Source organism: Elaeis guineensis, chromosome 1 (genome assembly GCF_000442705.2).
Source record: "Elaeis guineensis isolate ETL-2024a chromosome 1, EG11, whole genome shotgun sequence".
In the NCBI taxonomy this organism is placed as follows: domain Eukaryota; kingdom Viridiplantae; phylum Streptophyta; class Magnoliopsida; order Arecales; family Arecaceae; genus Elaeis; species Elaeis guineensis.
This window is the reverse complement of record NC_025993.2, coordinates 114,996,310-115,068,398: the sequence shown is the minus strand read 5'-3', so window position 1 is coordinate 115,068,398 and position 72,089 is coordinate 114,996,310. Positions and strand designations below refer to the sequence as shown.

The following is a 72,089-nucleotide window of genomic DNA, read 5'->3' as shown; positions in this document are numbered from 1 at the left end:
TTTTATTTTCGGTTGAAAGTTTTTTTGAATTTGATGTAAGGACTATGAATCATTGTTGAATTTATTGAAGATATTAAAGAAGAATTTAGATCATTATGTTTTGGATTTAATTTATTGACTAATTATTCCGCTGTTATTTTAGGATAGCATGATAAGATGCCTTGCATGCTTATGGGAAGAGTTTTCTATGAGTATGCGGCGGTTGCCATGACCCTCGATTCACAATCTCGGATCGGAGGACGTGACAATTAATATGGTATCGGAGCATAAGTGGATGAATTATGAAACATAGAATCAGATATAGGAGTGTAAGTGGATAGACACTAAGGACATTATGGTGTAGATCTTTAATGATTATAGTGGGAGAAATCTTTATAAATTTTGATTAAACATTGAGATTATGTATGAAAAGATCACAAGAGATTATGACATATAGAATTTGAAATATGATGGATGATCTATTGATCATGATATGATTAGTTAAATCTTGATCGAAAGTAATCACAAAAGGATTGACATAAAATTTTATTGTGCATTGGTTATTCAAGTGAATCGTAAATTCAAATTCGATGTGAGAATAATACTATGATATTACTTCTAGTTGAGAAGTTGACTATTATTGGCAAGATAAAGATTTGATAATAAAATGTTGTTCCAGAATGGGCTAAGAAAGTCTCTTATGATGCTTGATTGGAATATTTATCGAAATTGAACTTGATATGTAGATCATATATAAAGTGGCATATTAGGATGAATGCATATTTGAGGATATTATCAAGAAACCTATTTTTTATTGATGAAATCGATGATGAGGTTGTAGAATATTCATCATACTGGAATCTTTAATCATCATCCTTAGATCTAGATAATGGATCTTATTATGTCTCTTGAAGACTACATGATGTGTATAAAATTTTAATTTAAAGATTTCGTATCTAAGTTGATCAAGAGATTTTCTGATATTATTGTTAAGGTTGTTAATGAAAAATTGATATCTTTAGATTAAGATAAAAGATCTGATTTATATTTATTTCAGATTAAGAAATCTATGTTAATTTATAATTTAAAAAATTTTAGATTTAAGAATTGATATGGAGTTTCCTTTGCTTTTGTTAACGAGGTCCCTAATTGAATCTACTGTTAAATAGAGATTTGATTTTTTAAAGCTTGTATGATTGTTATGAAAGGATATTTAATAGATATTGAAGATCTTGATGATAGAAATTTTAGAAAAAAATAATAATAATAGTAATAATGATTTGAAATTCTTATATATTCTGATTATGTCCAAATTTGGTGGAGCATCGAAAGATTTTTTTTATTGATTTGATTTATAAGGATCTTTAATTTGAAAATTATCGAATTAAATTGATATGAGAATTAAGATTTGATTCATATTGATTATAGTAAATCTATATGATGGTTTAAACATGATATTGGACTCAAGGGTTAATCAAGATTATTGTATACCAGTAGAAGTATGAATGAGAATCGAAGGTTAATCTTTGACTTCAATTGAAATTTAAAATTTTAGATCTTTTCTATTGATAAGATAAAGAAATAATTTGATCAAAATTTTGGGTGAAGCTAAGAAATTTTGATTATTAGATCAGAGTGCGCAGCGGAAGCATGGTAATCTGGATTACTTTAAGTAAGTCAGGAATGTTGATTCTTTGAGTCAAAGAATTATGATAGATGATATGGTTTGATATAAAAAATTTATTGATATTAGAAAGAATAATATTTTAAAATTTTGAATCATTTTAGATATCCTAATATGATTTTTAAAAGTAGTGCTTCCACCTACTATGCTATAAAAATATTTAGCATCCTAATTCTAGGATGAGTGGACCCTTGATTTTTAATTTTTGATTTAGAATATTTAGAGATAAATTTTTTCTATCCTAGAATTAAATTTTATAATTCTCTATTTATTAGAAAAAATTTGAGATTGTTTATCGAATAATGATTTCGATCTTAGATTATTATACTCAAATATTTATCTCCAGGGTATAATAAAATTTGAAGTTTAGACTCTTTTGATTATTATTATTTCTTTGACCAAATGAAAAAGATTGAGGTTATCTATTGATATGGACGATTGTTCTACAAAAGATGGATTGGAGTTATTTAGTATGATAATGAAGCGATTAATTAAGAGTTGTTAATGCTTAGATAAAGAAAATTGATATACTTACTTAGAATAGAGACATTGATTTTGATTATAAGAAAAATATAGTTTTGATTAAGAGTTATTGATTTTTATTATGGAATGACTTAATGATAAAATTTGCTTCAAGAATTAGAATATTTAAGAGTTTGAGGATTTGAGTAAGAAAATTTCGATGACTAGAAATAGTGATATTGATTCAATCAACAATGGTAATATTAATCTTTATGAAACAACTTAATGATGAAGTTGTATCGAGAATTAAAATATCAAAAGTTCGAGAATGAGATTGAAATGATAAATCTTCAACTCTTGAAAGTACGAATAAGAGAAAATATTTTTGAATTTTGATTGATTAGGATGTCATAGTATAATTTACGAAAGTATGTTTTTCTATCTTATGATGGATTGAAATTAAGAGTGGTTAATATTTTGAAATAAATAAATAAATAAATAAATAAATGATGATGAATGAAATTCTTATGCAAGAATAGAGACATTGACCTTCTTCTATTCACAAGAGATAGATTTGATTTTAATTTGAGTCATGAGATATTGAACATTAATTTTACAGGAAATGAGATCATAATTTTAAAATTTTGAAATATTAAAAATCTTTGAGATATTGATCTTGATAAATAAGAAAATGGATGGTTCCATTTCAGATCAATATTTGATGTATTTACTTTTTTCTTATGGAATGATTTAAGAATGAATTTATATCAAGAATTAGAATATTAAAATATTTATGGATGAGATTCAAGTAAGAAATTATGAAGACTCAAGCAAGAAAATTTCGAGGATAAAATTTCTTTTAGAGGGGAAGAATGTGATGGCCCAACCCGAGTGAGAATCCCAGCCCATGTAACAAAGCCCAAAAAAAAAAAAAAAAAATAGGGGAGAAGATTCCTGAAGGGAGTTTTCTTCTTCCTCTCGTCGGCTCCCAATCAGAGTCGGAGATGAGCTCCCTCCGGCTCTATTTAAGGAGGAGATCCCTCCTTTTTTCCTTCCACCGAAGATTCTAAGCCCGGTCGGCGGCAATCGTCGGAAAAATCCTGCGGAAGACCGTCCCTGTACCGTCCAATTTCTCATCGAAAAAGCTTCGTCGGCGTCGGAGGTAAGCCTCCTCCCCTTCCTCTCTTCTCTCCTTTCCTTTCCGTGCCGATGTGCACGCTCGCCGGTGACCGGAGTCGCCGGATTTTGTTGCGGAAGAAATCTTCCTTTTTTGCCATTTTTTCGACGCTGGTGGTCACCGCCGACCACCGGTTTGGCCCTTCTCTTATCGTTGGGTCGCCTCTCCTCCTGCCGATGGCCATCCCACGCCGGCTGCACCGCCGGCTGGCCAGCCAACAGGGGATTGTGAGATCCCCTGTTTCGGCCCAAAAGAAACCCACGGGAAAAGAAGAAGAAAAGAAGAAGAAGAAGGAAAAGAAAAGAAAAAGAAGAAAAAGAAAAAGAAAAAAAAAAGAAAAAAAGGGAAAGAGAAGAAGAAAAATAATATAAGAATAAAAATAGGATTTTCTCTCCTCTCTTTCGTGAAGAAAAAGAAAAAGAAAGAAAAAAAGAAAGAAAGAAAAGAAGAGAAAAGAAAAGAAAAATTATTAAATTAATTAATAAATAATGATATAAATAATAAAATATGAGAAAGAGAGTTTCTCTCTTTCCTCTCTCCCTTTAACTTGAACTAGTATTTTCTCTCTCTAGAATTGAACTTTCTCTCTTTAGATTATTTCTTTCTCCTAAGATTTTTAGAATTTTGAGAAGAATGATGATGAATTTAAATGATCCTCATGATGGATTTTTGATCTGTGATCGTCGGATGGTATACCGACACCCACTTTGATCAGATTTGGTATTTTTAAGATTTTAATTTCTATAATTTTATTAAATTATCCACATGATAATCTTAGCATGATTTGATCTGATCGATCGAATTTGTTGAATCATATCGTTTGAGGAGTTCAAGATGAGTTTTCTCTCTCTAAAATTTTCTCTCTCTAAAATATTCTTTCTCTTGATTGATTCTCTCTCTAAAAAAAAGGTTAGTGAATGAAGAATTTTTTTTTAATAGTCTTGATCTGATTCTAATGAAGAATCCTGATCCATGATTGTCAGACAGCGTACTGGCACCCACGTTAATCAGACTATGAATCTTTAGATTTGATTATCCAAGATTTCGATCTAGCCATGACTTGATTTGATCATGTTGATTTCACCAATCGAGATATTGGACCAATCATAATGTTGGATTGTGTCATCTGATCAATTCGAATTGTACCTCATTGATTTCTCTCTCCTCTAATTGTTTCTCTCTACTTGATTTTATGAAATCGATGAAGAAACTCGGTCCTATCACTTCGAATCTGATTTGATCTGATAGTCAAATTTTGGATCGTTTAGGTCCTAATTAGATTTTTATTAGATGAAATTAGATAATCAGACCCAATCTAAATCGTTGAAATATGGTATTCGTATTCTTTCTAATTATTGAAATTGATTCTGTATAGGATTGTGGATGTTTGATCATGGGATATCGCGATATGATCTACGAACAAAATTTTTGAAAGAAAAATTTATAGAATTATGTGGATTTATTGGAATGCATTTGAGGTAAGTAATGTTTCACTTTTTTTAGATTTATCGATAAATTATAATATATTTTTCTGACATGATTTGTGAAACGATGCATGAATTGGATGAATGATATTTTGTTATGAAAATATCTTATTTGAAATGTTATGATGAAGCATGATTGAATATATTGATTTCATGATGCATTATATTGATTGATTTCGATACTACATGGTTATATGTTTTATTATCGAAATTAGAATATGAAATATGATTTATGAAGAATTATGATATAAGAAATATTATGAATTGACAACCTGACTATGTAAAGGATCCCGCCAATGGGGGCATATACGTTGGTAATTGATTGTCCTGAGGGTTTATGTCACCAGCGAGACCAGCGACATGTCGCCAGAGAGATCAGCGACAAACCGCCAGCGAGACTAGCGGTTTCAAAGGACATGGCTGCCAGATGATTCGCAGCCTACCGCAAGCAGATACGCGGTATTATGACCCTACGACAGAGAAAATGTGGTCATAGCTCATGGTTGATGAAAGGAATTGAAGAACAAAAAAAATTGAAATCTCGAAAGAAACTTGAACTTTCGAAAAAGAAATGAATTTGGCATGAATTATGTTGCATAATTGAAATTGATTTCGAATTGATGAGCTTTATATGCTTATTTTCTATAAATGATAATTTACTTAAATGCCTGATGAAATCTGTTGAGAAGTGATCATTGCTTACTGGGCTGTCTAGCTCATTACCACCTATTTTACTATTTTTACAGATGTTGCGGAATTAAGATGATACAAGATATGAATGGAAGAGTGATCAAAAGCAGAATCTCTATACTTTTATTTTCGGTTGAAAGTTTTATTGAATTTGATGTAAGGACTATGAATCATTGTTGAATTTATTGAAGATATTAAAGAAAAATTTAGATCATTATGTTTTGGATTTAATTTATTGACTAATTATTCCGCTGTTGTTTTAGGATAGCATGATAAGATGCCTTGCATGCTTATGGGAAGAGTTTTCTATGAGTATGCGGCGGTTGCCATGACCATCGATTCACAATCTCGGATCGAGGGGCGTGACACATATTCATGGAGAACTCTCCAAGATGTCTCATTATGATATCATAAAGTAACATCGAAACAAAATTCAAATAATTAATGTTCAACTTTATTTTAAATAACTAAATCAAATTTTTTACATTACAGAATAATATTCTATAGTTTTTCGTCAACTTCAATAAATCCTACTTTAAAATAAAGATATCAAATTTTACTTCTAATTCGTATTCTGAATCTGTAAAAATAGTAAAATATAAAGTAATGAGCTAAACAGCCCAGAAATCCTGAGTGCATTGGATCAAAGAAGGAGATCGGAACATGAGATTTTTCCACCAAGCTACCACCATTCAAAGACATATGAACTGCATTTAGGCAATCAAGGAAGCTAGTGGGCAGTGGCTGATGGATGAGGATTCGATTAGATAGGAGATAGGAAGCTTTTTTAGGTCTCGGTGGACACCACCTCTTGGGATGAGTCAGATCTTCCATGCCCCTGCCCCAGAGCACCGAGTTACAGAGCAGGAGAATAGGAATCTTATTGGTGAGGTGATGAAGGAGGAGGTTCGGGGGACTCTGTGGCCGATAACAAAAGACAAAGTTTCGGGCCTTAATGGTTCCCCCATTTTTCTAGGCAATATTGGCCTATCATTCACTCGGATGTTATGATGGTGGTGCAGGAGTTCTTCTCTATGGGTCAGATTTCGGAGGGTTGGCAGCAGACTTTTTATTATCCTCATATCGAAGAGAAAGAATGTGTCTGAGCCAAGGCATTTCAGACCTATCAACTTGTGCACACCCATGTACAAGTTATACGCTAAGCTAGTGGCCCATAGGATGAAGCATATTCTTCCGCACCTGATTTGTTCGGAGCAGGGGGCGTTCATAGGAGGTTGAAGTATATTTGACAACGTTCTTATTGCATAAGAATTTATGCATGACCTTGTTCGTGCTCCACCCTGCAGGGCGCTCATAGAGATCAAGCTTGATATGAAGAGAGCCTGCGACAGGATGAGCTGGAGATTCATCGAGGAGGCACTGCGATGCTTCAGATTCCTTTTCCGATGGGTTGCTTGGATTATGGCATGCGTCTGTAGCTCGACTTTTGCCATTCTAGTCAATGGGATGCCCTCGGAGTTCTACTGTTCCAGTGTGGGGCTGAGGCAAGGTTGCCTTCTCTCTTTATCTTTTTATTATGTGTGCTAATGCTCTCAAGAGTTCTTCGTGTTGCATCCCTAAGGTTGGTGATTGTCCCCTATGTGCTAGCTCTAGAGGTCCAGCTGATTTCCAATCTCCTTTTTGTAGATAATTGTTTGCTGGTGGGTCGGGCCACTATCCGGAGTGTCGCCGGCTTCAGGTCGATCTTAGAGGACTACTGTGAAGCCTTGGGGCAGAAGGTGAATATTCTCAAGTTGGCAATGTACTTTAGCTCGAGGACATCGATACAGCGGTGCCATTTGATCAGGGAGAGATTAGGGGTTGCTAAGCACAGTGGAACTTTGCAGTACTTGGGCGTGCCCATCTCCGGATGTAGATTGAGGAGACCCAAGGTCGAGGGTGCGGTGCACGTTGTTTGAGAGTGACTGGAGGGCTGGCTAGCTCGAATCCTATTGATAATGGGTAGAGTGACCTTGGTTAGGTTAATGCTCAGCTCTGTACCTATTTATCTGCTTTCAAATACTGTCTTGCCCAAGACAACAGTGCTAAAGATTGAGTAGCTCTTTTAGAGCTTTCTATGGGATTTACGACCTGATGGTGGTGGGGGTGTGCATCCGATGGCTTGGGATGTGGTGTGTCAGCATCAGCGGGAGGGTGATTTGGAGATTCAGTCCTTGGTAGCTAGGCAGGAAGCCCTGATTGCTCGGCATGCTGTTAGATTTATTCTACATCCAGACTTCATGTGGAGCACGATGATGAAGGCCAAGTATGGTACTTGGATAGACTGAGGAGAGATTCAAATTAATCGGAGGGCCTCGATCATGAGGAAGAAGACCTATACTCGTGCCTCGGATGCCATTCTCTAGATGAGATGGATGATTGGTGATGGGCGATCTGTGAGCATTCTCTATAATATTTGGATTAGGGATATACCTTTGACCCAATGGCCGACATTTGTCCGCTCTGAGGTGACTGACCAGATGAGGGGTTGGTGAGTTCCTCTTTATCGAGGGCATAGGTTGGGACCCAACTATCATGACTTATTTTTTTGGAGAGTTGTTAGGTAGACAAGTGATGTCCTTGGCTCTTCCTTTTCATCGATGTCCGGACTCCAAGGTGTGGGGCTCCTTTACTACAGTAAAATTGATCATAGTAGATCATACCGCTTGTATCTGTAGGAGGCCACCAGATAGGTGGATGGAGGTTAGATTTGGAGACTGGGGGTGTATTCGAAAGTGATTCTCTTTCTCTGAAAAGTTGTCTGTGGTAGACTCCCGACCAGACGCATCCTGAGGGAGAGAGGCATGGATATTCAGGTGAGCTACCCTAGCAATGGGGAGTAGGAGGAGATGATGGACCATACACTTTGTCTTTGTCCATCTGCCAAATGGGTTTGATTTTTAGCTGGTCTATACCATCGGATCATCCGGACGGAGGATCCAATCGAGGCATTCATTGATCTCTTGAGGCAGAGGGCTGGGGATAATATGTCTAGAGAGACTGCTGTTCAAGCTGTCTATATAGGCCAGCATATCTAGTTGGTCAAAAACAGCATTGCTTTCGAGTCCAGAATATGCCTAATAAGGATCACATTTGAGAGAGCATCAGTTTTGGCCTGGGAGCTGATTGATTTGACCTCCATGCCCTTGGAGACCTGGGACTCCAATCTTGCTCATGTAGTGATCTGTCAGGTGTTCATTGTTTGGGAACCCCCTCCTCCAGGATATCTGAAGGTTAATTTAGTGGGCGCATCAGGTATAGGAGAGGTGGAGCCGACTTTGTCATACATAGGATCGATTCCAAATTGATGGTGGCAGGGGGCCATTACTTGACTGAGACTATGGTTCCTAGGGTGGAGCTTCTTGCAGCTTGGGCCGAAGTTGTCTATGTATAGACTGTGCTGGGGGCGAACCATATAGCCATTGAGGGCGACTCTAGTATTGTGGAGTCTTGGATTTAGGGGTATTCGCAGGAGGTGCCCAACAATCCTTTCTTGTGGGGCATATCTTTCTTTCTCTCCGAATGCATCAAATTCACAGTGAGACATATTTTTAGGGAGGCAAATTCGATAGCAGACTGGATGGCAGCCTATGTTGCGAAGCACACTAGAGATAGTTTGTGGACTTCCTTAGGATCACCCCGAGGCAATTGAGAGATATTTTATTTTTTGATCTTTTTAGATGTATTCACATAAGAGTTATTTGAATGATCTACTTTATCCAAAAAAAAATATTTTAGCTAGATAAATTCAGTGATAATAATATATTGAAAATAAGTATGCAACGTGCATCAATTCAAAATATACGATACTAATCAAATAAGATCCAATGCAAATCATTTTTTATTCATAAAATGATTTCTTTCAAAATCATGTTCATCTCGACAGCAATAAATTAAACAAGTGCTATTACACAACTCCCAATGATAGGGTATTAAAGCATTAGCACACAATTCACATTGACAGAATATTGAAATACCAACACATGACCCCCACTGGCAGGTATCAAAAAATCAGCGCACAACCTCCAATGGTAGGATATCAAAATATCAATATATAATTTTAACTGATAAGATATCAAAATACTAGTACATAACCCCACTAGTAGGGTATTGAAATACCAGTGCACAACCCCCACTAGTAGGATTCGATATATGGTCAGGCTACAAGTCAAAATCTATCTCAAATCAAAATATTATTTCATATTCAAATTCAAAAGATTCGTAAATCATGCGACACCAAAATCAATTGTACAATCCATATCAAATTCAATATATTCAATAATAAATAATTTAACATTTTAGAAAAGAGCATATTTGGTAATTCAAAATACTATGCATCAGATTCATAAATCATGCATAATTCAATATAAAAAATATTTTATAATTTATCAATAAATTTAGAAAAAATGAAGCATTACTTACTTTGTAAATGAAATTAACTAATTGATCAGATCAATTTTAAAAATCCCTCCCATAACTCATCACTGCTGTACCAAAAACTTGTGCATCTTACAATGTAAGAGCATGGATCCTTCTTTGAGTCTGAGGTTTCAAACTTCCATCCTTATTCTGGTCAATTACTGGGGCAAGTTGACTCTTTGTTCTTTGTGGACATTCAGCTATTTTATGGTCCTTCTGACCACAACCAAAATATGCATCAATGTTCCACCAACAGTCATTTTCACTATGAGCTTTGCCACATCTAGAACGTCTGATGCTATCAGTCAATCCAGATCTATTACCTATTGATGTCTTGTTTGAACTCTCGATATTTTTACTATTTTATCCTTGAGAATTATTTGATCTATTTCTTTTCTTTTAATTTTTTTTTCTACACGTTCTTTATTGACTTCTCTTTTAATTATTAATGCCTTATTTACGATATCTACATAAATAGTTAATTTATATAGTAGTACTTGCTTTCGAATTTCTATCCTCAGATCCATCTCAAATTTATGCACTTGGTCACACAAATCCTTAACCAATCTCGAAAAACAACTTGGCAAGCTCAGTAAATTTAGCTTCATATTCTATCACTATCATCTTTGTCTATTTAAGATAAATAAATTTTTATTTTTTTTAATTCTTACACTTCAAAAAAATATTGATCATAAAATGTCCTTCAGAATCTTCCCCAGATAAGTTGTTCCCTATCTTGCTCATATTGTGTTGTAGTCTTTATCACCGGTTGAATGCTCCACCTTATAATAAATAAGCCGCATACTGAATCTTTTTATCATCGCGGTACTCTTAAACAGTAAATATCTTTTTCATCTCGATAATCCAATTATCGACTTCTAAAGGTTCGATAGTCCCCTTGAAAGGTATTGGAGATAACTTTTTAAATTCTACAATATTACTCTATTGCTTTGCCTGCTCTTCACGTCTCTATGGTGGCAGTGTTTGTTGTTGTACCAATCATTATTGTAGTAACTGTTGCTGCAATTATTGTTGCGATTGCACCAATCGACTAAGGTCTGCATTATTCGGGTCATGTTGGGTTCTTCTGCACTATCTGGATGTTCCTAATAGGATCGATGACTCTTTTCTACTAAAGGGTGCTACTAACCTGTTGAGGAGTACTACCCTTCTGTTGGCTCAATATCTCTCTAACAGCACCTTGAACAATTCTATTTATTCGATGTGGAGCCATCTTAACGAGCTTCCTGAAATTTTCTTTCTAAACCTATTCTCTGATGAAATTTGGACATGGTTCCCGTGAACGTTTAGAAGAATCTCAGAAGAAGAAGAAAAGAGGAAAAAGGACTTCTCTCCATGACGGATGGTGGCTGGTGATGGGGGATTTTACAAGAGACCTTGTCCCATTAAATAGACGTCGAGGGGGAGGACTTAGACTTTCTCTCGACCTCTAATGCGACTTCGATCAGGAGCCTAAAGGGAGAAAAACCAATGGGAGAGAAGATTCCCATCTTCTTTTGATTTTTCTACCGCTTTAAGATTCATGGAGCTGTTTAACTAGGTTTGCGGTATCACATAACAGACAACAAATAAGGCATAGAATTTTATGTTGGTTACTCCATTTCATACAAAAATCAAAGCATATTGCGTATCACATAACAGACAACAAATAAGGCATAGAATTTTATGTTGGTTACTCCATTTCATACAAAAATCAAAGCATAGCAACTAGTAAAGTACAAAACCTGTGTGCGTGACATGAAGTGAATTGTAGCGTTTAATATTTATAAACACAAACTACGCAAGCTGCACATTAGCAATGTAGCATTAAAATTTCATATCAACCATTGCTAAGCTGCAACCAGTTTCTTGATGATTCTTCTTAGAGCAGGTGCACTTGCATTGCATTTCTGGTCAGCGAAACATGATCGGCCTTCCTCAGCTGCCCTGCAAAGCAGTGGATCCAACGGCACCTTTCCAAGAAATGGGACACCCAATTCCATGCACATCTTTGCAGCCTCACCTCCACTACTATCAAACACCTCATTGCAAGCAAGCAACGACAGAGAGTAGCTCTGGAGCATTTGTTTTAGTATAATTCAGTGTCCACCCTGTCGCATTGCTCTCATCTCCAGCCTCACTTAACTTTGCAAACTTGAGGTCCGAGATTGACTGCCTGAAGCCTCTCATTTTTTCCACAACACCCAAGAGACCTGGATTGCCAACCTTCTTACAGAAGGTAATCTCTTTATGCACATCGATCAAAGACACTTGTTGTGGAGTGGCTACAATTATTGCACATCTATGCTGTGGCTTGTAGAAACTGTACGATTGAAATATATATGCTCGTCTGATGTCCCAGGTGGAGCATCCACCATGAGATAGTCCAGCTCTCCCCAGTGCACATCCTTCGGAAACTGCTTTATGAGTCCATTCTTGCACGGACCCCTCCATATGACAGCCTCATCAGGGTGCGGGGAGCATGAACCCAACTTACATAACCCCGAGGTTTGATCCGAGGCGTATGGGCGACCAACCAAGGTTGCTTTGGTGGATGTCCTGCCCTTCAAGGCCCAACATCCTGGGAATGCTGGACCCACGTGAGAAATTCTTTGTGCACCACTTGCGGTGTAGAAAATCCGACGTAGAACGCACTATTTTATTCAATTAGTTCACATAGTCATTGCTTCCCAACGCATATTTAATGTCAGTAGATTGAAAATTTTAAATGATAAAAATATTTTTTTTAAAAATTATAATATTTTTTTAAAAAATTATAAATTTTGAAAATTTTGAGGATGCTGGACCCACAAATATCTACGTCAAAGGGCCAACCTGATGGTCCATGTCAGCCACTGAAAAAGAAAGCTGGGCTGAGAACGTGCTCTTTCCAATCCCTCCCTTACCAGATACAACCAGTATCTTGTGTTTAACAGGAGCCATTCTCTCCATTATCGCGACCAAGTCTGACATAAAATTAGATATCCCATCACTAACCTAGTCATAGCATGGTATTTTACAACATCCAAAAAGAACGAAAATGACAGCATCAGAGAAGATTAATGTTTTAAACTCTTCAAAAGAAGCACACCTTGTAAAAAATACAGCATATTTATTGTATGTGAATAATTTTACATGCCTGAGTGTATCATGCCTTTCAAGTATTATGAGTAGGTTTAAGCTCGTTTCAACTGGCAAGAGAACTGTAAATTGGACTTGAAGAGCTTTGGAGCACATGAATGTGAAAACCAACAACAAGACTGGTTGCTCATAATGTCTGTAGTTTATGATCAATCAATGGAGGTATGTAGCATTTGTCCATGTGCACTACAAGCGAAGACGATTTGGTCACACAAGAATGTTTTGGTTTAGAAGTATCGTTCAATTCAGTAAACAACAATCTTCTGACGTTTCAATTTTTAAATGATAAGGTTTTTCTCATAGTAAGCAATACAGTATTTAGAATCCTGCAAGCATTCTCCCTTATAATTTCTAATATCCAGTAGACTGCTGAACATAGAGTATCACAACAATTTTCCCTTACTGAGCCCCCTTCCTCCCTCTCAACCCCTCCCCACCGTCCCTAGCAAAAAATAATAACAATAATCATAATGTTGATGGTGATGATCATAACTTAAATAGCAATATAATAATGATATTAATAATATCTAAATGACAATAGTAATAGTAGTAATAGTAATAATAATAGTAATTCATAAAAAGAAGCACACCTTGTAAAAAATACAGCATATTTTACTTTATGTGAATAATTTAGAATGCCTGAGTGTATCATGTGTTTTAGGTATCACGAGTAGCTTTAAGCTCAAATCAACCGGCAAGAGAACTTTAAATTGGACTTGAAGAGCTTCAGAGCAGATGAATGTGAAAATCAACAAGAAGACTAGTTGTTCATAATGATTGTAGTGTAGGGTCAATCAATGCACTAAGGAGGTATATAGTATTTGCCGATGCATACAGCAAGTTCATCACCACAAAAATGTTTTGGTTTAGCAAACAGCAATCTTCTGAAGTTGCAATCTTCTGAAGTTGCAATTTCTAAATGATAAGGTTTTTCTCATATTAAGCAATACAGTATTTAGAATCCTTCAAGCATTTTCCATTATAATTTCTAGGGTAAATTATAAAATCTCCTCTGAAAATAGGTCGAAATTTATTTTTCAAAACCTACGGTTACACCCTTAAAGTTTTAGTCAACTCTACAGTCTAATCTATGCTGTTAGACAATCCATTAATATTAACTTGGATCCATTTATCAAATCATTATAATTTTTTGAAATGACTAAAATAGCCTCGAATAAAGGATTAAAAAAAACAATGAGCCAGAGGTGTGATGGAGTCGTCGGCCTTTTAGCCAACTCGGGAGGTGGGAAGGAGGTGGGCATCGACGACGATCTCTTCACCGTTAGCATCATTGTTGGCAAGGACCATCCTGACTCCACTGGCATGCTACACCAAAACCTCCTATCCACCTTCTTCATCATGTTGAATGCTCCTATCTTTGAGAACAAAGACCAGAACCCCCTTTGCTGCCCCCTCACCACCTTCGTCAGCCACTGTGAGGCCTCGCTCGGTGCCGCTTGTTAGATGTATGCTTTAGAAGTCAATCTTGACTGACGTATACCACGATCCTAAGATATATTTTTGTATTGACGGATAGTTTTTATTACCATTCATGTTATATGTGTCCATGAATTATTCTAAAAATTAATAAAGATTATTTTGTATATTCTCAAAGTATTAAGAATTTAAGGCATACATTATTAGTAGTTAATTTCTGAATGCTCCGATCGGAGGATCATCATGGAGGACAGTGATTGATCCAGTTAGATTGGTGCACAGATCACCTTCCTTATGGACAGATGAGTCTCGAGTCTGCAGTGTGGAGATACTGGAATGAGAGTGCAAGTGGTCGTTAGAGAATAACTTGCATTGAGTATGACCAACATGAGAAACTACTTAGATGTCTACTCATTCGTTAGTGATTTTCTAGATGCTACAATGGTGTGAGTGGTCCTTTGACCTACAGTGTTTGGCTATTCGCAGCGAGACTGCTGTAGTTTAACTGCACATTCACTTGATTCCTAGCCATTCGGATCCTTGCTGTATATGTTGGCTACAGTAGGTTCAGATTCGCTATTTTGAGTAGGATGTATCTAGATATAATCTATCGATATTGGTAGAAAAAGAGTAATCCTATACGATTCGCGAGACTGAGTTCAGAAAGCCTCTGGTTAGAGTAAGTATGAATATTGAAAAAGAATTTTCATAGGATTCACAAATAAATTCGAGTCAAGCCAATCTGGTATATGACTGACGATGGAATTTGACGAGTTTTTCATAACCTCCATCTAGTTGAAACTCATGACAGAAGAATTGTATCATACGATAACTGCACTTAGGGATTCATTCTTTTATTTTGCTGAATTACCACTACATGTTGCTAGATGTTATTAGTAGATTGTAAGAACTCATTAGGATTATTTTTGGATCAATGATCCTTATTGGGATGAGTTGGAATCGTTCTAGTCCATTGAAAGGAGTTTCGATAGTACTGTGATGGAGATCACAGTATGTTCACTACTAAACAAAATGAAATCTGAGGGTTACACACAAAAAGAGCTTGACCTGATCAATGGCTTGGATCATATTCGCATTATCAATTGAATTGATAATTTGAATTTAAAAACTGCTAATTTGTAATGTTATAGATTTAGTAACTGCTAATTATTAGCAGAGAAACTTAATTGCAAGTGTTGTAATTTAATTGAGTCTGATTAAATTATGAATCAAGTCTTAATTAATTTAAATCAGATTTAATTTAATTGATTTGATTTAATTTAAGATTAATTAGATTTAATTATCCAAGTTAGACTTGGATTTCAATCCTGATTGGATCAGGTTAGACAGCTTTTCGAATCAGATTCGAATCGGGCTCGAATTGGATTCGAATCAAATCCAATTTGAAATCCAATTAAAATAGGAAGCCAACTAACCCTCTATTAAGCTTCTCTCTCTTATTTCATGTACAAAAGAGGGAGGGCGTGTATGGAGATGCACGCCCCATTGCCCTTGCATGCATGCATGCACCTTATCTGGGACTCTGCGCCCCACCTTATATGGGATTCTTCCTGATAGGGTTTGATTTAAACTTGAATTTGAATCAGATGAGATCTATCCTTATCAGGTTGAGGCGTAGAACTAATTCGGAAGGAAATTTTGTGTGACAAAAATTAAGAAGGGAGGGGAGTGCGTGGTTGAGGAATTGTTATGTGACTCCTTGCCGCAACAACTTCTCAATGTGCCATCATTTCTTTCTTACATCTCCACACCAAAATCAGATGAGATCTGATCGATTAAGGGCAATAGGAGTTGGTTATGGTATGGATTTTGTGCGGCAAAATATGATAAGAGGGTGAAGGGCGTGCATAGGTTTCTTGCCAGAGGTTTATGCTTTGTCATATCTCCTCATCTCCATGCTGTCTACTTCTCTTCTTATTCCTTAGATCTGAGATATTGAGAGATTAGAGAGAGAGAGAAAGAGAAGGAGAAAGCGTTCTCTTCTCTTCTTGGCATCCGATTCAGTTTCCGATGGATCAGCGCGAAGTGTTCGTGCTGCAGTCATGTTTTTTTGAGATTTGGAAGAAGGGCTCAAATCCAAGTCTAAAGAGCGAAGCCTATAAAGTGCTAGCATACTAGTGGCCTGGGTACTTCGATCGAGATCATCTTTGTATGGATACCAGCAGAGGTCAGGCATGTGCGCGGCTACGATTAGAATCCTGGACATTCGCAGAATCTGAAGGAAAGCATAGGTATAGAGTCGGATCTCCTGATTACTTTTGTTTTCTTGTTTCAGATTTTAGATTTTCGATTTGATGTTCGTATGAAGATCTGATGCATGATTTTCAGATGTGATCTGGTATGTATTTTAAATTTAAAAAAATTTAATTTATTTTATTTTCACTACATAATTAAATCTAATGTTTGAAAAATTTTAAAACTATACATGCGAAACCACCGCACATTCTAACACCACTGTCTTCAACATCCTTGTCATCATCTTCTTTCGCTCAAACCACCACAACTCACACAAAATCAACTTGAGAAAAAAATCCAATCAAAACCTAAGAAACCCCTTCGATGTCTCTCAGGTGCTCTCCTTCAATGGAAAGAAGAAGAAGTAAAAAGGAAGAAAAAAATGGTTCCAAAAAAAAAAAGAATCTATAGGAAGAAGGTCTTGCCTTTTAATTTTTTGGTATTTCTTTTGTTTTCATCGATTTTTTCGATGCTTTCCCTGGCTTTTTTTCTGTTTTTTCCTAGGAATCATTTTTTTTTTCGCAGCATCCCCACCTTCTAAATCGGAGACCCCTGTCATGAGCCTCCCGACCTACCCCATCTCCCGGTGCCATCACAGCCCTTGCCGTTGCTTTGGCTCCTTCCTATTTGCCTCTTCCCTCTTCGTCTCCTCCTCCACAGTTGGACAGTTGTGGAAGAGGAGGGAGGCAGAGAGGAAGTGGCAGAGGGTGGTGGCAGCGACGGAAATGGAGGGCAGCGACGGAGAGGATGATGATTTTTTTCAAATTAAGAGAAAAGTATGTAGGACCATTGCCTCTACCGCTAACCAACTCTCTATTACAGGATGATTATATCCAGACCACTGTCTACGACAACCTGCTCGGCCTCCTCGCCACACTCCTGTGGCCCTACTCGTCTCCCTCCACCACCTTGAGGTCGTTGAACCCCTCTTCCTAACGCCCCTCCTATGCCGCCGCCCTCCATCGCATCTTTGATGGCCCCATTCGCCTTGACTCCACAGCCATCTTCCAATAGTCCATTTGCTACGAAGCTGGCCACCTCTGGACTGTGTCCATCTCCTAGAGCTTCGTCGACCAGTTGGTGAGGGGTCGAGAGGGAGCATGGCAGATGAGCCACTAGAGGGATAGTTACAGAGCCCACCGTCGAGGAGGAGGATGTTGCTAGAGTCCTGATTGTAAAGGATGGAGTGGGTATTTAGCGAGGATCTCCACTTACGGACAAACCCTATTCTTGGATTTGGTAAGGACAAGTCTTGAGAGAATCAAATAGGAAGATAAGTGAGAAAAGAGGGAAGAAGATAGTGAAGAGGTATTCAAATTGCTTTTTTTTTTTATCGATTTATTAGGGATGGCGATTTGGTCATTTCATATTTCGAAAACAGTTTGTATAATGCCATTACATTTTAGGGGTGCAAGTGTAGATTTTGAAAATTAATGGGTGTGCATGTAATAAACGCAAATCTCAAAAAAAATTTATAATTTATTCTAATTTTAATATCCAGTATATTGCTGAACATAGCGTATCACGATAATTTTTGGTTATTGAGTCCCTTTCCTTGCTCTCACCCCTCCCCAGCAAAAACAATAACAATACTCAAAATATTGATGATGATGATGATAAAGTACACAGTAATGTAATGATGATGATGATAATAATAATAATAATATCTAAATAATAATAGTGATAATAGTGATGATAATAATAATGGTAATGAAAATAATAAAGTCTCTTCCAAATCAAGATGCAAACAAGCAACTTCACAATTGATCACCACATGCACAATAGAATACAATTCATGAAGCCTTGTTGAGATTTAAAGACTACAGGAATAATTCTGCAGCAAGATTTAGGGTGCAGATCTCAATTTGGGTCAAGAATTTAACACCAAAAGGCCACCAAGATGATTTCGTTGGTAGATAAACCAGTTTTGTTTGACAGATCTAAGAAAATGGACCAGCACTCTGCAGCATAACAGCAGAGATAAATTTTAGAAGAAGAATAGAATTAGGCATGGGAGAAACGAGAGCCAAGAATATTATTGATAAGTAGTAGAACAAGGAAGGATGTTGACGAGAGAACAGAAGAAGAAGAGAAAGATGGCCTGCGGCCTCCTATTTTCCAATGTACCTCACATAATATCCCCAAAATCACCACCACCACCACAGCTGGGCATCTTCCCTTTTAATAAACCCAACCAACCATGAATCTTACTGCAATTAGGGCTCTTAAATCTGGATATAACCTAAACTAAACAGCCAACTAAACCATTGCTTTTAATTGACTAGCAGCTCAATATGAACTCACATTAGGACACCCTAATTTAAACATAAACCGAAATAAAAGAGCAACCAAATTACTCTAATAAGCCTCAATTGCTGTTATGGAACTGTAGCATAAACAGTACCGAGATCAGTATGCTATGGTGAATTGAAACCGAAAACAGGAAAACATGACCATCAAAAAAACACACTGAGAACAACTAATACATCAATGATCAAATATTTACTAAATTAAATAATGGAAAACATTAAACAATGGAATTTTCTACCTCAACATCCAGGCTAGCAGTGCCTCAATGAGATCCTTCATAGCATAGTCTTAAAGAATATACAGATTTGTCTAAAATTATTTAGAATATTATAGAGTTAATTTACATGGAAATGTCTTAATTAAGACATAAGCAAAAAAATAAAATAAAAAGTATTATCCCACAAATCTATTTTCAGTTTTATAGTTCGAAGCCATTAGGTATTGCTACAAGATGCTAACCATCTTTCACATTTGCAAACCCTTTGCTTTAATTGTCATTGCAACTAGAGATCCTTGTAGCTCCTCAATCAGAGTGACCACGGACACATTTCTAATCTAGACCAGTTTGTCATATCCCTTGGAGACTAGAAGCTGGAATCATTACACATGCTACACCTGACTTGAAACCGCGATTCTGCACTTTCGAACCAGTGTCTACTAGGAAGAGAAGCATGGCACTCTGGTGCATGCAGGGAGAAGGGGAGTGGGGTGGTAGTTTTCTCTGGGCATGAGTGGGTTTAGGTGGAGAGAGAGAGAGAGAGAGAGGAGTGTTAAGGGGGAGGACTGGTTATATCAAAAGAGGGTGAGTTGAAGTGATGGTGCATATAGGCTTGTTCCATGTTTAATTATGGGTTAAATGAGGAGCAGAAAAAAATGAAAGGATAGATGTGATGATAAATTATGGATAACAAATTATATGTAACTATTTTTTAAATCTAATAGCAGTTTATAAATTTAAGTGACTTGTTACTTGATGGAAATTCACTTCATTCTTCAAAAGTTAATGGTCCAACTCACCTAATGGGTAACAAAATTCGCTTCATTCTTCAAATGTTAAATTGATTGTTGAGACAATCCTATCGACTACAAATAAGAGTGCCTAAATACAGCCGAAGAAATCAATGGTCCAACTCATAATTCTTCTGAAGGTGGTTATCCCCTCGGCATTTAGCAGCATTATGCATAATTGTAGAAACAGAAAGAGAGAAGGTTAGAGGATAGGAAAGGCATGGAAAGTGGGCTATCATTGATTGGGACCATCCCCCCACCCCCAGGCTGCACCCTCGGCCCGAGGACAAGAGAAAGGGTAGCAAGGAACGGATTGCCGTCATCGCAATTCATCATCACAATTCAAGAAGGTGAAGACGATCAGATGGATCCAGGAGCTCTGACAGAAGACGATCATCACAATTTATATACCTTTCCTCTCGTCCTATATTTGTTCTAATGACATGTTATTAACATCATTAATATTGCTTTCCCCTATCATCTCTGTGTTGTTCATGCAACATATTTTGTTTCCTAAGTTCATACAGTCAGCAGCGGAGGAGCCTATGGTTCAACATAGAAAATGCAAAATAAACATCAGAGCCCTTTGGTTGTATTTACAACATTGTAATTAAAAGTTAAATATAGTCCATCATTGCAGATACATAGCATTAAATAAATTTGTATGCTTGGTAGAAAATAAACATGTGAATTCTGCAAAATAATTCGAACTAGTATAAGCCCATGTCAGGTCATGCAGACCATACATACTTCTACAGTAAATTTAATTGCCCAAGGGGAAAAGATGACATATCAGACACCACCTCAACGTAATTCCAGTTCTCTCTGGCATGCATTCTCACTGTCACGCGACTTCCCCCTACAAGAACATGAGAAAGCCTCATTCCATCAAAGATCACCGTTGGTCATCAAGGTGTTTCATGAGTAGAACCTTTTCATGGTATTCCCGTGTAAAACTATATCCATCAGATACACCACACGTGCTGATAAATGCACACCATGATGGTTGGTAACACATGCATCATTTTCCAATCAGGCAAATGTGATCTACATGCTCCTTTTTTCAAGAACCAGGACAGAGATGCCCTGCCAAAATCAAGTTGAAAGAAGATTTGAGCTTCGGTTGCTCATACCCAACCTCCAGCTACTTGACCAACAGTCCATAAACTCAGCTCAGCAGCCTGTATTTGTCAATATAATTTTCTACTAGATGTTCATTACCAGCATAGCAGTTGATACTTCAATTGAAACAAATATTTTAAGAAGTGCCGTTAACATGCAATGGTATGACCTAGTTTCCATGCCATAGTATTAGGAAAGAATAAACTTCCTGGAATTTCATGTTACAATGCCACCACATGCTCTACCCAAAATGTTACCATAAGTTTGTCATAAAAACCCACCAAATCATGTCAGCATAACTTCCAGAAGTTGCCTCCCTATCTTTCAGAAAACCAATCAGATAGCAACAATTGGACTGCATTGAGATAGTCCAAATTCACAAACAAGCTTTTATATCAGCGGCATTCTCACCAATAATCCAAAAGAATGCAGGTCCCTGTTAGTTAAATCTTAGAGCATAGTCATCAGAAACATTTTATTCAACTATATACCAGTAAAAAAAACAGAACGTAACTGTTAGAATTAGTAGTCCTCATATTTTTGGCATTATATCAGAAACAAAAGCCACAAGAATAATCAAAAACCGCTGTTTCTTACATAGAATGAGGACAAACTAGCAAGGCCTCCATAAGTCGTAGATCTTTAATCCTGTAACCAAAGTAGAAGAGATGGCTCTGCTATGCCTATTGTTATGTACTCCAAACCATTGCTTAGAACTCAGTAGAAATTTCCGACGAAGGATTCTGTGCATCTAAACCATAACTCTTGTTCTCCTCTCTGTGATAAAGGCATAACATATGTGAACTATCAAAATCCACAGGGCAGAGCCAATAAGGTCTCAACTCCACAGCCAATTTTGCATAAGCACTTCATGTTCACTGGATATAGCAGATCTATAGGCATGGATGAAACATCTTTAAGAAGAAAAGGATAGCTGTGGCATGAACACAAAATATCTTCAGCACGGTGCCTGGAAGGAAAGGGAAGATGGGATAAGCATGGAGACCTCTGCATAGAGAAATATCCAAAAAGATAAAGTATTCAGTAAGCAACATACCAGTCTCAATTGCAACCCAACCCAATATTGAAGCCAAGTTACCCTGGCAATCAGCTACAAGCTCCAGCCATACATTCTCGAGGCCAAATCCAGTTGACAATTATGAGTAGATACCTGTTTATCTCCCTCTCGTCTTCCTCTTTGTTCCTTTTTTGCCTTTTTTTCCTCTCCTCTTCGCATCTATATGTTCCTTTTAATTTTTTTCCCTTTTTTGTTCTTTTTTTCTTTTTTCATATTTTTTTTAGAAAAAGGTAAAAGCCATGATGACCAGGATCAGGAGGCAGATATCACAACGTGGAGCTCAGGCACATCCAAATTCTTGCCAATGCAAAGCTGCTAGATCCCAAACTGGTAGACCAAGAAAGAACAAAAGCTAACATGGCACTCAACTCAGAACTTCCTAGTGGTGTATTATGCAACCAAATAATAAGTTCAGCTTCCAGTTGAAGAACATAGCGAATGATATCATGCTTTACTTGACAAGATGCGCATTGGAGCCACTTTACTTCTCCATGCTTTCTGGAATCATGGCTGGGTGCTTCCAACAGCCTGAACAAAGATATTCAAGACAAAAAGTCTCAACATATTTGCAGTCTTTGATGCACTTCCCACACTGGATACACCTCGGAATGCAAACATCACAAGCCCTACACTTCTTGGATACTTCACCATGACAGTGTTCTGAAGGGCAGTCATAGACAAGCTTAAACTTCTGACATTCTGGGCACATCTCAATATCAATGGCACGCTCATCATCACAGGCCAGAGAAGAACGGCTAAGGTGATAAAACCGAGGCTTGCGAGATTTCGGCTGCTGAAGTTGGTCAATGCCTAATAAGAATTTCAGCTCTTCAAACTGTTCTTGTGATACACTGAAAAGCCTACCAAGTTCAAGGTGTTTTATCCCTGGCATACCTGAAGACTTAACAACCTTCAGGGCATTAATGAGGCCCACTACACTAAGCCTCACACATCCAGGAACAGTCAACTGCAAGACAAAGGGCATGTTTTTCATAATCACATAAACAATTTTAATGAATAATTTGAAAAGGAAAACTGAAACTACTATAAAAGTATCAGCAAATCATGTAATTGCAAGATGGACCTCAACAGTATAGTGTCGTTCTAGATCCAGTTAAGTGGTGATAAGCACAAATAAATATCTCAAAAAAAATATTACTTTATTACATTGGCACAGAACAACACCGTTTTTCTTGTTAGGAAAACCAGACCGACGAATATCATCTTCAAATATATTATTATTAAATCCCACTGACTTCTCTAGCAAGTCCATATCTTGTTAAAATTATTGATATTTAGAATAGCAATACAGAGATATATACTGGAAGACATATTTACAGGAGCACATTTTCAATAATTATGGAGACAAAGGAAACCATGTTTCACAGAAAGCAAGAGCCAGTTAAGTAAAATATTCATGTTACATCTCTGTAGATTGGTTGTTTATCGATAACAGTGATGCATGGTATGTGGATCTCCCCCCACTTCTAGCCAGAGAACTTCTACAGCATAACCAAGAGCCCTCTTAAAAATCTAGTTAAGATACTACATGGACTTCTGGAATCTGAAAAAGCCACCATAAAAATTCTACCTTAAATATCAGCAGACTCTGGAGTCTGAGAAAACATATTTCACATGTACAGTTTATGCATTAGTGTGACTTCTGGAGCCTGACTGCCACCCTTCCACCTTCTCAAACATCTAGTTCTTAATTAGGAAAAGTTAATCAATTATGAAAAGCATATTCACAGACAAAAATTCTAATTTCGGAATATGCTTCTGTTCAACTAGCATAATATGAGATGACAACAAAATGAAATCAGATTCTTTTTAGAACTTTCAATGGTTCTCGATAATTATGCCACCATACAATGCATCATGCCAGCGCATACCTTTAGGGTTATGTTACAAAATTCTATATCTGGCATGGAAATATTACATGCCACTCAGGAAGCATCCAGAAAGGAATAAAACTTCATTAAAAATATGGAAAGCCATTACAATATACTTATCAGAGCACTTTAACGATTCTAATGTAAAGACTTTGATGTAGTGTGGTAGTGATACTACATACTAATATATAATGACAACTCCCACAAGATGTTTCCAAGGCATTTGATACATCCATCAGACATTAACAGACTGTTGCACGAAACCTCCCGTGATTACTGGGAGTATTCCATTTATCAGGTGGGATAGAGGAATAAAATAAGATTATGGCTGCCTATGTCCAACTGCAAACTGGAACCCCTCTTAAGAATCTGGATTTTCAAATCCTGAATTCCCAGCCAACTCTCATAAAATAAAAAATCTGGTGGAATACCGCAACCCAACTCAAATATCCCATCTAAATGCACCCTCTCTAATTTATTTAACAACAGCCATCCATGTGTTTTCTCATGCATGAATCAATCTTTACTACTACTCTCAAATCGAACACCTATGATTTCTGTTCATGTGCATCACCCACGTGACTGCTAGCTAGAAAAATGAAAATAACAGAGACCACCAAAAGAGAGGGCCCAAAAAGCTTGAACTCAACCCTGGGAAAACAATGTCAATCTCAGATGGATTTCCCAGGTTTCCAGTGAGTTGGTTGCCTTTTGGGGTTCGTTTATGAGGGTCTAAAGCATTACCCATTCAAAAAAGAATTCATTGATTACTGAGTCTTGCTAGACATGGTCATGGTTATAGTTGCAATATGTCAACCAGAATCTATAAAGGTGAGCAAGTCTGACAAATTAATTAATCATTATTTAGTACCAGCCCCAGGAATTGAAAACATGTTATATATGTCTGTCATCTGAAATGGGCAGAGAAAATATTAGACAGCAGGGCAGGAGCTGAGGCATTTGTCTGTCTTTTGTTACTGATAAACTTCACTACATTGCACCCCCATGGAGTTGCCTTGGCAGGTATAGAAGTAAAGACAAAGGACGGACCACAATAAAGGAGTCCACCCAACAGGATATGCCCATGGTCGAATAGATAAGAAAAAAAACACTGTAAAAGTGCTAAGCCAAAAGTATAGCAAGTGGAGGATTGTTTCAATTTTCATCATAGCTTGGTGCATAATCTAAGGGCTTGTTCTCTTTGCATTAAGATAGTCCTGTCACTTCAATCCATCAATCCTCATCCATCATCAAAAATTTTAAACCAAAGGCATGATCAGAGATTTTTCTCTTTCTTTTTAACAATTTACACAATACACTCTCCCATCCTCTAACTGGCCACCACCATCATCAACCAAAATTAAGGAAAAAGGTATCAATTTTAAGAATAAGTGAAACTTTGCGTCTCCTGGTTACGCAGCCTCACATATTAGAGCCAAATTTTTGGATGTAGATAATAAAGTATGATCATAAGAAACATGTTGAAAAAACAGAAATCTACAAAATCTAAAACTAAAGACTTAGTGATTTCAAAGAAAGCCAGTTGAGGAGTGAGATGCCTTGACTATATACTGATCCAAAGGTCATTACCATATAACAATTTTTTCCCTGTTAACTTATAAAGCAGATTATTTCATCCTCACAGATCCCATTAAATACAGTGGGTTCTGGACTTTGTCTACCACCACTCTCAGACTACAATTATTAATACTTTAGAAAGCCAAATTGGAAGAAGCATATTGGAAAATTTGTTAACAGAATGGTACTTTCCAACAGAATTGGGAGAAGAACAATGGCATTTTTTTCTTTCTTTTTTTTGTTTGGCAAAATACCAAAGCCAGTATGCAAGGTGCTCGACCAACATCCTTTTGGTAGCTGTCTGTCAATAACTACAAGAAGTTTTTATCACCTTCTAGTTGTAGAGCTTCTGCAGCATAAGCAGAAGCCCTCTTGAAAGTCTTGTTTAATTATTACTTGAACTTCTGGAGTCTGGCTTCTTAACTAGATCATCCTTATAAAGCTAGCTAAAATATCAGCTGACCAACTCCGACTAAGCACCCGCTGAATGTGTAGTTTAAGCATCAGTTAATGTTCCATCTGATTAAACTACCACCAAGGACATAAGTATCACGCCATATTGACCAGCACAGGGCATACCATACATACCAATGATGGAATGGCACTCAATACTCCTCTTGTTACCATATTTACCATCACATGGTAGTGGCTGTCAAAGGGTTTTTCATCTTGGCTGAGGTACCAATTTGTACTAGTATTAGACATTAACTAGTACAATATATAACCAACATCCTGGTCCACTTTATCTCCACTAATATAAATCGACCCCCCTCCTCAAAACAAAAAAATAAAATAAAAAAGCTGATATGATAAGAAAAATATGGGCCACTACTTCATAATTGCCCATCGAGTGTTATAAATTATTTGTTAATTAAATATTAAATTAACATCTTAAAATGGTATGAAATTTCAAACTAACTATATTTACTGAGATTTTGATATCTTGATTCCGAAAAAAATGGCCGATATCCTGGAATTTCTCAATACTTTCTTTTTTTCATCTCCCCATTTTGCATCCTGTATAATAAAAATTGAGATCTTGGTCCATATCGGTCTCGCCATCAATGGAGGTGGCCGAGCTCTCCAGTTTAAAAAATCTTGTTGAACTCAACTTGGCTATACTAGCACTAACTACGTACTGCATGCCTACAAAATTGGATATACTAGGAATATACCAGAACAGATACAGGTAGCGATATTTGTATCAAGACTTTAAACTGTGCTCCCACCTCTAGCATATACTTATCATCAACGAAATTGAAAAGCAATTATGAGTAGCCTGTTGATAGAGGGATGACATTCTAACATAAGAAAGATATTTCAGTCTAACAACCATAATGCATTAAAGAAAAAACAAGAGAAACATCAAGATATTTTTGAAATTTTCAAACAATTAGATAATCAAGTGTCTATGCTATGCCTATGCACATCATTAGGTATTCTATTACAAAATTGCAAATTTGGAATCAAAACCACGTATGAGGCAGGCAGAATAGGTAATGCAAGGTTTCATTCGAAGAAGGAAAAAAACATGAGGTCCAATGCCAAAAGAATTTAAAGGTCAGAGGTGGTATGGGAGTACAATATAGCAATTGAAAACAGAAACCAGGAAGGAGCCAATATAAAAGTTGCTTCATTCACAGATGGGGTGAAGTATTGTTAATTATGGTGAATGCCTTTTTCCAGGGCTCTTTAATGAGCATCAATATTCAATAGCATAGCTTCAAAGAAAAAATCAATGTCTATTGAGACTTGGTAATTATGGTCATAGTCATGGTTGCAATATATTGTTGACAAAGTATATAGAAGTGAGCATGTCTAATGAGGTTCATCATTAACAACTACAAATTGAGCACATATTATATATGTGCGCAATGCCAATGCACATCCTTAGGTATTTTATTGCAAAATAGTGTCTTTCGAATCAAAATCATAGGCGGGAAAAGCAGAACAGAAGATGCAAAATAACATAAAAGAAAAGCAAATAAGGTACTTGGAAGAGCAAAGTAATCCTAATAATCTAGTGCCCCTTAAAAATTTGAAGGTCGGGAAACCTGTGGGAGTGAGATATAACAGTTCAAACAATCGAAACCATGAAGGGGCCACCAAAAGATACTCAAGGCTGAGGTAAATGCATCACCCCCAGCTAGATTTCCCAGATTTGCAGACAGCATATTTTTTGGGGGCTCTTTTATTGTTGTCAATGCCATTGGTCATTCAAAGACAATTTTTATGTTTATTAAGTCTTGCTATTTATGGTCACAGCCACAGTTATGCTACATCGATAACAAAGTATTTTGAAGGTGAGCTGTGTTTCATCACTAACAAGTATGAATTGTTATGTCTATCATCTGATGCAGGTATAGACAATTGGCGGGTGAAAGGGCAAAAGCCAGAACCAGGAACAGATATGGGCGCAGGTACTTTGTAGGAACAAAAGGAGAACATTTTGCAGAGAAATGTACAATTTCAAAACACTTTAAGCGAGGAAGTACCAAAAATGCCTAGTAAGTGGATGAGCATTCAAGTTTTTTGGGAGTTTCTGAATCACATAGACCACCCTAGAAGTTTCCAGGTACTAAACAAAAGCATGGGAAGTTTTTTTATTTCCTTTTTACACATTCCCTTAGTGAATAGTCCCATTTTATTGCACATAAATAAAGTGAGAAAAAATACAGAGAGTCAAAGTTACTCTCCAGCACAGAAATCTGGAATTCACAACTGTCTAAACGCAAGCAAATATGGACACCAGTCATTACAGTGATCGGCAAGAAAATAAGAAATAGCAACTGCTTAGTACTCATCAAAGAAACAATATATGAAACCAAAATTGTGACACTGAATGGCCTCCACCAAAGGGTGAATCATACAGAACAGGAAATGATATCAATACTGAGAGTATTTGTACAGTTGAAAGATAATGCATGCAAAAGGAATATAATCACCACTTCTAGAGATCAGCAATCCATGATAACCAAATAAAAACACAGCCAGACAAGGAAGGAATCACCTCCTAATAACAGTCAAACTAGAAGTCATTCGGGTACAAACCTTTCTTAGCCTTGGGTTATTCTCAAGCACATGCTTCAGACCATCGTCCGTGATCCTCGAGCAACCAATAAGGCTCAAGGACTGTAGGTTCCCCTGAGCTCTCTCTGATAGCTGCAAAAGATCATCATCAGTTATCTTCTCACTTAAAGAAGAATCTATTAAGATGCTTCTCCACAAGAGAGGATCATTCTGAACCGCCAAATGCAGCGACTTGCAGACCCTTTCGACTGAGAGGAGATCCCGAACACCCAGATAGCCGAGCGCAAAGAGCAAACCCTCATGTGGGGCACCCTCATCTCCTCCACTAGAATGATCTACTTCAGCATCCCCGGAGTCTGAAAACTCCTTCGCATCTACAGCATGCTTAAAAACTCCATTTTCAGCCTCATGTCCCAATGATCCCAAGGATCTTTCCCCTACCCAACCATCATAGGCGCCTCCATAGTTCAGCTGTGCTGCAGAAGAAGACACCCAATAATAATTCAGACCTTCGAAGACAGCACCACTTCCCACCCTGTGATCACCAGAATTCACGCTGAAATCTTCGATCAAGCCGGCGATCGCAGTGAAAGTGTTGCCCAAAGTGGTGCTCAGTTCCATCCCGAAGGGGTCTGACGGCAAAAGATCGACAGGATCACAAGAACCATTCCTGTCAGCCCTCCCTCCATCCCCTCCATGCCACAAGGATTCTCGATCCCCCGGCCCGACCAGAAGGGCTTATCGAATCCTTCAGCACTCCTATCACATCTGGCGGATCCAAAATCCTCATCCGCACGGATTGAAGCAGGGAATACAGAATACGATGAGAAATTTAAGGTCATCCTATACTCCTATCGAAGCCAAACAGAAACCCTAGCTGTTTTCCCTTCTGATTTCTCCTGTACCAAATCTTCTGACCTTCTAAAACAGGAAGACAACCGGATTTATATTTTCAAAAAAAAAAAAACAGAGAAACCAAAAAGAAATCTATTTTTCCGAACCAATAACTAGTGTTTTCCCCTTTTTTTCCGTTCAAGCTAATCTAAATATTGCTGGTTTTTTTTTCTTGCTTCTCTATCTAATGGAATAGAACCCTAGATGGCAAGCCCTCAATTTTCGATAGCAAACAAAAAAACAGCACCAAAAATATCACGGAGCCTCTTGATCGTTTTTCCAATCTACACACCTAGCCAGATCAACCAAAAACAACGGAAAAAAACGAAAAACAGAGAAGAAATCTAAAGATCTCCTAACTCTAATACCCTCCAAACTCCACGTCCCCCAACAACAACCCGATCCAACCAAACTCCCCAATCCCTATCAAAAATCCCACCAAATACTGACCTTTTTCGCGAAAACCAACGGATTAGGATTCGACCAAGAAAGAGGAGAGGATATACGGAATTCAAGAAGAGCAGGGAGAGAAACCCTAGGCGACGGAAACGAAGACCCGCAGAGATCTCTTCCTCTTTGGACGAGGGGAGGAACCAAAGAGAAAGAGGGACGGAGGACAGGAGGGCGCAAACGATAATTTACTAAAATTGGGAGGATTTCACGGAGAGGGAAGCGAAGCGAGCGAGCGCTTCGCGGTCGGGGACGGACACGTGTCGGCTTCTCCGCGCGCGGGAGCTCCCTCCCTTTCGCCACGCGCTGCCTGATCTCCCGCGGGACCACCTGATCGGATCCTTATCGGATCGTCCACCGCTCTCCACGACCTCCGCCGTCCGATCGTCGTGATCCTCCCAAGACCGTCCACCCTCTTAAATGCCCTCCTCTTTTTCTTAAATCTACGCCCTATGTGTCTCCCCCTCTAGAACCACCTGCAGAGGTCATAACGGCGTAGACTTTTGATATTCTGTGGCCACCTGCCCACCAGCGCATCCGTCGTCGGGGATTCCATGACACGTGTCATGGAGCGATTGGTTGGGCGATGTAAAGATCGAGAACAGGAGGGTGGAAGGCGTGGATTGGGTGCAACTTCCTTGGGGTAACCCATCGCTCCAAGGCTTCTCTTGGCCACGCTACCTTGGCGGGTATAGATTCTTGAAGGAAAAAGGGCAGAGGATCTTGGGAAGGGAAAGATAACGCAAAGGGTGTCTTAGATGAGTACGAGATTCTTGTTGGATGCTAAATTTATATTTGTTATGGGAATGGTCTAGAAAGAATAGGGGTTAAGTATTCACAATTAACAAAGTTAACTTGGTCACGTGCTAATGCACCTGATGTTATAAACTATAAAGGACTTAACATACCCTTAAAGAATAAAACTATACTTTATAGAAAGGAATCGAAACATTGATGTCGAATAGAATCAAATGGAATGGAGACAATCGTGCATGTCAAAGACACAACTTACAAATTGTCATTTTAATGTTAATTAGTATCTTAAACTGCAGGTTTGACAACTTTCCCATTAAAGATTTGGGAGGTTTGGTCAGTGTAAGCTAGGAAGTTTTTTTGTTTTTTTTTTTGGTAATAATGTAAGCTAGGTATACTCTTGGAGGAGGACTAGTTCCATGTGGCCATCGGTTTAAGACACAGGAGTATTACATACTTGTCTTTTACCTCCCCAAGTGAGATGTCAAGAATCCCAACAAGATGAGGAGGGTTTTTTTTTTCAAAAAAAAAAAAATGTTTTGAAAAGGTAAGGAAAAACATTTTGTAGATCTATGCTTGGTAAGTGAAATGCACATCACTACTTTAGTTCAATTTAAAAGTGGCCTCAGTATTAAGAACTAGTGCAATATAAACTTCACTTTACTTGGAAGATGATCTTAGAAAATACTTGACGATGTAGGCAAGCCATAGGAGATTCTTGATATTATTGAAATATTATGTGTAATGAAGATTATTTGAACAAAGTAAAAGTCTAAGGAGTACAACGTCACCCTTATCCAAGTTAGTTACCCATTGCAAAGATAGATCCCTACATAACTTCATAGTCAGGGCAAGCAATGGTGAAATTGCTCATAAATTGTTCATTTGTGGGAAACCAGTGGATCTATTCTTTGGCTTATAAAATCTGTTGTATAACTTGCTCAGTATCAGTGAAGATGACAAATATTCTGTAGCCTTAATTTATTAAATAGAGTAGTTTATTTTGGATCTAGGAGGGGTCAGATACATGTTGAGTCAAATATCTATAAGTCCAAACTTGAGCTATTTATTAATAAATTAAAAATTTAAATATAAATTTGATCTATTTATTAAACGGATAAATAACTCAATCTGATCTATGTAACTTGTAAGTAAATGGGTTGAATTAGATTAAATGGATCAAACGAATTAAATAGGTCTTCAACGGATTAAATAAGTTTTAAACAAATTAAATAGATTCTAAACTAGTTTTGTCATGACTTGATCTAACTATTAAATAGGTCCAGTGGGTTAAACAGTTTAGAATTCTAAACATGTAACCAACTTATTTACTAAAGAGATTAGATTAGCTTGCTTGTTTATAATTTGGACTTATTTGTGTCAAATCTAAATTTATTTAAACTAGATTGATTATGAGTTAGGACATAAACTGCCAATCCTCTATGGACCTCACTAATGACATCAATATTTGCTACTTTTGGTTTTCTCCAATTAAATTATATGAATATAATAAGTATCATAATGGCAATGAGATAATTCTCTTCAACATCAAGTCTAGTTATAACTTTCTCAATTGATGAGCTTGCTTTATACCAAAGTAAAAATTTTATCTTGTTTATTATCAATAGTGGTATATTTATAATTGATAAATTGAACAAATTTAAGTATAGGTAAGACCATCATCTCACCTCCTTGTCAATTTGCAGATTATATCACTTAATGCTTACTCTTAATTTGCTTTTCTTCATAATTGACCTGAGATTGCTTTATTTTAAGACTCGATAAATATGAATTCATGATATGTATCTTTTCTTAGATTTTTTAAAAAAATAAAAAATTAAAAAAGAATACATCCAGCCTAAAAATCACTTGCCATTATATTTTGTTGAAAAATTAAAATTGAAAAAAACAACCATATTATCAATAAGGAATCCCTAACGTTAGGATTTCTTATTGAGAATATTGTTATCATATCATGCTTGTACATCTACTCCTCCACCCCATCTAACCTCTTTTCTATCTTCTCTTTTTAATTCATCTTTTTACTCTTATATCATTTTTTGTATTCTACTCATTATTGTATTTTTTGTTGTATTTCTTTCCTATCTCAGTGAAACTAGCTAAACTATTTTTATTTCTTTGTACACATACATACATGCATATATATATATATAAGATAGTATTCCATATATAAGTTTAGCTAGTATTCAATATATATAATATACATATTATCTTAATAATGATATATAAGAACTCAAAGGTGTGACCCTATCCCAATACCTGACCATGGCCCCCAATTTTTATGTATTTATATATTATCCATTTACTTATTGATAACCTTAGATTATATATATTTATTATTTACAAAAGATTTTATCTTGGTTGTAAAATCTATTGTGAGTAATGCTTGCAAACTAAAAAGCACTATGGAGCAATATAGTTATCCTTGGCCGAAGAGTGAATCTTAATAAACTTATTGTTAGGTTCAGCCCAAAAATCGCAATTCTCTGCATTTTTAATGTGATACTATTTTGAAGTATCTATTATTCCACTGATTGATAAGAGGCTACCAAAATCCAACTTTAATCCATTAACTCGTAAGATGATGGATAGAACAAACGGATAAAAATAGAGATGGCGTTCTATGATGGGGAGATTGGTCCTTAATAAATATAACATAGCTTTTACTCCAATATATTTGATAGAAAATATAGTGATTTTAAAATTGATCGTCATTGAAATTGAACATTTAATGAGAAATTTCAATGAGAAATTAGTCACTGGATTCATTTCTTTAAGTAATTACAATTTAGGAGTCTCTTTTCTCGATGCCCACCACTATGCTCTATTAATCAAATTGGCTGCTAAAATTATTCAAGAAATAAATAACTTATGAAGTTCTCTAATTCATGCTAAATGTGTCCATTGATTCCATGATTGTTGCTCTAGATAATATATCTTCAAGAATATGAAGAGAACTCTGCAAATTCGCTTCAATTATCCTTTCAAATTTACACAGATAATTTATGATGGTATAAAAATTGATATATAAAATGCTACATAAATTTTAATATCTCTCTAAATAGTAGTCCAACTATGATCAACATTGACACTTCAATCTCTAAGTTGCTGATCTTCGAGATGCTTATAGCTTGTTATTCAATATTTTGTAAGGATTTATAAAGTAGATCCTGTCTAAGGCAATACTAGTCTTCAATATTTAGGACAAGCTACATTGTATGATGGAAGTAGTATTAAAGTTAAAATAGTTTCTTTAGATAAGCTATTCTCTATTTATATTGAGGTTGATTGGGCTTAGAAAATAATGCACATCCAAAGATAGCTTTATTTTGGTGAAAAATCTATTGGAATTCTTTACCTTATAAAAGTATTCTTTGTAAATGAAAAATTTAAATAACTATTGTTTGTGATTTGTGTGTAGAGTAGATGAGACAATTTACCACATTATGATCGATTGTCAATTTACCATATTATGATCATTGCAACTCTCTTCCTCTTCCTTAGTTTTATTAATGATCTTCAACTTGATCATAAGAGAGTTGCAATGAAATATCAGTTGATTATTTTGCTACATTGGTTAGCATATGTGGGCAATGAGGAATAAATAAAATTTCGAGGACCACATTCTAACTTCACAATAGATAACAAGACTTACTTAGGTACTATGTGAAAAATTTAGTGATACTTGGAGTTTCAATTCGACATTAAGGTCTGAACATCAAGAATTTCTATCACACCCTATCACTGCTTTTTCTAGTGATTTGCTTCATCTAGGGACCCTAAGTATTTGAATTTATCAAGATTAATTTTGATGGCAGCATCAACAATGGAAGAAAATCTGGTGGCTCCAATTTTTTTGATACGATCATAAATATGATGTTAAGGCCACTGTAGGCTCTATCTTTGCTTAACAACTCTTCTAGTATCTGAGCGTCAAGTAGCTTGAGAGGGCTTAGGTGTATAGTAAATGTTTTACATGTCAAAAAGATTTTAATGGTAGGTAATTCACTCATTATTGTATATTAGATCAAGAAATTGCTAAGACCTTTCTCTACCCTTTTATATATAATATTTTGGAAAGCAAAAAATAATACATTTAGCTAGAGAAATACTCTTTTATTCTTTCATTATCACAAATGCCAAGGTATGCAATATTGGTTTCTGCAACTTTTATTTACTTTATTGTGTTTTGGTATCTCAAGCCTCTTTTAAGCTTTATGGCCTAAGTTGTAGTCATATAACTCATATCCAAGAGATTTTCTTGAATAGATTATTTTTTATTTTTCAAGCATTACACATTAGTTTGCCTTTATTATGTGCTCCATTTTATTGGGTTTCTTTCCTTATTGTCCCGCACAATTCAGATGAAGTAAAATATTCTTCAATCTAACAAACATCAATATTTATAAATATTTTTATAGTATTATTTAAATTTAACCTCTAACAATATCACACATAAAGTGTACAGATAGAGAATGATGGAGCGGAGGGAGCTACTAGAAAGGAAGAATATGGTTGGCTTTATAGTGTTTGGTATAGTGATTGGTAGCAATCTTGTGGGAAATATTATTGATTGAATGGAGAAAGCTATGAGGAAGAAAAAGAGTCCAATCCTTGTGCTACTTGTTGCATTAGATGACAACGACATCATGAACATGAACAATAGTATCTAAGAGAATAGAAAAAGAATAGTGGGGAGGCACTGTTAGAAATTTTATAATTTTTATAAAAAATTAAAATATTAATTTTAATCTGAGACCATATTAAGTCAAACTAGATTCATTCATGAGTTTCAGGTTATAGGCAAGACTGTAACCTATTATCTACTTGTTTCTTTCTATATTTGCTGACTTTATTGACTCATTAGTATCCCAATAATTCAGGCTTTATTTTAGTAGTCATCATTGGATCTCAATGAGTGTAGCAAGTCAATAACTTTAGTTGATTCTTTAGCTGGTCATTGTTGTAGTTATATGTTTATGCTGTATTTTTTTCATATAAATTATTGAATAATTACAAAGTCAGTAGTACTAGCCTCCAACTATTATATAACGGTGATAGAGATGAGAATGATAAGATATTTGTTCTTTTATGCTTTCAAATAAAGAGAGATTAAGACATTCTCAGTGCAAAAATTCTCTCATATTTTATATATTCTGGTGTAAGTTCCTAAAGATTTGTCGATATGGTAGCACTTTCAATTTAGGTTGGGATTATTGTATCATGCAGAGAAGTCGAGTAAGAAGTTTGTATTTTTGAGATAGTTAAAACTTCTCCAAAGATGGTGCCCAATACGTTTTGAATCCTATACATTTGTTTTTTACTTTTTACCATGCAATGATGTTAATGCACATTGCAATATACATTATCAGATACTACGAAATGAGTATATGTGAGTATATATTTATATCATCTTACTTTATCCTGCCATACACTACGAAATATTCGATTTGCCCTTATCTTTAGAGACCATATTAGTTGTGATTAGTAGTGATGCATTCTTTCTTCTCCTTTGTAGAAGTGCATTTTTTATCTTTCTCTAATCTTGCCATAACATCTCAAAGTTATGACTTGGATCCAATGGTTAATTATGCATTACAACATCAAGTGGCATTGAGAACTAGTCCAAATCCATCTGATTAGATCCACAATATAACCTATACTTTTATTTTGCATCAAACTAGAAAGTTGGGCCGAGAATTTTCATCTTGATCTTAAAGGGCCTCCAAGCCCACAATCCCATCACAATCCAATAAAAAAAAATATCAAAGAAAATTCTTTGTGCATCATGGGTGGTATAGAACATCCGACATGGAGTGCACCATCTTATTTGATTGGTCGACGTAGTCATCGCTTTTCAATGCATGTTTAATGCCTGTAATTCTATTTTTTTATTTAAAATTTTAAATAAAAAAATATTCCTCTTTTTTTAAAAAAATTATGACATCTTATGGTATACTTGACATCCTGCATCAAATCATAACTTCCTGCAGGCAGGATGTCATAATATGGGAGAGGCATTTTTGTCTAACTACTTTCTAATATACATTTAATACTTACAGTTTTATTTTTTATTTAAAATTTTGAATGACGAAAATATCTTTTTTTTTAAAAAAATTATGACATCCTGTGACATATTATGACATCCTATGTCAAATTATGACTTTCTGCACCTAAGATGTCATAATATGATCCAGAATGTCTTAATATGGAAGAAGTATTTTTTGTCTAATCACTTTTCAATGCGCATTTAATGTTTGTGGTTCTGCTTTTTCGTTTAAAAATTTTGAATGACAAAAATATTTTTGTTCTTTAGAAAAAATTATGACATCCTGTAATATACTATGGCATCCTACGTCAAATTATGACTTTTTATGGGCAGGATATGGACATAAGATATCATAATTTTTTTAAAAAAATAAAGATATTTTTTATTTTAAAATTTTAAATAAAAAAATAATACTGTAGATATTAAATGTGCATTGAAAAGTGATGGTTATATGAACACTCGGATTCTCTGCAACACCCGCGATGCACAAAAAATTTCTTAAAATATCAAAAATCATTCTACCTTAAATTCTAAGATAATTAATAAATACCTTCTGTATCTTTATTAATTTTGTATATACCCTCCTACACTTAAAATTTAAGCAATGTCAATCCTGCATTTAACAGAACGTTGCAATATATCCTTCCGACGATCCAAGATGGGTCTGAGGCTCCCGTCAGCGATTATGTGGCACTATTTTTACCATAGATGGCTTATGTGATCGATTTTATCTATCTGATTTAGTCTTCTTCAATTTGATGCTAAATTTTTCATCATTAACAAGTATTTTTTCATCTCTATCCATCTCCTTACTATCTCTATCCCTCTCCTTGCTCTCTGCTATCTCTATCTCTCTCCTTACTTAGGTTTCAGATGGAGTAGAGATGAGTTCATCCTTATTGAGCACATGGAAAGAAAAATCGTCAGCCATTAGTGCAACTCCAACGACGTGCTATTGCCATCTTGCACTCGTAGCGAAGACATTGTGAATACTTATAAATTCAGAAAGGAGGTTTTGGGCATGCCCTAATTATGAGGTAAGGAATTTGATTTTTTTTTTAATATTTTACTCAATTTGAGGATTGTGGACATCTATGAATTCGTATTGCAACAGTGGTTATTTTATTTCTCAGATTGGTGGAGGTTACAACTATTTTCAATGGTTAGATTGGAGTGGGACGGGCATGCATTCAAGATTATCCATAAATTACAGAAAAAGATTGACAGGTTGGAGACTGATAAGTAGGTCTTGTAGGCAGAGAAGAAAAGTTTGGAATTTAAGATATCTGACCTTGAAAAGTAGGTGGCTAATCTAAAAAGACAAGCTAAGATTTGGAAAAATAAGAATAGATGTAATATGTTTGGTGTTTTTGATTTTTTAATCATATATTTGCTGATTTTCTTAGCTTATAGGCCTAATGTATCGTTTTGTCAAACATCCTTGCCATGATAGTATATTTGTCTCCATGTAAGGGTTTGTATCTGAAACAAGATTATATTTGGCATTATCTATTAATATATCTCTATCGGTATATTGATGTTTTAAATGGCACAAGATTGTTTAAAGATAATATAATATTTACAGGTTTATAGATTCACAGAAACCTGCTGTTAGGTTCTACAATATGATAGATTTTAATGCTCCTGAAATTTGCTGTTAGTTCTACAATGTGAATAAATAGTCAGGAAACATTACTGCATCAGTAATTGTTGTATTTGCCATACTCTAAACTAAAGAATAGAACACCTACAAACAACACATACAAGATATAATTTTCTGGCAATTAGCAGCCTCTCTCTGAAACCTGCAAGGATGCAAGTATATATTTGATTAAACACATCTAGCTTTCTCTGAAATCTGCTATTTTTTTTTTCTGTTGAGATACATGTAAAATCACTGTAAATAATTTTGTAGCAATCAGCAGTCTAGTACTCATCCCCTATATTAATTAGCAGCCTCTCTCTGAAACCTGCAAGATGCAAGTATATATTTGATTAAACACATCTAGCTTTCTCTGAAATCTGCTATTTTTTTTTTCCTGTTGAGATACATGTAAAATCACTGTAAATAATTTTGTAGCAATCAGCAGTCTAGTACTCATCCCCTATATCAATATCATTCACATTATCCAAACAACAACTAGTTTGACAGACATTAATCAAAGAGATAAACTTACTATTAATCACTAACCAAAATTTAGTTACATTCAACAAAAATCCTAACTTCACTTTCAACAAATGGACAATATACGGAACATATAAATTCACTTTCACATTTAACAAAATTGAAAAATATACAAAACCTAAAAATCTAATTTAAAAATATATCACTATGTCATAATACATCCACAAAACATAGAGCTAATTTATTTATTCAATAAACGTTAAAAATTTTCTCAATTCTCTCCTTCACGGATTCAATTTCATTTATGACCAGGGTGATGGCTCTCTTGAGTTAAGAGATTGCTTCCTTGGCTTGAAATAATTTCTTAACCGACAGCACTGGCACTTGAGTTGGGAGCTCGTCCATCTCTTTAGCTGTAAATTTCGATCTTCTTTTTCTCCCAGGATCGTACAAAAAAAGACATACATTGCTAGTTTATGTATAAATAACCATACCACATGAATCAAATTGTTAACCTTGTATACAAGACCAAATCCAGTGGTGTTTCCAACATACATGGGGCCACAACTTGTATTAGCTTCACCTCGAACTTGCATGTTATATTTCTATATAAATAACTCATATTATAACTCAAAACTTGATAATGGTAGATCTTACCTCTCTATCTATGTCTTTTCTCTTTTTATTTTTATTTTCAAGTCCGACCTTCTTGGCATCTTACATTTTTTGTAATTGTGCCCATATTGTAAGCAATTTGAACATCTAATGAAATAAAACCTAACTCTGACCTCAGGTTGCTTTCTAGGTTCATCTGCACCTCTTTTCCTATTTTTCTTTGGTCTTTTAGATTGCTTCTTAACTGTTGGTAGATCAAAAGGCTCAAAACTTGTCTTTACCCACTGTTCCTCGCTAGGAACACGATAAATCCTACGCTCATAAGCTTGTATATAGGTCTCTTTCTTGTAATAATGACTTACATACAGCTCTGGCATCTACTTTGATGCATATATGGTAGCAATGGCATATTTACATGAAATGCCCGTGAGTCCCCATTTGTTACATCTACTAGTCCACCTGTTTAAGTCAACAAAAAATGCCCTGTTCGAACAACTAACCTGATATATCATATTTCCAACATAAGTGGGCTTACAAATATTGGATGCTGCTTTCTCTTCTTTATGCTACCTTTGAGCATTTGCTGTTATGTCCCACTTAATGCTTAAACTATCATCTCTTTTTAACTGAAATCTTTGCATAAGTGTTGTTCTTATCCACTCTACCATAGTCAAAATTGGCTTATCCCTAGCATCTATAATATAGAAGTTAAACGACTCACATAGGTTATTTACTATTAGATCTACCTTGCATTTTGGGTTGAATGTATACCTTGCCCATATGTCCTTATTAACAAAGGCCACATATTCATAAGCTTTCGATTTCAGCTTGAGCTTCTCCTTAGCAATGTTGAAGTCATGTTCTGTATATGCAGATGCTGTCATCCATAGATCATCTTTTAAGGCTTTCCGCTATGTCCTCTGTCTCTGAAATTAGCATACAAATGTTGAATGCAGATTCGCTGCTCTGCTGCCGGGACTATAATATCAAATACCTCAGTCAAACCCTATAATACAATAAAAAAATTATTTGACATTAATATATATATTATAGTAAATACTTAAAAAAATTATCTTTTGTCTATCAGACATGAAAACCCATCCATTGTCTTCCACTGGGCCGATGTACTCAATTAAGTAAGTCAAAAAGAACTCCCATGAGCTTCTAATTTCACCCTCACCAACTACGAATGCTAGAGGATAGAAATTATTGTTTCCATTCTTACCAACAGCACTAAGAATCTGTACACCAAATTTATTTTTATGAAACAACCATCAACACTGATAAATGATCTACAGCCAGCTAGAAAATCTTGCTTTTAAACTTGCAAACATATAAACATTTTTGAAATCTAGAATGCAATGCTCTATCAGGCCTCTCAACAGTAATCTTTATCCGGCTATTAGGATTATGCTTCTTTAAGGTCTTAGCATAGTCCCAAATTCTATTGTATTGCTCCTTGTTGTCCCTATGTACATCTTCTACAGCTTGCTTTTTTGCTCTGTAGATCATATACGAACTCACATCCATATGATATTCTCGCCTAATCTGGTCCTTAAAGGCTTTGACTTTCCAATCAGAATCGGATCTCAAATTCTTCATATATTTTTGCTCAACCATCTTGCGGTAACTTGTTTATTTATGAAACTTTTTCTATATTTATGAATAGGATTCAAAGTCTTAATTTGAAAAAAGACCTCTCTAATAACATTTGATGCATGCATCCTCCACCCACAACTATTTTTGCACTCAACTATTTCTATTCTTCTCATTCTTTAAGAATACTATATCCCTTCCATCCTTGATAGTATAATTTTTTAAAGCTTCTCTAAACCGGTATACATCTCTAAACAATAGTCCTCTAGATAATTTAGGATCATCCATGGTACTTGCATCAAATTCAACATCCCTACAAGGCTTAGGGGTATCATCATCTGAAGGTGGTGGGATATACAATCCATCAACTATGGCTTCTACTAGATTTTCATCTGCATCAACTCTTGGTTCTTTACTCTTATTTTCATTCATTTGACTACTGGGGGCAATGTTCGGATCTCTTGAAAAATTTTTAGGTACTTTCTTAACCCCTGCATTGAATAGGTCAATATTTTCAGATGATTCTTCACTGAAGTATATGCCGATGTCATTAAGTTCTTCACCTCCTTCATTGTCTCCTTGACTGTCATCATCTTCTTCAACACTATCTTTTTTCCCATGTTCACTTTCAATTGTTTCATCATCACTTGATTCAGCTTTATTATCAGCATCATTGTCACTCTGATTTAACTCACTGTTAGGTATATGCAGAACTTGAGTGATAGCCGACTGATTTAACTCACTGTTAGGTACAATCGAAACTTGGGACTGATCCTTTTTTACTAGATTATATATAAATGTCAATCCATTTCCTACCTTCATAACAAGCCAACATCTCCATACAGTCCTTATCATCTTTAAGGGGTCTAATACCAATTTGAATTGATCTATGTGGCAGCAAGTAGAACAAGTCATCCCCCTTCACATAGCCAAAATTTTCTACAATTTTCTCAATCTCAAAATAGGAAACATAATCTTTGTCAAATTCATAGTAAAATCCTAACTTTTCATCTACATATCTCTTGTGGGGTATGTCAATAAACTGCTCTATATGATGAACTTGAAAAGATACAATATTCTGATTTGCCATTTTTGCATGAACGACAAAACAAAAATCATTATTCTCATAGTCCACAGTTGTATACCTTAGATTATCTTCTTAAACATAGCTTGAGACCATAATGGTATAACAATAACAATAAACAAAGGGATAAAAAACGTGCAAAGCACTAACAAAATATTATATCAGGCAGGCAACGATACCCAATTTCGAAATCCTAATTTTCAAATAAAATATCAAAGGCATGAACAAAAAAATAAATGGTTAAATAGGATAGACATTCATGAAATGTAGAACGATAAAGAAATAAAAATTAAAGACATCACCATTTTATTGCACTGAGATGCAAAAACACATATCTGTGAGAAATAGAGAATCTCACCATTGAAATCGTCTATATTTTTGAACCAAAACGAGATGTAGATTGTAGCAATCCTCTCTTTGTTGTCGTCCGAAATCAATTCATACAGCGAATACGTTCAAAGAAACGAATGGATTCTATGGAAGAACTGAGCAAAAGGGATAAAAACGACCTTTCGAACATATAAGAGAAATGATCGAAATACTTAATCGTGCACTCACGTGACTCTTCATTATCCATGTCATGATTGAAGTGAAATTAGAGGATATCAATATGATAAAAATAATATTATATAATTATTGATGAAAATCTCAAATTTATTTTAGATCAAAATAATAAATTATAATATTTTATTAAATATAGTATTGATATTGTTTAAATTTTAAATATAGGAGGTATTCGTAAAATCAGTAAAGATGTAAGAGGATATTTATTAATTATCCTAAATTTCTAAGACAAGAGGTGTAGGCGATTCTTTCCTTAGGAATCGGACGCGAAGTACTACTTCTCGGGGCCCCAACTCTCTCCCGCAAACTTCCTCAGCTTCCTCTCTTTCCTCTACCCCGCCGAATCTCCCACTTCCAGCGGAGAGGAGAGGTCGCACCTTCCGACCCCTAAACCCTCCCAATCCCTCCTCTCTTTATCTCCTTCGATCTTGAAACTCATCCTTAATCCCAAGAAATGGTCTCTCTTCCCCTTCTCTAAACCCCATCTAAAACCCAACTAGAAATTCCTTGCCCCCTGTCCCTGAAACCCAAATTTTCCTTTCGCCTTGATCTCTTTTTCTTCTTTTTTACGAAGATTCTGTCGATTTCTACTGGTCCTTGTTCTGGAGTGATCCGAGAAATGGGTTTTGCTCCTCTGGAAGTCCAATTTGATACCAATTTTCCCGTCTTCCTCCGATGTCTCTCCTCACTCTAGACCAATACCTTTCCCAGTCCGTCCTCCCTTGCTTCCGGAGTCGCGAGGACGACGGCGACGAGGAGGAGCAGGGGAGAAGGAAGAGCATGTACTTGTCTGACAAGCCTCGATCGGGTGATTACTACAAAGAAGACGGCCGCGGAATGATGATCCAGGTCGCCGGCAATGGCGGCCTGCCGCCACCCCAGCAGCAGCCGATGATTCTGGCGGACAGCAGCGGGGAGGACCACGAGGTGAAGGCGCCCAAGAAGCGGGCTGAGACCTGGGTCCAGGAGGAGACGCGGAGCCTCATCAGCCTCCGGCGGGAGATGGATGCGCTGTTCAATACCTCCAAGTCGAACAAGCACTTGTGGGAGCAGATCTCGGCGAAGATGAGGGACAAGGGGTTCGACCGGTCGCCGACCATGTGCACGGACAAGTGGCGAAACCTGCTGAAGGAGTTCAAGAAGGCGAAGCACCAAGCGAAGGGGAGCGGGGCCGCGAAGATCTCGTACTATAAGGAGCTTGATGAGATGCTCAAGGAGAGGAGCAAGAACGCAGCTTATAAGAGTCCCCCAGCCTCCAAGGTTGACCCTTACCTGCAGTTTTCTGATAAAGGTATCGTCCATTTGATCCTCGTTCGAGTTGTTAACTTTGAATTCTGATTTGATGGAGAGTTTAGTTGATTGGTTGACAGATGAAAAGAGGTGTTTTGAAATTTTGAATTGATTGACACTTTGGCCATTTGGAAACATGATCCTCCCTTCCTCGGGAATTAATGCATGGATTTGAGAATAGGATATGAGGGTGATTCTGCTGGAATCCATTTCCTGACTTTCCAAACAATTGTGGATCGCATGCATGTTTCACAAACTGTTTAATTTTTAATGGGATGTTTATGCTACAAAATAATTTCTTTAACAAAATGGGCATTTTAGTGCATCTATTACCATGTCTGCAGTATGCTGGCAGTGTATTCCTTAAGACACCATGGCCAGTTTCTTGCGTGGACCTTGCTTTTTTATGACACAATATAATATCTGTAGAACATCCTGGAAACATGCATGCGTATGCTTTTGAGACTAAAATCTTTTGGACAGCCTGGAGACCCCAAATTTTACTTATTATATGCCTATGTTTTCCTAACTGCTTTTTGATTCAAAATATAATTCTAGTTGCTCAGTCTTACATTGTAACTGCCTCCAGAGAGTTGTAACTCAAAAAGTATAACTCCTTAATTTTTTGTGAAAATAAGAACTATTGAATTTCTTCAATGAATCCTTTACAGTGACGATGAGTTTTTGGGCCCTGTAGGCTATATCTATTTTCTTAGCCATGGGCCTTCCATATTTTTCCTCGTAGATTATGATGTACTGTAACATAGAAATTATCAAGGTTATATCAAAATCCCATGCTACTTCATCCTGTGCTGTTTCTAACATCAGCTTATCTAATTTGCTTGATGAGCAGTAGTGTGATCTAACCTTAGGTAACTTCATCCACAATGCTACTATGTCATAAATTTGCATAACTGGAATGCTCTTTCATGCTTGGAAAATTCATTGATCTCCCCCTTTAATACGATTACCTTTTTGAGAGTGTTCTAAGACATTAGAGCAGGAGTGAAATGTAGTGCAACTATGGGCCATAGGATAAGGTCTTTGCTTGATCATTTCTGGAGAGAGAGCTCTTTGTTTATTTTTATATACTGGCTCACTGGCCTAGGATTTTGGGTTTTGTTGCCAAGCATTAGAAGTGAACAGTGGAGAGAGCTCTGTCTCAGAAAAAAATCTATGAATTGTCTAAACTTGAAACGTTGATATATGAATGAGCAGACTCTAAACATTGGTGAATGGAGCATGACATAAAATTTTATGGTGAAAAGCAAGTTCACAGGAACCATGGGTTTATGGCTATATCATTTTCCTAACAAATTTATCAAAAAAGTTGCAGTCCATGGGATATTATCTTAACTTGTGAATTGTTGTCGCTATGAGCACTTGGGTTCTATTCTCAGATTAGGCTTCCATCATTATTACCAATTTGTTGTCTTTAGACTATGGTATTGTTGTACAAACTGATGGACCTTTGCTCCAGCAAAATTAGATAGTAATGTTACTATTTTGTGTTCCTATCTTTCGCCTCTTTTGAGATGTTGATAATAATAGGCTGTATGTTAATTGTTTCATGGTTTGCATTTGATCAAGTTAGCTGCATAAGTACATCCAATCGACCCCACCCTCTAAGTACTGGCAGTTGCTTCTCATGATTGCTTGATTATTTATTGGGTTATATTTTATTTATTTATTTATTTCTTCTGTTTTTGCAGGTCCTGAAGATGCTAGTATTTCATATGGGTCTGTGGAAGGTATTTGACTTTAACTTTAGAATTCATGACAATTCCCTCTTTACATGGTTAATTAGTTGGTTTTGCATATGCATGCTCGAATTTGATTGTTTTCATTTTGTGTAGTTTAGTTTTTTTACAGTACTTTTATGAATGTTATTCTCTAGGGTTGGTATAAGTTCTGCTTTCTCAGCCACATGTTATTGCACACAACAGATTACTTACGTAGCTTGTAATCATGTGGTTGAGATTTTTGACAGGCTCTAGATGGCAGCCAGTTGTAATTTAAACAACAACTTTGGAAGATGTCATGAAAATGTAGAAGGGAAACAAGAAGTAACATATTATTGAAAAAAGAGAAACCTCTCAACTATAGGTAAAATTGAGACAAAATAGGACATGGTTTTTCCTCAAAACTTGGAGAAGGAGCCAATATTTTGTTCCTGTCATAGTAATATCAGTGAAAATCTTTGGATGAATATTATTGTAGTATGTTGGTATTTGTAATTGGCGGTATGATGGGGGAAACCTAGTCTCTAAATCACTGCATGTACTTTTTGAATAAATCATAGATCAATAAGCGGTTGAATATAGTTAAGGGACTATCGGCTATCCAATTTATTCCAATTAGTGTGTTCTAGCTGCTATATGCTGAGTAACATGCCCATAAAGTAGGATATTTCCTTTGATTGTGGTGAAGTTGCTGGCAAGTAAAAATATTTGTGTAAAAACTTGAGCATACTTACATATGTCATACTTGCTTGTCTCTTGATGCCTTATAATGAGAGCGAATCCAAATGTCTAAAACTCTAAATGCCATGCTTTAGTGTCTGACATATGGCATGTGCTCTAGTGCTAATTACTAGTAGGGGCATAAAGCAAGAATTCTTGCATAATCTTGCATGCTGAAGTAACTATTTTTCTATAACCAATATTAAACCTAAGTTAAAACTAGGTTAGGAAAGGACAAGCTAGAGGAGCAATGGTTACCATGGAACCAAGTTGGAAGAGGACTAGGCGTAGTATAGTCGGGTGTAAATGAGCCAACTCAAGTTCAGTTTGATACTGTATATGGTCAGCTCAGCTTGGTTCGAGCTTGAGTTAAGTTGGGAATACAGAGATCATGCTTGGCTTGTTTCATGTTGAGCCGGCTAAATAGAGCTCGATTCAACCTGATAATTGGAATGGGCTTGATTGGAGGAAGAATAGGAGATGGATGGCAAGCTTCGAATTGGGAGTCTGGGGGGTGGGGGGAGGGAAGAGAGGTAGTTGATGTTGTAGTTGCTTCAAGAGAGCCATGGAAGCCATGAGAACTTGAGGGATGGCATCCAGCAAAATGGGAGTTCCAAGGATAATACCATTGAGCCTTTAAGAGTCAAGACACTAAACTCAAAGAGAGAGAGAGGTAAAGGGAGAAAGATAGTTGGAGGGAGGAAAATAGAGGGATGGGATGGTGTTTGAAAGAGTGAGAGGCTGGAGAGAGTTTGGGCTTTGCCTCTTTTATTTCACCCATTTATCCAATGATACTAAGTCATCAAATCTATGATCTAATGGCTACAATTGTGCACCTTCACATAAAATAATGCAATTGTTAGACTTAAGATCTGATGGCTTAGGCATATCTTGATTCTAAATAAATATTTGTAGTACTTATTACATCAATTAATCCTAATTAATAAAAAAATCAAGAAGTAATATTTATATATGTGTGTTTTGAGCTATGTTGAGCTGACCACAATTGAAGCAAGCCTAGTTTGTGTTCAAGTTGTTTATTTTTAAGTTAAAAGATTTCGATTCATACTCAACTCGTTTACTACTTGAATGAATCAATATCTAGCTCAATTTTGAGCCAAACATGAGCTGCTTGCAAATAGCTTGTTCTTTTGAGAACCTTACAATGTGGTGAGGATGGCCAAGTCTAGGGACCTATGGCGAAATAATATCTCAAAGTAAGCTATTGACAACACTATTGCTTAGGGCAATTAGAGTTGTTATTGCAGACAAGTTGCAACTTGATGAGTTGGAGGGCCGAGTGGAAAACTGCCATTGCCTTGAAATGGTCTATTCACAATGGTTTGAACTAGATATTTGCTTGTGATGAGTTTGCTTCATACTCCTTAACTTTCACACTGGTTTGAACTAAATCTAAGTTTGATACTCTATTGCAAGCTATAATGACTTAAGACTAAGGTCAGGCTATAGGAATGGCTATATTCATGTGTTAGGATGCTAGGGTTTTTGGCACTGAGGAGGAAAAAGGATCAAAATTTGAAGTTGAGATATTATGGTGAACTTAAAATTCAGTAAAACCAAAGTTTATTTTAATATATTGGAAAGTCAATAATAACAGTCCTACCCACCTTGAAAAGGATCTAAGTAGACCACAAACATTTATGTCATGAATTAGATCATACCTTCTGAAGCAGTGAAGAAATTGACAACATAAATGAGGTTCTTTGCTCAAATACATGGTTAGAGCTCATGAAAGTGTTGGAGATGCAATGCCTTCCTAAGAATAAGAAAACTATTTAGGATTCATGAAGTTGGACAAGTTCTTGTTGAATATATGTTGATGGGTTCATCCTCTTATGCTTATCATCAAGACGATGTCAATGGTGGACTAGCTCATCTTCTTGATGGTTGGGCTCTGACCTTAAGTGGAGCAAGTGCTTCATTTGTGAAGGATTTGAAACTAGTTCAAGAGATGCAACAACTTAAGTTGTAGTAGGACTCATAGTTGAACTCATTATTAGACATGAGATGGAACTTAACTATTGGAATCTTCCACCTAGACTAACACACCTGCTTCAGAATCTTCCCAAAATCTTGAAGCAGCCCCCGCTTCCTAAGTGCTTCCTTACTCCAAATGTTTTCTAAAGTATTTGCTTGCCAGCACCCACACCTGCATCCGCTGCTGCACTTGCTCCTAATTCTGGCAACTAAGATATGGAAATGCATGCAAGGTTGAGGGCAATATGTGTACTAGGTGTCATTACAAAAAGGGTAATGGATATGACTAACACAAGGATTTTTAAGATCAAGGTCTCACAGAGGATCATATCTTTTAAATCAATACATGTAGCATAAAGCTACAAGTGCGCTCAAGAAAATAAAAAGGAAAAGGAGTATAATGAGTATAGCATGGTGCCAGAAGCTTTAATAGTTTTGATGGGATTAAGGTGATGAAAGTTCTCACAAGAACTTAAGATGCACTCTGTAAGGACATGTTTTGAGGCATGGATGGATGCATATGTGATAAACAATTTGTGTTGATGAAGGTCAAAATGTTTGGTCTTGAGCTTTCTTTGGATTAGAACCAGATAAATGTAGTTAGCTTAGGGATCTAGTAGGTTGAGGGCATCAAAAAGGAATCCACATGCATGTCAAATCATATAAGAGGAACTTGGGCTTATGGTTTCATAGATGAGTCTAAGGCTATCCTTTTGATTGATTTCTCCTGGGAGGCCAAGGTCATCATGCTTCTTTCTTCGGAATGTCATGCCATGTATGGTTCCTAATGTCAGAAGATTAGTTAAGGGGAAAGCTAAGGCTTTATTATTGATCTAGAGATTGACTATTTTATGGTTGGTTTCGTTGAAGGCAGGTAAGAATGATGAACAACAATAATTGCTATTTGGTTATGCTTTGGATGGTTGAAGAGCTGGAGACATTGAACCTTGGTCTAAGTGCATGCAGTAAAATTGTCAGCATGCAGAGACCTAAATTTGAAAACACAGGGTTAACACAAGAGACTCCAATACTCCATCATGCAAGAAGGCTTCCACACAATAAATGTGTTCACGTGATTGGATGGGAGGAGATTGGCACCTAGGAGATTTTCTTTGTTGGAAGAAGAGCAAGAATCAATGCAATCCGCTAGAAAAATTAAGAATGTTTACTGTGCTATAGAAATTATTGGGATATGGGAGGATGTAATGATCACAAAGGGGGTCTTAGGGTGCTTAGTAGATTTATTGCATATTTGTATATTAGAGAAATACTTTTGAAATTTATTGCAGAACTTCTAGGTTTTTTTTTGCATTTGCTGGATATTTGCCACTCGGCTAAATCTCAATCATCTTGAATTATGAAACAATTCTATACAAAGAAAGAGCTCTTATACTTGTTAGCAAGCAAGTATTGAAGCTAGGAAAAGGAACTTAGGAGAGAGGTTAGACACATTCGTTTTGCTTTGATGTGCATTGGTATGTATGGTGTCAAGTTTCCTAAAGGGAAGATTGGGGTATCTAATATGAGTTTCGTGCTTTAGGCAAAATATGATATCCATGGGCAAGGCTGACTTAGGAAGAAGGGAGCATTTGATAAGTGCAACCTATGCACTAAAGTTAGGAGAAGATAGATTCATAGCGTGCGACTTGACATGGGTTTGGTGCATACATCAACTATTTTTTTTCATGTGACCTATAGCTGAGTTTATTTTAATTAGATATAATTGGGATAATTTAGTGGACTAGACAAGGTCCGCAATCAAACAAGTATTGTATTGGTACTTTACTAGTTTGATACAGTATGGTCGATACAGTATGGTATGCATCCCAATACCAAAATATCCTTCTAGTCATTTTTCTCACTTTTTATATTGGCACAACTCGATATACCAGCCTCGGGATGGGTCGGTACATGCTTCAGTATGTCTCGATACAAGGTATATGTATGGGGCGATACATGGTACTACGAGATATATCCTGATCCAAATTTGAGTTTCATAACAGTTCCCACTTGGTATAGAATGATATGCCCTGTATTGGGTAGTACAAGGCAATACAATTGACAATGGGACCAGATATATGGATGGAAATGTTGTCCAAGCTAGTGTGAAAGCCTATTAGGTTAGACCGACATGGGTTCGTCTTGTAGGCCTGGACATTTGTAGATTTGGCCAGAGCTCGAGCCCAAGAATTAAGCTCAAAACAATTTGAGGCTGGTTTTGGTAGGTCCTCAGCCTGATCCAAGCCTAGTATGAAACCCAAATAATATTTAATTAATTTATAAAATTATATTCTACTTTATTTGATATGTTTTAATCTTGATCATCCATTCGGAATGGATGGATGGGATCGAATATCCTTAAAATAGAACCCTAATTTCCTTGTATCTACTCATGCTCTCCCTTTTTTCTACTTTAGGTCCCCTGCTCCACGCTTCCTACTACTCCCCTTCTACTTCTTCAAACTCTCCCACTAATGGGGCGACCAGCTATCTTTCCTCTCTTCCACTTCCTCTTCTCTCCCCCTCACTTTTTCTCTCTCTCTTTTTGCTCCTTCACCTCCCCTTCTACCACTCTGCCTACCCTTCTACTCCACCTTTGTCAATCTCTCCCACCAGGGGACTACCAACTTTCTATTCCTCTCCTCTGCTGACTATCGAAGCGCTTTAACCTACCTTCATCCACTAAGAGAGAGAGGGTGGTGGTGGAGGGAAAAAAAAAGTAGGCGGGTTTGATTTGGAACCCAGCGTGTTTGAGCCAGTTGGCTCATTGAGGTTAGGTCCTGTTTGGACTTCAGGCTGGGCTCAGGTTCAGGCTGAATCAGGCTTGGTCAGAGCTTATAGAGATTTTGTGGACTTAGGCTTGGCTAGAATCCCGCAACAATTTTCTGGACCAGGCTCGAGCAAGAGGGTAGTATGATTGACCCCATGTGATTCTAGCTTACTTGTACCATATTGCCCTTCCATTATTGCATATGGTTGCATGCGCACAAGCACAATAATCAGATTTTAGAAGTGCTATAGAGCAAATGTGAGAAGAGATAGAAGTCAAGAATTAAGAGAGAGAGAGAGAGAGAGGAGAGAGAGAGTGTTAATACTATTAATTTATTTATTAAATTTCTGATGACAAATATTGAATATAACATAATACATAGTTGCGTAACTAAAGGAGATAGCGTATTTAATTATTTTCTAACTTGTAATTATTTTTTTCAACATTTTTAGTTTGTTTAATAGGTCATCAAACTACTAGTTATGTATACAATTGGACTTAATAAAGACCTATATGATGTTGATACATTTACACCCATAAATATGTTCTAACCCATACTCAGATTGTACGTTGCACTCATCACTACCCAAATGGTAATCTTCCTTTCATATATCAACAAAACTTATGGCTTTTTCTAATTATCCTCTTAGTTACCCACTTAAACATATGGGCTTTCCTACCTTTTATCAAGTGTGCAGGGTGTTTTCGCATGGAGACTTAATCAGTCACTATCTGCCAAACCATTCTTGTTTTAGTCAGCAATCTTAAACTATATTTAATATCTTATAATTTTGTGAGCGTGGATCTTTTCTTAGGTGATCCTACTTTTGCTCACCTCTTGATAATCAAGTTGTTTGACCTAGAAATTCTGATACAACATATCAGGGACAAGAATATTACTAATCTCGCCCTAATCAAATCTTAGGAAAGGTCATAATAAGTCTTCAAGCATGTTATCGTCACACATAACTAGACCTTACCAAGCACAGATACCTACTAAAAACTCGAAACCTGAAGAGTTCTCTCTTGGGACTAAATTCAGACCAATTCGTGCAATATGGTTAGGTCCTATAGACATACAGACACACATGCGCGCGTGCACACACACATACATATGTACATGCATACATATCTACATGCATACATATGTACATACATGCTTACATATATACATGTACATGCATACATACATCCTTACATTGATGGGTCAGGTCAAATATAAGATAGGTCAAAAATCTGTCAACCCTAACCCAACCTGCTTATTAAACAAGTTCTAAATCGAAACCCAAACCTAACCATTTTATTAAATAGGTAGTCCAACGCAATGGGTTGAATTAAGTTCAATGGATTAAGCATTGCCATCCCTAAGATAGGTACATACATACGTACACGCACGCACGCGCGCGCGCACACACACATATATATATGTGAATATCTGCTTCGACTACTGGAACATTTCTTAGAAACCATGTTGATGGATGGATACTAAAAAAGAACCTTTTTTTCTCTATTCCTTGTGGTATCTTCATTCATTCAGTCCTTCCTGCATTTAATAGCCCGTTGTGCTTGTTTTCTTTTGCTTGTTTTGTTGGACCAATCCACCCCAAGCTTTTTGTTCCACCTCTCCCCTCTAATCCTTGATCAAACTTGCCTTCCCCAGTTTCAAAACAGCTACACCAACACATAATGGCGAAAGCCGTTGCAGTAATAACTATATATAAATAAATATATAAATTAATAAATGTTTTTATTTATTTATTTACTTATATAGTGGAATCAGTTCTTTCCTGAGTTTGCACCTGCAGCTTTGTTTGCATGACTTCACTCCCAATATGCACACACACACACACACACACACACACACACATGCATACATACATATATCAGGGGTGGCAAATGGGTCAGGCCAGACCATATATGGGTTGGGTAAGATATAGGATAGGTCAAAAATTTGTCCACCCAAACCCAACCTGTTTATTAAACAGGTTATAAATCCAGACATGAACCTGATTATTTTATTAAACAAGTAGCCCAACTACTACAGGTTGAATTAAGTTAAATAGGTTAAACATTGCCACCCCTAACACGGTACTTACATATGTATGTACGCAGATTCTCTTTGATACTGTAACATGGCACTGTCATGTATAGTGGTGAGAAGGTAGGTACCGATGTTTTATGTAGATCTAGCTATATGTTAGATGTGACGGGGTTATGTACATAGACTGTGCTTCTATTTGAGAAGAGATGGTATTTTATCCGAATAAATGGCATGAGGCAAAATGGGCACCGAGAGATTAGATATAATTTGGTGCGGTAACATGGCATTGTCATGTATGGTTGTGTGAAGGTAGATACCAATGTTTTATGTAGATCTAGCTATATATTAGATGTAATGGGGTTTCATTCCAAGAAAATTGTGTTAAGACTAGTTAACAATAAACCCTGAAACATGTATTATATAATATGTGCTATTGGAACCTTGATTAAGTCAATCTATTTTTCAGTGCTGGCTCTTTAATAATATATTTCTTGTCATTTATCATTCTCATTTGTACTCGTCAAATATGTGTTTTTGCTTCATATGCATTTGATTTGCCTTTGACCTGTTTATCTCATGAATATGAAGGCTATAATTTCATGTGATTTTTGCTTCATAAGTTTTACATGGGTAAACTTGTGAAATTTGTATATTGCTCTTTCTGGAAAATAAATATATTCAGCCATCCAAATCCATATTAAACCTTCTGAATATGTTAAAAAAACTATTTTTGTGAATATCAGGGAATGGTAGGTCCACACTCAATGTGGATAGGCATTTGGATCACGAGAGAAATCCTCTTGCCATAACCGCAGCTGATGAAGTGGCAACTAATGGTGTTCCCCCTTGGAGTTGGAGAGACACCCCTACGAATGGTAGTGCACCTTTCGTTGCAGTCTAGACAAATTCTTGTATTGTGTTGTTTATTGTTCTTCTGAGCCTTGGAAGCATGAAAATTTTCTTGGTTTCTTTGTCCCTGTTCTGGGAAAATGAATCTTCTAAGACCAGATGCAAGTTTCAGAAGATGGTTTAGCTTTATGTCAAAAATGATATTGCAAATTGGATATTACTATCTATTGTTGATACTGTATCTTCTGCTTATCTTGATATAACTTAATAAAATACCACAGGTAGATGCACTGGCAGTTTTGCACAAGTAATGCTTGCCTTCCATTGGTTTTGACTAGTTGTTCTATTTTGGTAGGTGGTGATAATCATGCCTCATATGGTGGAAGGGTTATTTCAATCAAGTGGGGAGACTACACTAGAAAAATTGGTATTGATGGCAGCACAGAGGCAATAAAGGATGCAATCAAATCAGCGTTTGGATTAAGGACTAGAAGGGCATTTTGGCTGGAGGATGAAGATGAGGTGGTTCGCAGCCTTGACAGGGACATGCCACTGGGAACCTATACTCTTCATCTTGATGATGGTAATAATAAAATGTTTACATCTTTTTTGACACCCTACTATGAATTCATTGAAGAGTTTTTATAATGGTTATCTGAATCCAACAGTTAAATGTAATTTTCTACATGTTTCAGAAATTTCATTTTTTCTTTACCTACAAATATTTGAATGTTGCTTTCAGAATGGTTGAAGTGTGTGTTTGTAGATGGCACCATTATCCTTGCAGTGTTTAAATTGCAGTATTGGGTATAAGAGGAATGGGGTGACATATAATATTATTTCATTATATGATAAGCGTGGGGCAGTTAGAGTATAAAATCACTTTGAGACATATCATTGACGCATGCCAACTTGACCTATGGGAAGATTTTCCAAGATGAGTGTAGGACCCATAATTTTATATGAATTATAAAGCTAATGCTTCCAAATTCCAATTATAGAGTTTATCAGTAACCTCGTAGGAGAAACTTTAGGATTTGATGGAAACTAACTGAAATGGTACAACCATGCATAACAGAATAGGAGGTATCGTGAAAGATTTGTAGAAATGTTTTTATTTTTAAATAATGATGTAGCCTTTGATAATACGAAGGGCAGAAGAGGACATGTAAGCGAGCATGAATTTTAGGGTTTAGTATTGTGATGTCCATGAAACAAAAAAAAAAAAACTTAAATAATAAACATGAGTAATTTTGAAGTCTCAATTGTTTTCTAGTCCCTTGAAGGGAATACCTTGTTCAGCATGTGTCGCTACATTTGCTGGAGGAAGTGGTTGAGGGGAAAGGAAGGTTGATAAAAATCCTTTTAGGTCAATCATGACCTTTTTATTAGTTTGTTTCCTACCTTGATATCCCACCTCTAACCCCAATAAGCCCAACTTTACAACTTTGCTCATGCCCATACCATTTTGTATGAGGAAAACTTCATGGCAAATCTCAGCATTTCCTTAATATGTAATCTTTCTGCTTAAATTAATTGCCTTCTCCTTATTTTCCAATTTTTCATAGGGAAAATATTGCATGAGTTACGTACTATGTAATAAGGACGTAAGCAGGCCAAAATAGTTTCTATGTGAAACTTTTGAACCAACTTCAAGATCTGTTATCACAGGTGAACTAGGTGAACGTGGAACAGTATTGAACAACCCCCCCCCCCCCCCCCAAACAACAACAACAACAAAAAAAAAAAAAAAACACAAAAAGAAAGAAAATAAAAGAAAAGAAAAATCAGGTCTTGATGTTTAGACCATGCCGATCTACAAAACCTCCTGAAATGGTCTTTATCTCTTCACATCTTCATTCAAACCTTCTCGTACAGGCTTCGAATGCTGAATTTTATATTACTAGCATTCGAAACATGCAAATGCATATACTTTGTTAAGTTTGTGCATGACTGAAATTATGTACCCAAAACTATTATATTTCTCTATTAGTGGTCATTATTATGAGGATTTACTATAACACTTCCATTGTTGATCAAATGCAGCCCACATGATAATCTCCTTTGGACAGGCTTTAGGAGAGAGAAAGAAGGAATAAAAAAAAGTGAGTGCATTTATTTGCTGAAACAAATAATGAGGAGAAAATTTGTAAAATGAAGAGTGTGCCCTGACCCCTTGATAGTCATGGGATTGGAAAGTAAAGGGTTATGTTGAAATCTGCATGGAATAATAATGTAAATTTATCATATGAACTAGGGAAATAAGCAAACTGGTTTTTGGAAAAATAAGAACAAAGCAGCATTCTAAGGATGCTGACATGATGATTGGATTCTGAGATATAGCCAAGCATTTGACTTAGCCAGGGGAAAAAGAAAAGAAAGATATGGGTACATGTGGGAAAGTAAATAAATTATATATTTGTTTTAAGATATTATATAAAAGAAAGCATTAGAAGATATTATTTGTTAAGATCGTTACTACATATATTTCTCATCCAGAATTTCCTGCAGCCAAGGGTATGAGAAATAACATTTTTTAAGGTTATTTTCATTTCTTCATTCTTGTTTAATCTCTTAAAGAACAAAAGTTCACTTCTAACATCATTATGGTGGGTCAAACTCATTGTTGGAAAACCCCCCCGCTCTAACCATCATTAAAGCTGAAATCAATGAATTTGATAAGGTGTATTTGATTCCGTTACATTTCCAACAGCATCGTTGAGCTGAATGCGAGTGTCCGTGCAACACGAGTAATACATTTTCTTCTAATAAAATTTAAATAAATGGAGAAATCAGCTCCCTTTAGTCACAGCTGTGATATGTAGGTCAAACTGGAAATATTGTTTATGGCTATAAGTACATTACATATATAAATATTTTCTATGAACATGCACTCAGCAAGCAGGCACATTATATTATCAGATGGTAGGTCCTACCATCTCTTCCTCTCCTAATTAGGAAACTTAGAAATTGACCATCTCTAACAATATATACATTAATGCATTATTGGGTACAGAATAACATATGTATAGTATATTAATGTATTAAATACCAAATCTTTATTTAACTTGCCAAAGTTGGTAAGTTTTGTAAGAAAAAGGCACCTGTCTTATTGAAGTATATGACCGCAGCCATTTTGGTATTCCCAAAAATATCCAATAGTATATATTATTAAATACATTAATATAAAGGACACCGTTGCCTTCCTTGAGAAAAGAATAGTCATTTCGTCAAACATGGAAAACTATGGATACTTATTATTTTCTGAAACTGATCATTACATCTATTTGCTTCATTATTTTCATGATTATGGGACTTAAACTACTTTTATACGCTCCCCTATTTTTTATCTTAATATTGATAAGCTTTTATGTATATTTTTTTGTCCTGAGAAGCATTGCACAAGCCTAAACCGTATTTGTGTGCATGCATGTGTACATGGAATCCCTGATGTTCCAAGAGCACAGCTATTAGTTATCACATGAACATGAATGCATGGTGAGCCATGAAGTTGTTCATCCATGATATTCATTGTGTTTTAGATGTCTCTGGAAGCCTGTAAACCAAATTTATAATAGCTTGGGTAGCCCTAAACTTTTATCAAAAGGAGTCATTTGTTGTATTACTACAAAATTGTTCATTTAGTATCACGTGAAAAATGAGCAACACACCTCAGAAAATCTGAGTTTATTTTCTAGGCATTTAAGTTGGTAACACAAGCAAGCAATTTGTGAGCATATTGTGTTGGCTCGGGATCGGCTTAGTGGAAATTCACTCAAATAGTAAAGAATTGGGCTTGATGCTTATCTTTATTGTGTTTGATTAATTAAGGTCAAAATGTTATGAATAAGAAAACCAAATATATAATTTAGTATCTATTATGTCTATTTATCAAATAATATATAAAGAAGGATGCATTTAAGCTGTTAGTGTGACATATAATGGTGGAATTAGCTGAAAGCATGTGCTCAAGAAGGGTGTATTCAACTCAACTTTGTCTTGAACTGTGCCAAGCTGAAGCTTGGATTGCAAGCTGAGCTTGAGCATGATCTGCTTGCTCAAGCTCAGCTCATTTATGCCTTTCTAGGTATTTGAGATGTGACAGATCATGATGAATGGTGTGGATCATCGATTTGGATGTCCCATTGTGCATTTGACTAGAAGGCATAACTGAGTTAATTATGCCTTCTGGATTTGAAAGCTTTTAGGAGTGTTTGCACATGATATTGTGAGAGTTATATTAATATCACAATATTTTTACTTATGCAGCACTGAATTTCCTTCATTTCCTTCCACTTCTCTAGATGTTCTCTCTCCTCAGTCCTTCCTCATTCTCCTCCCATAGCATTCTCCATTTATTGCCCTACACCAAAGCCCAAACCTTATTAATGTAATTTAGCAGGTGGGTGATCCATATGGAGGATTTAAAATGTTGATCATGATCTGAACATTTAATGCCCAAAAAGACCGTAAGCATTTGTTTTGGAGGTATCTTCTCGAAAAATAACATGGTCATAACTCATATCATCGATGGCAACAGCTTAGAATTTGTTTTTTAAATTTGCATTGTTGAACCTGTAATCCAAGAATTCAATATCTTTGATCTTGATCTCCTAAGGTAAAAATGGATTCAAATAGTCATATCTAGCCCTTTAAAGAAGTTCCCTTTTCAGCTTCGTGGCCTCCAGGTATATGTAAGAAATCTGCAAATCATCGGATTTTTGATTTCAAAGTATTTTATCTGTTATAGATCATGATCAATTGTATGTATGGATTCCCAATGTGAATGGCACATTGTGTGGCTTGAGCTGATAGATGCACACTCAATTCCTGCTGCTAGCATTCTAGGGCAGTTCTTTATACAAACACAATCAGATCTGTCAGTTTTTTATTTGAGTTCATCTACTTCCACAATGATTCATTCGAAATATAGAAATTTGATTGAGAACCCACTTTAAATCTTGCACCTGCTACTAGTCCTTTCTCTGCAATCTTCCTTTGTTGACATAACTGCTAATCATCTTCAGTCCATGTTCATTGTGTTACCATATTTAAACTGTACGTCTGTACCATTGACAAGCTGTATTAACCTTATCGCTTGATCTCTTGTAAATCACTGTGACCAGTACTCAATTCATCTACTCTATTCTCATCTTTTCTTAACCACAAGATTCTTGGGTTTGTGCTGAGCCTGTGATTGACTTCCTCTCAGCTATTTCCATCTAATGCTATCTTTTATTTAGTATTTATTGCTTCATGCCTTTGTCCCCAGTACCCAATTTTGATTGCCTACAGTGGAAGAAAGTGATGTTGTGATGCCCGGTTGGTGGAGGAAGTGGTTAGATTGCTAAGTATCATTGTTGATAAAGGTGGTGGGGGAGGACTGAGGCCAGACTTGCAAGGATTACGATGAAGATGTCAAGGACTTCCACACTCAGGTAGTAAATAGAAGTGGGCAAATTTGGAGAAGACAAGAATGGATGGCAAGATGATGAAAGTTGCACCGCTGAGAGTTTGAACTCAAATCATCTAGTTTGACCAACGTACTAATAGTTCTACCTGTTCAACAAGGGTAGCATGTTATTGCTACTTACCGATTTGTTTCTACTTCTGTTTTAAGTAATCAGTTAGGTGGAACAAGCAAAACATTCACACGTGTGCAGGTGCATTTATGTGAGCAGTTGGGTGCATGCATGTTCGTGGGCATGTGCGTCCACACACAAATGCTTGCTATTTGCTACAGTGGTATTGTGAATGTGTAGGGGCACCCTGGTTTTCTTACCAATGCATTAAATGCCACGAATACAATGCATTTATCTCTGCAAGGTCAATTGATAAATAGCAATGTACCCTCATCTAGTAAAATTTGTGTCAGTACAATAGTGTCAAAAATGGTTATTTTTGGGTGGTATCTTTACTCATGTATCCTGCAGTCATGATCACCTGGGGATGCTTGCATCTCATTAATGCAGAGCTGTTAGTCAGCTGCATGTTCTCAAATTTGATTTTGGCCATTTAATGCAATGGCAAAGGTACATTTGTCCAAATTATGGGAATGATTGCAGTGAAAGTTTCAGTATGGAGCATTTTCTCCAGGATGCCTTTTTAAAATCTTTGATGAATTCTACGTTTTCTACATGGTCTTTTGAAAAAACACTGTTCCTCCAGTTGATTTCTTCTACGCAAACTCTTGGGATGACGATTTATCTTGTTTCAACATAAATTGGTAGCTTTCTGATGTTTATATCCTGTTTTTTCTGATTGATTCAGGGATAACAATAAAAATTTGCATATATGATGAGACTGACCGCATACCAGTTCGAACTGAGGAAAAGACGATCTACACTCAAGAGGATTTCCGTGATTTCCTTAATCGCAATGGCTGGAAGGGCCTAAGAGAGTTAAGTGGCTTTAGAAGCGTTGATACCATGGATGACCTTCATCCTGGAGCTGCATATCAGGGTATCAGACTGTTGGGCGATTAAGGAGCACCAAAAATATATTATGACTGGAATCAGTAAACCATATACTTCAGGTATTCGCAAAATGTTCATGCTGTTTGACCAATATGGGGTTGTGCACTTGATTATGGAGAATAGCTCTGGAGCTTTGTATCTGGGAATCAGACTACTTGGTATATTAGGGAACACTCAAAATATGATGACTCAAAAGCACTAGACAACTATATACTTCAGGGATGAACAAAATGTTCATGCTGTTTGACCATTATGGGATTGCACTAAATTATCAAGAATATCTTAGTAGTTTTAAATCAAACATCCTTCAAGTTCCTGGTGAAGTGACACCAACATTATCCATTCTTGTACATCATCAGATTAAAAATGCAAACATGAAAATTTCTGTTTCAGTTTGATGTCCAATGAACCATTTCCACACGGGAGATGATGTAGTAGGACTCTATTATTAACCTTGTAGATAAATCTACACGAAATGATTCTCTCTTCACTGAAAAGGTCTCAAGCATGTCTGGGCAACTGTTGTTTTAGTGGGTTTGTAGTTGGTAATTACACTTCTCCATTTTGTCAAGGTGCAATTGAATCATTAAAAGGTTAAGTTTTCCTTTTCACTGATGCAGCTGCTTGGTATAGCTTGGCATGTCTACTTTTTTCTGCCTAAAGCGCCACACCAGTAAGGAACGAGTTTGTTAACATCTGGTTGATGAGAAACAAGTTAATAGAGGTACAGGGATGGTCTGGAATGGGTCCGAATCAAAAAGAATCGGGCGGTTTTGCTCCATTCGGGCAAGTTCCTGGCTTGACTTATTCCACGCTGGTTCGATTCAGTATCATCACCTGGACCGGATGGCTTGGATGGTTTGGAGTGGATCTGCCATCGTTGCCTTACATCAACTGTTTGGGTGAGAGCGGTTTGGACAAATTCCTTGATAACAGAAGAAATGGAAATAGATTTTATGAATGTAGAAGATTTGAAGGAGACTGATGCACCCAGAGAATGTTTAGCTTGGGGGAGTTGGGTTCCAGAACAAGAAATAGGAGTAATCTCAATTCCAACTTTTTGGTTAGGAGAGTTCTATTCCCATTTAGATTCTAGGGGAAATGGGAAGGCTCCAATTGTCCAAAATCTAATTCAGGCTTTTACCTAGTGTTTACATCCTATTTCAATTCTAATTCTGATTTTAATCATGAAACAAATGTGTGGCACATGATCATTCCAATTCCTGCTTCAATGAATTATGATTCTGATTTCGACTGCGAACCAAACATCCTCCAATATAATATTACATAATCCTACTTTTTTCCCCTTATATAAATGAACATAGTTGGCTCAGATATCGGCCCCTAACTCTTCTTAAGAGAGCTTCCAAGATGCAACTAGTTCGCAAACTCGAACAATGTTGTCGTTCATCAAATTCCTCAAGTACATTCAAGAATCATAAGTTACTACTAGTTCACACTCTTGATTATAAGCCATATGTTATATCCATGCATTAACTTAAACAATTTCACCAATATTATGATCTAGAGGGCACTTAAGGTGCTGCGTGATCTAAAAACCAGAGAAGAATGCATTCATATCACTGATCAAGCTTGCTCACTCTCTCTCTCTCTACACACGCATATACATATGCATTCTTAGTTAACTAAGAACCCATGAGAACCCCAATTATTAACTTAGTCACAAAACGCCATTTTTTTCCTTTTGCAACCCTCAAATCAGTCAAGATTGTATTATGGTTGAAGGAGGTTGGATCCACCTTGACAAACTAGCTTGTAAACAAAAATCATTTTGTATCTATCTTTTTGAAAGTTCATCAAATGCAATATATGTTCACAGTAGCCATATCTAAATAATGAAGTTTTTTCAGTCATTAACCTACCAATAGAATTTCAGTCCATAACAAGTTTAAACTTAACAAGACACCACCATCTTCACATTTCAGCACAAAATGTTACACCTTCAACAAAGGAAAACGTATGTAACAATCCTATGCCTCAATGTGAATGAACGATTCACAAGAGTAACATCTAAACAAAGCATAATGCAGATGTTCTACTGCTCGTCCCAGTCATCGTTCTTGTACGAAACCAATGTATCCACTTTATGTATCTGCATTAACCAAAGAAATTAATTAGAAGTGCTGATAACACAATCCAATCACAACTAGCACAAAGATCATCTTTAAAATCTCAAGAGGCAAGTAAGATCCTACCTTGGTATCAAAAGAATGCAACTTCACCATTTGGGGGTTCTGGATCAGTTTGGCATCACTCTCAATCCAAGCGAATGGAACGGCGACATCTTTATCGGTGTAGGCTAACACATCAAACACACCTAAATGAAGGGCACAGTCAGAACTAACAAGAACCAGAATGAATACTTCAAAGACATGGAAAAGATAAGAAGTTAACAAATTATAATTTTTGACTATATCTGATTGCATTCAAATCAAAAAGCATGTAAGGAAAAAAAATCATAATAATTACAGGGTTCATCGAGACATGGCAAATAAGTAATGGAGGAGGCAATCTGACGCATGATCGCCTGAATCTCCCTCATTATTTCTTTGTCACTCTTTTCCCTGCTGACCCTGAAATAGATCATTGCAAGCCAAATAATCAGAAGAACGTAAATTTATAAAAGAGAGAGAACTCCTCCATGTTTAATTTTTAGTGCTTAAAAGGAACATAGGATTCATATGGAGAGAAAACTTACCCCTTTTCGACAACCTCAGCATCGGTCTCTATGTTGAAATTCCATCTCTCAAGGACCTCCAAGGTGGCCTTACTCATGATCACAAGTACAACCCTCTGTAGTTTCCCAGCTTCCAACCATTCTTCTCGATTAAAGAGAGAAATATCATCAATATCAGATTGAATACCCCAAAAGAAAAAAAAACAAAAAAACAAAAGAAGGAAAAATCTAATAGGCTAAAGAAGAGAACAGCTACCTGACAATTGGGAAGTTAGGTTAGCAATGAACGATTTCACGCCTTCATCCTGAGTCAATAGCATCGACAGGCCATATTTCTTCACCTTGGTGAAACTTTCCTCCGGGTAGACACCTCGATTGTAAAGAATGCTGCATTAAATCTCTTTCCCATGTCAAGAAAAGTGTCTTCAAGATCCAATATAAAAGAGAAAAACCATGGAAACCAACACAAGAAAAATTGAAAAAAGATCAAATCTTTCTTTCGGTATTTCAATTTCTTACCTATTTGCTGCATAACCTGGAGGTAAAGACCCAAAGACAAGCATAAATCAGTAAAAATTCCAAGAAATTGTAAGATACGAATGGAAAGGGAGAAGAAGAAATGGGGAATGGGTAACGGAAGTACCAAAGAACTCGCTGACGATGGCTGCGGAGCCCCTGAGAGTGATGATGTCCTTCGAGGCGGTTCTTGAAGCCATCCTGCTCTTCCTTTCTGATCTGAACGAGAGAAGGGCTATCGAAAGAATGATTAGATGGTGTCGGCGTTTCCTCGGTATGGATCGCAGATGTGAAAGAGAGAGAGAGAGAGAGAGATTGGGGAAAGATGAGAGAAAGAAAAGAGGCGAGAGTTATCTGGAAGGGAACGAAACAAAAAGATGGAATAAATGGGAAGCAGAGGGGAAGAATGGCGAGTTAACGGCTAGTTTTCTTTCTCGTCCAGGTGGGGGCTTTGCAGCGGCGCATCGCCAATTTAAATTTTCTCCTCGTAACGGTAAAATGGGACCCACTCACTTTAAATTCGCGGTGATACGTTGCCGTCCGATGGATTTGGGTTCGTTTGGCGGTCCGGTTCGTTTCAAGCTGGTTCAGGTTTACACGGGTTGGAATCCTAGAGCATTCCTTAATAAACATTCCCAAAGCCATTCCCCCCTCACGTGATAATTTGACCCCATCTCACCTGACCGAGCCCGTAGCGACGTGCCCAACCGCATCCACCTCCACATCCATATCTCTCTCTTTCCTTCCTACTTTAACATACTTAGCAGCTTAAGTCTTTTTTTCTGAAAAATTATTAGATAGACTCATTCTACCACATAGAATATAGACAAAGCCAATAAAAATTTTATGCATGCTAATTTTTCATTAATGGCTAATCATGATTAACCATAATTGAGTCGGAAGCTATTAATGGCTTGAAAGCTTTTATTACGAGGTAAAGAGAGAAACTATGATATCATTAAAAAAAAGAAAGTGGGTTCACTATGTTTTGAATAAAATCTACGTGGGTTGTGAGTGAAAAAAGATGAAAAGGTTGGATCCACCGTGATTTAATAGGAAACCAATAATGGTTTGAAAGTTTTTATTATGAGATAAAAGAGATAAATCATGATTTCAATAAAAAGGAGGAGGGTCCATCATGTTTTGAATAAAATCTATGCTGGCTATGAGTAAGTAGAAATGAAAAGATCGGATCGATCATAGTAGTAGGGTCCACTATAGAAAAAAATTTCCAAATGGGCAACTTTTTCCTCTACATTTGGCCCCACCTCTTTTTTATTCAAAATATAGTTAAGCTCTTCACCTTATATTCAATAAAAACTTTCAAACCATTAATAGTCCTGCTAAACCATAGAGTGGGCCTCATCTCTTTTTTTTTTGTTCAAAACATGATTCAGCTCTTCATTTCACGATCAATAAAAATTTTCGGTCATTAATGGTTCTGCTACACCATAGTTAATCATGATTAGTCATTAATGAAAAATCAGCAAATGTGTAGAACTTTTATTGATTTTGCCTATATCATACATGGTAGAATGAGTCTGTCTAATAATTTATCTCTCCATTTATCTCTCTTTCTCTCTCTCCCCTGTATTCTTCTTCTTCAGTTATTTCCTTCTGGTCTCATTCTTTGCTTATTGTTTTTGGATTTTTGAGCGAAGATCAAAATCGGAATCAATGGTGAGCACTCTTATTGATTCCTTGTGGGATATTATATTATAGAATATACATGAAGGAATTTGTTGGATCGGAGATTTGGGTTTGGATTGATCCTGGATACACCGAGTTTTTATAAAAAAACAAAAATGAGAATATTTTTTGTGACATTTGATTTGGTTGTGACATCTAAATGTTCGTCTTCTTGCTTTATGACATTAGATCGATCACTATAATGTATAAAATTCTTTGTTTTTATAATAAAAACGTAAACCTTCTGATCTATTTCAGCTTATTGCTTTGAAGAAAAAAAGATGAAATATGATTTAGATTCTTTGGTCCTATATAAGTATTTGGAATATATTCATTGCATAGTCGAAGTAGGACTAAATACATAATTGCACAGATATTTGGTCCATCATTGATAATGCAATTAGTAAATCCTAAGTACATAATATAGGATCAAAAAGCCTAAATAATACTTGTTGTCTAGTTTTTAGAGCGAAGTCTTGGGTTATTACAAATGGTATTAGAGTGAATCCGATCCATAGCCCATGTGAACTAGAAGATACAGTAGCGTGGGTCTAAATTAGATATGTGGTATTTGTGAATGGATTTGGATTTGTAGCTTGATGAGAATATTAAAGCTTAAACGGGAAGAGCGAGTAAAGATCCATGCAAATATGTATTTACTTTCATATCGGTTATATAAATAGTAGACCTTGGATACTTATACAAAACCAAATAATATTTCATAGCTAGTCTTTTTTGGAGAGGTTATAGATTGCCATAGATCAATGGATTAGCTTTGATCAGACTTAGAAAACAATTAATTTAATTTTTAAAATATATTTTTAAAGAGACATCTTTTAAAAGATATTTCATTGCTGTGATCCAGCAAACATTGACGTTTCTCATTTAAAATATTAAAAATAGATGGTCTTTTAAATAAATGTTTATGGTAGTCCATAAACATTGACATACCTTTATTCTTATCATCATCGTCTTTTGTACTTTTAAACAAGTTATTACGAAAAAGCGGACTATTTTTCTATTTGATTGTTTTATCTTTTTAACTCCGGTGGTCCATCTACCTTAGATTTGCTTCATGCCAAGATTGAGTGGCTACAGACTTCCAATGGGTATGATTCTGGAATCATGGTGCTAAATCCACCTTTGTCCTTGTCGTTGTACTTTTCATTCCCTCTGGATGATTTTTTTCTTTTTTTTTTTCTAATGTTGCGAATATTCTGTTTGTGGCTTTGCAATGATGATGCGGTCAATAATGTGTCACTTGATCCTAACTTTTGTGTTAGATCAGCCCATTTTAATGGGCACATTGATTTTGTTATAGAAACATGCTTTGGGACCCAACCCCACTACCAAAAATGCTCTAGCTGGGTTTTTTTTAATATATCATTAACCCCTCATGTCATGCAGCATAGAATTTATTTATTTGTTTGTTTCCATATATATATATATATATATATATTGGTATAGATTTGTTTGTTTATATTTTGTACCATGGATATAAATCCGTATCAATCTTTGGAGAGGCATCCCATAATGTCATGCTTGTATCATGGTTGTTATTTAGCTGCAATCATGTTATAAGGTCTTGTACGTAACAGGACTGTTAGCCTTATCTGAGCTTATCCCTTTTCATCCTATTAGAATGTTTTATTCCAAAGAAAAAAGGGATCTCCATACCAGTTTAATAAAGAATGTTTTTTTTTTTTTTTTTTAAATTTTGTAAGCAGTTACACAGTCAAAAATTATTGATATCTTAGCTTCTAAATTGTGATTTCTCATTGCAATGGTTCTTATAATGGCTAAGAATGGCCCTAACAAAACCAATACTTTATTTCATAAAAATCAGTACAAGAACTTACAGTTGAAACAACGGTCATTATTTTCATTTCTGATGGTTTCAGGAGTGGAGCATTGTTTGGGGATATCATCTTAAATAAAACATGGAGCTTCCCATAGTTGCAGCATTTTAAGTTTGATGCTCATGGCTAAATGAGACTAATTTATGTATTCTCACCAATTATTTCATGATTTTTTTTTTTTTTGAGAACATATTTCATGAATTTTTAGTTGATTATAGCTTGTGTTAGTGTGATAATGCTTTGCAGACATACATGTTCAAGTATGATACTGTTCAAAGGCAGTGGAAGCATCATGATATTAAAAGGTCAAGGACTCAAAGACCTTTCTCTTTGGTGACAAGGAAGTCACTGTATTTGGTTGCCGGTAGGGTGTTGTATTTTTACTTGTTTGCCATCTTGATTGTTATCTCTTGAAATTTATGATTAGTTGTTTCCTTTGAGGATAACTAATATGAGATTGGTTTTTCAAGGAAACCTGTGATGTGAGACTGGTGCTGAGTGTGTCGTCAAGTCCACTGGTGTTTTCACTGACAAAGACAAGGCTGCTGCACATCTGAAGGTCATTTCTTGTTTGCATCAATTTGTTCAAATTATAATGTCTCCTTAGGTTCAACCTTGCAATTTAGGGAAGACTAGTTTCTTATACTCTTGAGTGTGTTTGCTGCTGCAAGAGAAACTTTATTTAACTGCTTAAGAATTTATTTTGTTAGCAATGATCAGCTTGAGTCCTAGAACTTGGTCTGACCCCAAACATGAAATTAATGAAAAATATTTATAATAGAAAATACCACTGCGTTTTCCTTTTAGCCATATTGCTATAGCTGTTAAAGTAGTATAGCATCTGATCATGAATCTATAAGAACAGATTAGAGTTCCAGTAGGAATATTTTTTTGTGGAGCTCCCTTATTACATTGTGTGGTGTGGTTGGAGAGTGGTGCCGAGAAGGTCATCTTCTCTGCCCCAAGCAATGGTATCCCTAAGTTTGTTGTGGGAGTGAACAAGAAAGAGTGCAAGCCAGGTATATCCAATGCCAGACTGCACCACCAACTGCCTGGTCCCTCTAGCTAAGCTAATCTTTATCTTCCTAGTGCTGTCATTTACTAGCAAAAAATATAACAGACAATGAGAAATAAGGGTTAATGTTGAATTTTGTGAATCATGGCAGGGTCATCCAAGACAGGTTTGGCCATATGGAGGATTTGATGACCACAGTGCACTCGATTACTGGTAAGGATTTAATGAAATTTCTTGCCTCTTATGCTCATAATTATTGATTAGGTATTTTGTTTCATGCTGTTGTTGGATTTAAGCTTCTAAAATACTAATCTTTTAGCCACTTAGAAGACAGTTGATGGGCCATCTAGCAAGGAGTGGAGGGTGGAATAGCTGCTAGCTTTAACATCATTCCTGGCAGCACTTTTGGAGCTGCCAAGGTATTCTAACGAGAGCCAGATATAGATATACTATTACTTCCTGGTGCTTGCTTGACTGGTTCGTGTTTTTAACTCTAACTAGAATACTATTCTCCAAAAATTCTCACTAGAATATTATAATGAGCATGTCTGTCAAAGTTGAAATATTATGTAGTAAAAACACTTTTGTTTGTTTTGAGTGCTAATAATAACGGAAAAATCTGGAGCCACATTTGCTATATTTTCTTCTAGACCCAGCCTCAAGTAAGTTCCTACTTGGCTGGCAGGGTTTAGGAAGGCAAACATGGTTTTGTCTAGCACTTGCAGTTGTATGTCTTTTTCTATTCTCTGTGCGTACGTTAAAACTAAACTCTAGATGCTTTTGCATGTAGTGGGTGTGCTCTAAAAGATCAATTAGTGGGATGTGTTCATTCATCTGTTTATATTATGTCATGATGCTTTTCTTCAAGTCAATTATTACTTTTATTGATCTTGTCTCTATGTTGCAGGGAAGAGTCAGAGGGGAAGCTGAAAGGAATCTTGGGTTATGTTGATGAGGACTTGGTTTCCACTGACTTCCTTGGTGATAGCATGTACAGCATCATGCAAATTGTAAATTTTGATGAGTTCCTTAGCTTTTCTGACGTCTCTGTCTTATATAATCTGTGACCAAAGAATAATACTGTGATTGTTAATTTTGCTGTCTATATTTGGTTCGCTCGTAGTTTGTTTGGTATCTAAATTTATGTATTATGACAGATCGAGCATCTTCGATGTCAAGGCTGAAATTTTAATGATTGCTTTGAGAAGATTTTGCCTTGCTTTGAGAATTCATTATAGTTTGAAATTTAATTTGGCCTTCAGTTTTGCAGCTCACACATGCACAGCACCAAGTAGAAATTTTGTACATTTTTTGCAGGGTTCTAGTTCTTCGTCGAGTCACGATAGGTGGTTTGTGTTTCCTTAAAATGAATGTTTTTCTGGAAGGGTGCATGTTTGTTTTGAATCTGAATAATGGCTCACATTTTATTTGCAATTTGTGAAACTGAACTTAACATTAAGTTTCATTGTTGAAGGCTTCTGCTGTACAATTTAACCTGGAATCTTGTTTCTTGCCAAAAGTTGGCTCATTTTGCTTGCAATGTAACTTGGATGCTTGTGTTGCTGTGATTGTCTCTGTCTGTCAACTTTGCATTTTGTTTAAATTAAGATGAGGAATTTGGCACTGTTGTGAGGTTTTGAGATTTGGCAATTTTTTTTTAAATTACCAAACACTTGATATCATGGGTTGGACTAGGTTGGAAGATGATATCATTCCTCACAATGTTTCCAACAGCAACAGAGTTGAAATGAGTCCAGATCCCTTACTTTGTCTACCTAAAAGGTTATGGGCTAGAATGTTTGGCAGCTACCTAACGTTTGACAATCTATATTTTCCCTTATTTTGCCTCTGAACAGAGAAAAACTGACAGGTTAATGGCATGGAACAAAATTTGGGCTCATTCATGAGTTCTCCAACCAGCCTAGAGGTTGGATTCTTGTCATCTTTGAGCTGCCTCTGTGCTAGCTATGTGCTAAGTAAGCAATGTTATTACTCTCCACCAGAGTCCATGGCTTTGGTTAAATTCCTTCATTGGGATATTGGAAACATCCATGAAATGCCAAATGCGTTGAATTGTGATTATTAATCAAATTTGCTGGTTGAAATGGTCCATTAACTTGACTGGCACCCCAGTTGGCTTGACGAAGATTAAATCTACACAACTAGCAACAACTTCCGAAGCTTTAACCATATATTTTATTTATTTTTTTCTAATGGAATTTGAAATAAATTTCAAAAGTTACTAATTACTCACTTCTTATGAATGTCTAGTTAGTTTGTTATATCTTCTGGATGAATGGAAAGAGTTAAGAGACAAATAGACCTATTCATGGGTTGGATTAGATTCGGGCTAGATTTTGCCCAAAGGTTAACACAATTTATTTAGGTCCAGCTTGATCCAATCTTTGGCCAGATTTACTTGGATACCACCTTTGTGCCTACCTTCCAAGCCTAAACCTGCGTTTACCTGGGCTTTAGGCTTTTAGACCAGATCTCGAGCTTCATGATCTTTTTGTAATTTTTTTAAAATTCTAAAAATATAAAAATATTTTAAAATTCTAAATATAAATGATTAAATGCTACTAACACTATCCTATTAAATTCACATATCAAAAAAATGTTAATTGAGTCTAGAAATATATTAAACATAAACAAATAATACAAAAAAAATTAAAAGAAAAGTTAGGCCATATTGGATATTAACATCCAAGTCCCAGCATAATCCGTTTATTAAACACACCTATTTTCCCTGCCTCGTCCTACCCACCGATCCGAAGACCTTTGGTCCAAGCTTGCCCAAAAGGCGAGGTCCCATAGTCCCAAGTCTTTCAAGGATAATAAAAATCACCTATTTAAATAGTTTAACTGCCATCACGATATTATATGAATAGGATGAAGAAGCATTGAGACATCATTATCATTAAATGTGGGAAAAAAAAAAAAAAACCCTCAGATCTTTCTTTATAATCTCAAAAGTCAACAAGTTCTGAATATTACAATCTATGCAGATATAAATTTAGTCTTATATTAATTATTCACTGAAAATATCTTAGATATCTGTAAAGAATCAAAAAATCTAAATAATACATTCTGACTAAATTTTTTTGAGTGAACTCATAGGTTGTTACAAATGATATCAAAGCTAATCCCGCTTATAACTTATGTGGACTAGAAGATATTACAGCATGGATTCTTTGGGGCTGTGATCACATCACAGATCAATCGTGGTGTTTATGATTGAATGCATAGATTTGGACCTTTAGTTTGACGAAGATGTGAGGCTCAAATGAGGAAGTATGTGAGGACTCATGCGGACGTGTATTTAATCCTACATCGATCATTCACTGAAAAGAGATTAGATACTTGTATAAGACCAAAGAATCCAAATAATATCTTTGACCAATCTTTTTGGTTGAAATCTTAGATTGTTACAATCCACCAAATCCATCCCTCAAACATTACATTTAGTTATGTCAATGCAATCAAAAACATCTTACCTAAGGCTGAGAAATAAAAAGAGTGCAGCAG

At 36.1% G+C, this 72,089-nt stretch overlaps 3 protein-coding genes and 2 pseudogenes across 4 annotated transcripts; 2 read left to right on the top strand and 3 right to left on the bottom strand.

Annotated features, from left to right (window-relative positions):
• Positions 1-11,745: 11,745 nt before the first annotated feature.
• On the bottom strand, positions 11,746-12,856 carry LOC105038718 (cytosolic Fe-S cluster assembly factor NBP35-like; annotated as a pseudogene).
• Positions 12,857-21,633: 8,777 nt separating this feature from the next.
• Positions 21,634-30,288, bottom strand: LOC105038678 (F-box protein SKIP14). The gene is given in 4 exon segments (XM_010914556.4): positions 21,634-22,139; positions 22,227-23,214; positions 28,769-29,445; positions 29,448-30,288. Coding segments are annotated over 3 exon segments (1,305 nt in total). The 5' UTR covers positions 29,590-30,288; the 3' UTR covers positions 21,634-22,139; positions 22,227-22,728.
• Positions 30,289-43,142: 12,854 nt separating this feature from the next.
• On the top strand, positions 43,143-61,176 carry LOC105038677 (trihelix transcription factor GT-4). Of its 2 annotated transcripts, XM_010914554.4 has the most exons (5): positions 43,145-44,189; positions 45,901-45,939; positions 54,203-54,334; positions 54,664-54,891; positions 60,579-61,176. In XM_010914554.4, exons 1-5 carry the CDS (start codon positions 43,574-43,576, stop codon positions 60,791-60,793), a joined length of 1,230 nt encoding a protein of 409 aa, XP_010912856.1. In that variant the 5' UTR covers positions 43,145-43,573; the 3' UTR covers positions 60,794-61,176. The 2 variants fall into 2 exon arrangements, with proteins under 2 accessions (XP_010912857.1, XP_010912856.1); XM_010914555.4 differs by lacking the exon at positions 54,203-54,334 and having other exon boundaries at positions 43,143-44,189.
• A 1,437-nt stretch (positions 61,177-62,613) lies between these two features.
• On the bottom strand, positions 62,614-64,416 carry LOC105038676 (mitotic spindle checkpoint protein MAD2). The gene is made up of 7 exons (XM_010914553.4): positions 64,126-64,416; positions 64,002-64,017; positions 63,739-63,869; positions 63,504-63,624; positions 63,275-63,378; positions 63,001-63,122; positions 62,614-62,897 (listed from the first exon to the last, which is right to left on the bottom strand). The coding sequence occupies exons 1-7, from the start codon at positions 64,196-64,198 to the stop codon at positions 62,841-62,843; spliced, it is 624 nt and encodes a 207-aa protein (XP_010912855.1). The 5' UTR covers positions 64,199-64,416; the 3' UTR covers positions 62,614-62,840.
• Positions 64,324-70,647, top strand: LOC105038717 (glyceraldehyde-3-phosphate dehydrogenase 2, cytosolic-like; annotated as a pseudogene).
• Positions 70,648-72,089: the final 1,442 nt, after the last annotated feature.

Coding starts and splice junctions, on each gene's coding strand:
- LOC105038676 (XM_010914553.4), bottom strand. CDS start 64,198: ATGGCTTCAAGAACCGCCTCGAAGGACATCATCACTCTCAGGGGCTCC. Junction 63,625..63,738: donor CCTAACTTCCCAATTGTCAG/GTAGCTGTTCTC, acceptor TTAATCGAGAAG/AATGGTTGGAAGCTGGGAAA. Junction 63,123..63,274: donor GCCATGTCTCGATGAACCCT/GTAATTATTATG, acceptor CCCTTCATTTAG/GTGTGTTTGATGTGTTAGCC.
- LOC105038677 (XM_010914554.4), top strand. CDS start 43,574: ATGTCTCTCCTCACTCTAGACCAATACCTTTCCCAGTCCGTCCTCCCT. Junction 44,190..45,900: donor CCTGCAGTTTTCTGATAAAG/GTATCGTCCATT, acceptor CTGTTTTTGCAG/GTCCTGAAGATGCTAGTATT. Junction 45,940..54,202: donor TTCATATGGGTCTGTGGAAG/GTATTTGACTTT, acceptor TGTGAATATCAG/GGAATGGTAGGTCCACACTC.